The sequence below is a fragment of the Perca fluviatilis genome, chromosome 24, assembly GCF_010015445.1.
Source record: "Perca fluviatilis chromosome 24, GENO_Pfluv_1.0, whole genome shotgun sequence".
NCBI classification, from domain to species: domain Eukaryota; kingdom Metazoa; phylum Chordata; class Actinopteri; order Perciformes; family Percidae; genus Perca; species Perca fluviatilis.
In genome coordinates, this window is record NC_053135.1 from 15,525,989 (window position 1) to 15,598,077 (window position 72,089).

General features: G+C 42.1%; 1 long non-coding RNA gene across 1 annotated transcript; it reads left to right on the forward strand.

Annotated features, from left to right (window-relative positions):
• Positions 1–37,761: 37,761 nt before the first annotated feature.
• Positions 37,762–40,575, forward strand: LOC120554283. Its single transcript, XR_005638356.1, has 3 exons — positions 37,762–38,552; positions 40,289–40,344; positions 40,527–40,575. It is a non-coding gene; the product is annotated as an uncharacterized LOC120554283 (long non-coding RNA).
• Positions 40,576–72,089: the final 31,514 nt, after the last annotated feature.

A 72,089-nucleotide genomic window follows, 5' to 3' on the forward strand; every position in this document is an offset into this window, starting at 1 on the left:
AGTAACCACTGCGGCACCAACAACTGCAGCCCATGACCTGCTCTATATACTGTAGTCTGTTCTGTGTATCCTGCAAATTATATTCTTTTCTATATCTACTAATATTTCTCTATATCTAAGTAATCTAAAAACACAGAGCATATGTCACCCAAGCAACTGAATAAATGTTCAATTTAATTGCTTAATAGGGCTTATTCGCAAACACCGGAAGTAGCTAACCGCGGACATATTGTTAACATGACATCTCCCGCACGCAGATTTTAGTTGAGGGAAGCAGTAGGAGCATAATGGCTTCATATCGTCGATATAAAGAGAAAATAAGCTTGATTGGTGTGGACCCATATCAAATAGACCCAATAGCTTTAAGTAAAGATCTGTCCTTATTGCCAGCTATAACTTATCCGGATATTTATAATTATCTCGTGCATACAGTATCCGCATACACTTTGCGTGAGCTGAAAGCCTTCAAGTCACTTGAGTCATATAACTACTTCATCTCTGGCAAAGTCGGCAACCTTCTTACTTTTGTTCCACCAACGACATCGTCAAACATTGTCGTGATCGCAGAGGTATGTGCCTTTTTTTGTTTTATGTGATGCTTAATGTTAACTTACTTACAAAACCTGATGATGATTGCTATAGCTAACGTTAGCTTACCAGCACGGGGTTGCATCAGTTGTGTGTAATTTTTATCTTAAAGTCAACACTAGAGGCTTAGTAACTACTACTTAGTTTGTAACTACATCAGCTACTAAAATTATTTACACCACGATTACTTTGGTCATAACTTCAAGTCACAAATAAGGTAATCATGACATTTTATGATTTACACAGACCCTAGTTGTTACTCAGAGTAATATTGTAACTTATCTCCGTGGTGCAACATTTTATTTTAGTGAAGCATAAATCACAACTTAGTAATAATTTACGTTGTAATTAAGCTACTTTTGAACCTACACACAGCTGGTGCAACAGGCTGCAGAATAACATTTGATACTATTGCGTTTGTTGTCATTATACTTTCTGTTTCTGCTTCAGATATTATTTAACAATATCTGAAAACCTTTTGAAACTGTGTTTTGTGAAAATAATAACCTAGGCATGTGAATGTTTATTTGCCATAAGATAAGAATAGAAGCTGCCATACACACAATTAAAAAATTAATGTCATGCATATATCTTGTTTGAAATCTTGAATGCAATTCTGTGTTTTTGTATTTTCATAGGTTAAACACAGTCAGAAGTTAAGTGCCCCACCTCTGCGCCCATGGGTTACTGCCCAGAAGGATGGCATTATCTTGGCTGTGACAGAAAAACCTGCATATTGGTTACTTCCAAGTGGACAACCAAAGGAAAAGTACCTTGAAGTAGAAAACATTGACTTTCACTCAAAAGCTATAATCAAAAACAGACTGGACACAACATTTTCAGAAGGGGAACCAATACAATACAAACAAAAGCTACCTGAAGTGTCAGAGACAACAGATGCTGAGATCACTACTTTCCTGGGAGAGCTGCATGCTACAGGTGATAAACCAGTCTTGCTGTCTGTCATAAAAGACTATGCAGAGTTCTATGCTCCAGTGTTGAACACCGATACTGGCCAGCCCCTGAGTGAGCCATTCGATGAACAGTGCATTTCTATGACAAGCGAACAGTTACACTTACACTGTAGTACCATTGCAGTTGACATTTCTCAAAGGCAAGCTGACACAATAGAACAGCAGACAAGAGAACAGTCTAAAAGTAAAGCCTGGTATAGATTTAGGGCTGGCAGAATTACATCCTCACGCATGAAAGCTGCTTGCTCCACACCACCTGAGAATCCATCACAAAGCCTCATCAAAGATATGTGTTACCCTCTAAGCGCAGGTAAAGTTTACAAGTAAAGCAACCACTTGGGGGTGTGATCATGAACAACAGGCACTAACTTTTTAGCATCAGCAAATGCATTCACACACCAATTTCAGATTTGAGACCAGTGGTTTTGTAATAAATCCAGAACTGCCTCACATAGGTGCTACATCAGATGGGATAGTACATTGCGACTGCTGTGGTGATGGTGTAGTGGAGGTTAAATGTCCGTTTTGTGCACATGATAGCATAAGCCTCAAATAATGTGTTGATGGCAGATTCTGTTTAGAGGAATGTAATGGAAAATTACAGCTCAAACATTCACATGCCTACTATTTTCAGGTCCAGACACAGATGCTTGTATGCAATAAGGAGTTTGCTGATTTTGTTGTATGGTCAGAAAATGATGTACACATAGAGAGGATAGAACCAGATATTAGACTCTGGGAAGTAATCAAGTCAAAATCTAAGGATCTTTTTTCCAAAGCCCTTCTCCCAGAGCTTGTGGGCAAACTTTTCTCAAGGCCATGTCCATCAGCAATGCCGACTGACATAGCTGATGTGACTGAAGTGGGTCCCTCTGAAAGCAGAGAAAAACCAAGCCCATCAGACATCATCTGCGTGTGCAAACAACCATACAAAGTGCGTGACCGTGTGGTGCGTTGTCACAGTGAGGACTGCCTTCATCTATGGTTCCATCTCTCATGTATGAACATGAAACGTATGCCTAATAAGAGGAGCAAATGGTACTGTTTGGTGTGTAGAGCTGGAGTGTGATGGTAAAGTATGACACATGAAATGAGGATTCTGATGTAACAGGTTTTTATTATAATTTGTATTTACAGTTCAGTGTTTTGTCATTTTATACAAAAATATGAAATTCATTACCATTTCTAATGACTGCCTTTAATGCTAAAATGTTGATTGTTGAAGATGATTATAAAATAACTTTGACTTATTCCATACTAAACCTGACTTTTGTGATTAAGATGTTAAGGTAACACTATACATGTATTAAAGGGATAGTTCATTTTAAAATGAAAATTCTGTCATCATATACTCACCCTCAAGTTGTTTCAAACCTGTAAGAATTTCTTTCTTCTGCTGAACACAAAGCACATACAGGTTTGAAACAACTTGAGGGTGAGTATATGATGACAGAATATTTCATTTTAAAGTGAACTATCCATTTAACAACCCATTTTACAACCACACACATCTAATCAAAAGGTAAAACCGAAGAGCACATGTTGGTAAGGCAACAACACACTGTAGCTATCTTATCGATAACTGCTATCTCGGATCCTGATGTCACCAGGTAGAAGATGGGTATCTTCTCAGACAGTATCCCATATTTATTGGCCACCAATCCTATCACTCATCCAAGCCTCTAATAACCACCAAAGCCCCATCTACATATTATTCATTATATGGGAAAAAAAAATCATTTTTTGGTTTTTTTTTTTATAAAAAATAAATAAACTGGCATTTAAAGGGTTAAAATCCTGAAAATGATTGAATGTTTGGTGGTTTTGATTAGGTAAGAAGTTGTTTAAGTGATTCATGAAAAAAAAGCAGAAAAAAATATTGATATATGATGATTTAATAACAGTTTTTGTGTGCGTGGACATTTTTGCCTCGAAGGTGTCCAGAGGGTACAAAATGAATCATTTAAGTATAAAAGACATGTAAGAGTAAAAAACACTGGATTTAAAAAAATTTGACTGAAAAGAAGGATTCCTACAAAATTCCATGCCATAAGAAGTAACACAGCAAAAATTATCACAAAATGAAAAAAGAAACTTGAGAAAAATGTACAAAAATGACCGAAGAGGGCATGAGGGTTAAGCCCACAAAGGACATTGTATTAATACAAATTTATTAAGACTAATATATCTTATAAATACTAATTTAATAATGGTCTCAATTTATGGCAGCTTCCATAAAAGAAGTTTCAGCCACTGCTTACACTTACAGCTAACCATATGTGATCAAATTATGGGGACAGACTTTGCTGTGAGGTAATGTTATCTAGAAACTGTAAGGTTAGCCTACATGTGATAAAAATGAAGGGAACAGACTTTGCTGTGAGGTATATATCCCTAACTTTACCTGTGGCAAAATGATGAGAACAGACTTTGTTGTGAGGAGTTGGCTGAAAGTTTAGCCTATTTATTCTAGCTAGCCACAAGTCTCTCCTGCGCTGGTGTTATGCAAGTTTCCTTTGCAGCAGGGGGGGAAATTTCAGAGTTTAGTAAATTGAAACAAATAAGACAGACTGAGACTAAACACCAAGTTGGGTTTTTGTATTTTATTAAAAAAAGATATATTTGCAAATATAGGAGCAACATGATTTCACAAAAGGCCGCAGCCCAGTGTGGAGTCAGTTTCTCAAATGAGTGAACAGAACACCAGGCTTATATGCATCTTCAGAGTGACAGCACACACGCACTTAGATTATTATGACGCTACAATTTTTACATGCAATCTGATACACATGAAGACAATCAGAGCAACATGGCATCATGACTTTGCGTAAATATATACGCCACTTTCATAAAGCAAAATGGCGTGTTATTTTACGCCATTTTCAGCTATCCACATGTATGATACACGCTGGAAACAGCTGATGTAAACAGACCCACCACGTGGCCTCGGCACGTTGCGCGTTATCGCGAGAACGCAACGTACTATCGCGAGAACAACGTCACACGCCTGGCAAGAAAAAAAAAAGGGTTGAGTTTAGGAAAAGAACAGAGGGAAAGGCTTTAGTAACAAAACAGTGACAAAAACACGGAAAATAACGACTAAAACACGCTTACGACAACAACAAATGGTTGGGTTTAGGAAAGAAACATTGGGTAAGGCTTATTAAAAACAAAAAAACGGCCAAAAAAATCACCACACACAAGGCGTGAACCCAGCTCTCTCAGGTGAAAGTCCTGTGTTTTACCCATCCGCCACCCCAACCTTGTGAGAGAATTAAAGTAGAAATAAAACATAAAAATATCAGGAATTATGCTTAAATGTAATTTTTGCCATTACATTCCACCCTTTTGATTACAATCTAATCACAATACACAAATTACTTTAATGATTATATCTATTTTTACCAATAGCGTCTTCCATGTTTTTCCATTGTCAAAGATGTGTGTGTGTGTGTGTGTGTGTGTGTGTGTGTGTGTGTACTGCCTTCCTCATCAGTTTTTTGGACTCAAACAGAGGGACAGGTGTTGTTCTCTGTCTGAGGTTTTTTGCTTTTTCTTCGGGCATTTACATACCCAATGTCCAAAGTCCTTGCAGTACCAACACTGGTCTGGTTCGTTGGGCTCATTATTTTGCCCACGGTACCCGCCTGGACCTCTCTGGCTCGACCACGTCCTTCGTGGGAGCGGCCGTTTTTTCCGGTCCGCGCTCCATATATTGCCCACCAGCCTGTTGTAACATACAAATGCTTCAAACATGGTTTTCTCACGTACTCGTTCTTTAGTTGAGTCCGTGTCCTCTTCGTCCCTCCGTTTCTCCAGCTTGTCTTTCTGGTTTTTAGAGAAAGCTCAGAACACGGGCTTTGGTTAGTGCTGATGAGGAGGTTATTGGTGTATGTGTGTTTTTATGCATTCTTTGCCTGCCTCTGTCTTAATTTTGTCTTTTTTCATTAGTTTTACCAAGTTTTCAATTTGCCCGAATTTAAAAGGAAACCAAAAAAATATATATATATTTTGACCAATACGGCAGACACTCTAGATATTCTGAACCACCATTTACCATCTCATCCACCATGGGTCCCATAGGAGTGTGTGACCCGGATCCACTCGATCTGTTACCCATCCTACTTACAATCGTCACTGTAAGGCCAGGTTTCTATCTTATTTCGGAAAAACCCATGCACGAAAAAACCTAACAGTTTCTGAAAAACCGTTTATTAGATTTACTTCAAAATCTAATTAGATTTGTCCCCCGAAAATCTATAAAACAAAGTCCCACCCGTGTGGATAGAGATCTGTGGTTCAGAAGGTTCCAGACATACTGCCAGAATGATCACAAATGTAATTACCCAAATTTAAAGGACCACCCAAAATTTATACAAACAACCCCAAAATGGTTGTCCTATTTCCATTTCCAACGTCAGTATTTGTTTCTGGAAGTTTACTATAGCCAATTCAAATTACTCTTAATTCAATTTAAATTAGAGTTTGATCTTACCCTGCTGCGTGGAATTGCTTCCGTCTTAACCCTTGTGTTGTCCTTCGGGTCCCAGTGACCCGAAGGACAACACAAGGATTATGTACTTCCGTTTACTTTGTTGAGAATTGCTCTCTAAACAAGGGTTAATACAGCACCTTAGTTCTTGTTTGTACAGCATTTTGGTCAGCTTAAACTGTGTTTAAATGTGTTCTAGAAATAAACTTTACTTACTTAACAAGAAACAGGGTTTAGAGAGCAATTCTCAACAAAGTAAAGGGAAGTACATAATCCTTGTGTTGTCCTTCGGGTCACTGGGACCCGAAGGACCACACAAGGGTTAATAGATCAGTGTTGGGTCAGTAGAACCCTCCGTGGTTTCTGATCCTCTCTCTCGGAATACTTTTTGGGCGAGGTAGAGGCGAAGATCGTTTGATCTCGGATCGCAAGTCCTCAGTCAACCACGGAGTCTCTCTTATCTGAGCCCTGCACATGATCCCCATCCTCGTCGCCATTCTGTTATGGAAGTTTCCTTTGCAGCAGGGGGGGAAATTTCAGAGTTTAGTAAATTGAAACAAATAAGACAGACTGAGACTAAACACCAAGTTGGGTTTTTGTATTTTATTAAAAAAGATATATTTGCAAATATAGGAGCAACATGATTTCACAAAAGGCCGCAGCCCAGTGTGGAGTCAGTTTCTCAAATGAGTGAACAGAACACTAGGCTTACATGCATCTTCAGAGTAGGGCTGGGCGATAAAACGATAACGATATGTATCGCGATAGACACGTAATCAATATCAATGGAAAATGCGGTCGATAAAACGTTCGATAACTTGTTTTTCTTCTTCGGAAGAAACCAGAAGTTGCAAAGCAAGTTTGGTTGCATGAACAAAGGCACTCACTCTCTGGTAACCTAGCAACGTAGGGAGTGACACTCTAACAGCCAATCATGTAACAGTATCAGGTTTGGTTGCGCCACATTGCTGTCTCGTGTTGGATTCTACAATAACAGAACCGGCGGCGTGTAGCGATAAGTGGAAAGTGAGTGCCGCAGCGAGCGAGGAAATTGTTGATAAAACAGGAAAAGTCTGACCGTCGTCCCCACCAACACTACCGCAAACTTGTTTTACCACCTTAGCCGCGCTCACACTTTGGAGCACAGCCGTATTCGTCAGCAACGTCCAACATCTGCAGCTGCTACACCGCACAAGTAGCAGACCGCCATGGAGAGGTACTCTGCATCAGCGCCTTACTAAACGCTACAAAGAAATAACGGAGGCAGACGTGCTGAGCACTGTCCAGAAGCCAGGTTACCAACCTAGCACTAAACCTGCAGAAAATAGTTCTTCTCAGGTTTCTCTGTTTATATTTAACACTTTGCACCATTTTATTACACCTTATTAAGCAGTTCTTACTTATTCTTTCTTCACTGCGATTTTAGACTTTTTACATTTTTTTAAAACGTCTTTTTACAGACGTTTACATTTTAATTATTTGAGTGATTTCCATGGTTGTGTTGACATTTCTGCTTTTATAACTGAGGGGATTATAATCAGAGGAAGGTTAAGTTTAAAATAAAAATGTTTAAATTTAATATATTTTTCTCCTGGTCCTTATTTTAAATAGGTCATAAAAAATATCAATAATTATCGATATCGACCGATATGAAACACTTATATCGTGATACAGTTTTCAGCCATATCGCCCAGCCCTACTTCAGAGTGACAGCCAGTGTTGCCACAGTTACTTTGAAAAAGTAACTTAGTTACTTTACAGATTACTTGATTTTAAAAGTAACGAAGTTAGATTACAAGTTACTTTATTAGTTACATGCAGCAGCTGCCGACAACACCCCCACAGCCTCAACATAAACATGACAACCGGTTTACTGTGAGGCAGCTCAGCGTTGCCAGTAGTCGGGATCTGGTTTATTATGGCACGAAAGAGAACGAGTCCACCACCGGTCGCACCACCTGGTGGGACTTGCTCTGTAAGTTTGACTGCAGTGCTGCGAAATGGTTCTTCAGATGTGACGTAGTGTTTTTGTAGCTAGATAGCACTTTGTCGCCACCAGCAGAGAGTGTACAACGGACCTTAATACTGCCGTCTTTAGCCGACACAAACTCAAAATAGTGACTGTATTTCCAGCTAGAAAGCGCGCATCGCTCTCCTCCCTCCATTGTTGTTTACGTTTGTGTCGCTGCGTGGAACACGTGAACTGTCCACATGCTGAAAACGTGACTTGTCGCATACGTGACTTCACTCCCCGAGACGCAAGAAGAAAGCAAAAATATATATTTTTACTAAGGAAAATGACAAATAGTAACGCACAGTGACTTGGATAAGTAACTTAAATCTGATTACTGGTTTGGAAATAGTAACGCGTTAGATTACTCGTTACTGAAAAAAGTGGTCAGATTAGAGTAACGCGTTACAAGTAAGTATGACGCTACAATTTTTACATGCAATCTGATACACATGAAGACAATCAGAGAAATACAAGAGACATCTTGGAGCCATTTCGCCTCCTCCTCCCGGTACAACTTTCACCCCCCAGTTACATCTTAACTGGCATGGGAAAACTAGAGATGACCTTGTAGCCCCTATCTGTTCAGGCAAAAGTGCTTACATTATGTTCCAGACTGGATGTCTCACAAAGTTAGAATCAAAACCTGCATGTGGGAATGAGAAACTCTTTCAGCATTTGTGAGAGAATTAAAGTAGAAATAAAACAAAAATATAAGGAATTATGCTTAAATGTAATTTTTGCCATTACACTTGCTCAACTCCTCTGTCTCCCTCCCTTCACGTTGTCTGACAGTTGGTATTGCATAAAAACTCACTCCGGGGTTGTTATTACTGTTGTTAGAACAGCCGTGTATTACACAACACACCATCGCGCCGGTAAAAAATAAATAAATACAGCGACAATACCGACGATTTCTTGCTTGTCAATGGACTGACTGTTGCCGTGGTTTCTATGTCAACAACATGGCCGCTGCGAACATTGATGACGTAGATCGAATAAGCCCTATACTCAAAAGTTGTTCAAGTATTAAAATTTACATGATTGTCTGTTGAGGACCAACAAAGTGCGGGTCACAGCATAGAGATTACATATTGTGTTTTCAGTGTTGTCATGGTTGAATAGTCCTCAAACATGACTGCTAAGGCCCTGCAGCAGTGTGTGTGTGTGTGTGTGTGTGTGTGTGTGTGTGTGTGTGTGTGTGTGTGTGTGTGTGTGTGTGTGTGTGTATTGTGTATATATATATATATATATATATATATATATATATATATATATATATATATATATATATATATATATATATATATATATATATATATATACACACACACACACTACACGACTATCTACGAATAACAATGTAAGTATGTTATATGTATGTATATATATACACACACACACACACACACACACACACAGACAAACACAAAAAAAAAAAAAAAAAAAAAAAAAAAAAAAAAAAAAAAAAAAACAAACACACACACACACCCCTTAAATTTTTTTTTTTTTTTAGACTGTTGGACAAATAATCAGTACCATTACCAATGTAAAGCGATTTACTACATTTCCCATCCAGCACCGCAACCAGGAAGTAGCTTGTGTGACAGTGAAACGCACCAATTTCAAACATTTGCTGGAATATAGTCACGGATACTATCGAGCCGACAGCGTTAAACATCAGACCGCAAATAAGGTTTTATTAGCGTGACCAACGTAACCGTTATCAAGCAAACAAATCGCGCACGTACATATCGGCAGCACAGCAGTAGCGCAACAGACAAACAAACTTAAATCGAAGCTCAATGTAGAGAAACAGCAGCTTACCGGTGGCTCATCTCTCCTGACGAGACAACATGTCAAAACTAGTACTCGCTCCCATTTATAGCCCGTGCTCATTCATTTCTGGATTCTAACACATCGTTTTCTTTGGGATCTAACTGGTCCACGTTTCAACTCTTGACTGGCCCGTACTTCAATCAGGTAAGTCCCTCCCACCTAGGGCTGGACGATTTTGGCTAAAATCATAAGGCTCGTTCGAGATGAACTGCGCCTCGCCTGTAAAGTAGACGAGAGCAGGCGGCAGCAGCAGGGGGCGGTGACAAAAGTCCGCTCTCAAGTCGGACAGTTTTCCAGCTGACTCCAGCAGCCTTCAGGCTGAACAGGAAGTGACAGAAACACGGTGGTCCGATTCCGATTTAATAAAATGTTATCAGACCCCTATATCAGCTCCTACACAGTCTCCAGTTGTTTTTATTATGACAAAGTAGCTGTCAAAATTATCTACATGCGATCTGTTGCTGATTTTAATAAACAACAGACTGTAGATGATCCGTAATCTGAACAGATTTAGTCTCTCTGACTTTTAAACACAACTATCAGCCACACAACATGTGTTCTGTACAGAATAAGCTTTTAAATCAGACAAATCACAGTTAAAATCCCCTCCGATTGAAAATCAATAAAAAGTTTATATAAAACGTCATCATGTTGAGTCGATTCTGAACCAATCAGCTGTTCGATCAGCTGAGAGGCCGGCGTTTTCCAGCATGCCCTGGGTCCACCTGCGTCCGCCTGGCTCTTGCAGTTGGTGAAAAGCAACTGTGCTACCTGCGTCTCAGAACTGCGGCCGCCTTGGTCTCGTGAGATTATCGTTGCCCACGTGTGCATGACGTCAGAGCAAGTCGGGATCAAGTCGGACACAAATCTAACCGGCATGCATTGGGCGCCGATCGCCGGTGATCGATTCTGCGCAGATCTGGCTCATCTCGAACGAGCCTATTATCACAATTAATCGAAGAAGTTACCTTGATTACGATTATTGAACGATTATTTAAAAAAAAAAATCTTATAGGCTACTATAAATATGTTCACGGTTATTTTTAATGAAAGAGTGCATAATCCTATCTTTGTGATTCTAAAATAAGGAAACAACACACATATAGCAATTAATGCTTATTTATTAAATATTTCAAACAACTGAACTTAAATCTACAACTGTAGATTTTACAATGAAATAAAAATAAAAAAGTAAATTAAGTTTTAATAATGTAAACGGGCGGAGTCACGTGACCACCAGGCGGCCGCAATATGTTTTAAGGGGAAAGTACATTAACACACAGTGGGCGGGACGGAAATATTAATAAGATTAAAAGACCGAAATAATCGACTTCGGTTATAGGCTCTGAATTTCGGTTTCGATTATTTTTCGATTAATCATCCAGCCCTACTCCCACCTATTAACCTGCGTTACATTGCTGTTGAACACCCGTGACGTAGTGAACGCTACACCTAGGCTGGAATACCTGTTCACAGGTGCCAGAAGTTGGTCGACGCATGCAACACAGATGTGAAGCAGTTCTCAGAAATAATGGTTATGCAACTAAATATTAGTGCAGTGATTCAAAGTAAAGCAACCCCTTGAGACATTTTTCAGTTTATACAGTAAATGTTTGAGTTTGTAAAGAACAATGCAAAAATGCAATTTGAAGAGCCTAATATTCCTTTTTCTTCACTTTCTGTAAAGGTATAAAACAAACTTGATTAATTTTGGTCATGTTTTGATTTGGAATTGGTATCAGGAGATGTCTCTTACTTATAAACTAAAAGTAGGATTGTTGTGATAGTGAATTGTGCATTCAGGAAGCAGTTTAATCCTTCAGTTTCAATCAGCATCATCAGACCTGGAGCAAACACTGTTGATACAGCTACAGCAGATAAGCTGATTGACTCATTATGGGCAAGTGCCAATTTAAGCAAAAGCTTCAAATTTGAAAATTTGATAAATTCATCATTTTAGATTGGTTATTCCATCCATCCATTTTATGCCATTTATCCGAGTCCAGGTTGTGTTAATATAAATAATTATATCATTACAATTTGTTATTATATAGCCTACTGCTGAGGAGTACTCAACAAATTTAATACATGTCCATATAAATATTATTGTTTTCTACTTTCACTGGTCTGATAATTCTGATGACTCCCAATATCATATACTGTATAATATTAGTTCAGCAATTCTTTTTTTCTTGCATTACTTCCTGCACCATTACCACGACACTAGAAATCTATATTTATAATTTTGTCCTTACTGACTGTCACACTGGTCCAACTAGTTTAACATTCATGTAGATGGAATGCAGCAGGTCAAAAGAAGAGAGAATGCCATGATAATGATCAAAGAAACTGACAGTTTACATGGTGTGTAATGGTGTGTCTGATATACAAGGTTTCAAATGTCATTACTTTCATTTTTAAGCCATTCATTACAGCGATGATTGTTTTCTTCAGTGGGCCAAGTGCTTAAAGTTGTCTCTCTCATGGATGGGCTTTCTGGGACATCAAACAGAGAAATAAGGATAAGTTCCAGTAATGGTCTGTCCTGTCAGGGTTGAATAGATGTGCCATTGCAATTAACAGCTGTTATCAATGTGTGTGATCACCCCACTTTTGAAGTTAATATCTGGAAGTTCTTTCCAAGCCAAATATTGTGATCATCAGAATTCCTCTTAAATTTTTAATGGGAGTATGACAGTGCATTTTGTCAGTCAGTTATACCACATTAATTTCCCTGATTCGAAGTACAACTGTCATACACTTGGTATGAGGCACTCACCAAGATTATCGTTGCCAGTCTTTTATGTAAAATGTTTCTCCATTCATGTATGTGGTTGTATGTATGATTCTCATTGTAGTGGGCAAGTAATTTGATACTTGAACCAAATGGAAATCTCCACTATTCATATTTCTGGGAATTAAAGCCAACAGTGTGATAATGAAAATATTGTTTGGAGATTATACAGTGAAATCTGTCTTAATGTTGCCTAGTAGAGGGTTGTTTTTGACAAAGATGATAAAGATCCAGTATGTAAAAGGGGACTGAGCCTGAAATCTAAGCCTCCGTGTTTAATAAAAAAAACTTTCTTGCACCTTAAAGTGATGGTTCGGAGTAATTCACCCTAGGGTCCTTTGCACCATGACCTCGAGCCAAACACCCCCCCAGAAGCTTTTTTCACCTGGGTCTTACATTGGGAGAGTTAGCTAGAGTAGCATTATCAGTAGTACAAATAGGTTATGCTCTCATAAAACGATGGATTGGAAAGTTTGTAAGTACACCAGAAGATTATGTAAATAACACTTGCCTGCTGGCTTCTGCTCTCTGCTGTTGTTGTTGCTGCTGTAAGACGAGTGCTTAGGGCCGTCTACAAATTACAACACCGAAAAGAGATGCAACAAAAATATTTATTAATTTAACTTTTTTTTTAAGTAAGGGCTTTAGTATAACTAGCAGGAGACAAGTAATAATTGAGGTAAGTTTGGAGACATTACCTTATTTAATCATTGAATTAATAAATATTTTTGTTGTAACTCTTTTCGGTGTTGTAATTTGTAGACGGCCCTAAGCACTCGTCTAACTGCAGGTAGCAGCCGGTAGCAGCAGCAGCAACAGAGAGCTGAAGAGAGCAGGCAAGTGTTCATAAACTTCTGGTGTACTTACAAACTTTCCAATCCATCGTTTTATGAAAGCATAACCTATTTGTACTACTTGTAGACGTTTGGTATCATTTCGGGCATTATTAGTGGGGTAACTTACAAGATACAAACGTGGGTCCATTAGCCCCTGCGCTAAGCTATTCAGCTGATAACGCTACTAGCTAACTCTCCCAATGTTCGACCCAGGTGAAAAAAGCTTCTGGGAGGGTGTTTGGCTCGAGGTCATGGTGCAAAGGACCCTAGGGTGAATTACTCCGAACCATCACTTTAAGTGCAATCTAGATACTTCTTATGATTTGGGGAAATTGATGTGTTGTCCTCAAACTGTCGACAAATTGACTCTTTCCAAATATGTTAGATTACATTACACGTCATTTAGCTGACGCTTTTATCCAAAGCGACTTCCAATTGAATGCTTTCAACCATAAAGGTGCAAACTCCAGAAAACAATTACTAAGTGCAGGTACATTAGCTTTCAAAAAGCAAAACTACAAAGAGCCATATAAAAGTGCTTTTTTTTAAATGTTTATCCGAGGTGTAATCGGAAGAGATGTTTTTTAGCTGTTGGCGGAAGATGCATAGGCTTTCAGCCATCCTGATGTCAATAGGGAGCTCATTTCACCATTTAGGAGCCAGGACAGCAAACAAAAGATTTTGTATGGTTGAGGCAATTTCATACATCCACATGCAGATTCTATGTTATCATTGGGGCAGCTATGGTTGTCGTTGTTGCAGTTGTGGTTGTTGTTGCTGCAGCTGTGGTTGTCGTTGCTGCAGCTGTGGTTGTTGGAACAGCTGTGGTTGTGATTGGAACAGCTGTGGTTGTTGTTGGAACAGCTGTGGTTGTCGTTTCTGCAGCTGTGATTGTCATTGCTGCAGCTGTGGTTGTCGTTGCTGCAGCTGTGGTTGTTGTTGGAACAGCTGTTGTGGGTGCTGCAGTTGTTGGTGCTGCTGTTGTAGTCACTACGGTTGTAGGTGCTGCAGTCGTAGGTGTAGCAGTATTAGCTGCAGTTGTTGTAAGTACAGCAGTTGTAGGTGGGGCTGTTGTTGGTGCTTCTCTTGTAGGTGCTGCAGTCGTAGGTGCGGCTGTTGTTGTAGGTGCTACTATGAGTGGTGCTGCTGCTGTAGTTGCAGCTGTTGTAGGTGCTGCAGTTGTAGGTGCAGCAGTTGTAGGTGCGGCTGTTGTAGGTGTGGCTGTTGTTGGTGCTGCTGTTGTAGTCACTACGGTTGTAGGTGCTGCAGTCGTAGGTGTAGGAGTATTAGCTGCAGTTGTTGTAAGTACAACAGTTGTAGGTTTGGCTGATGTTGGTGCTATGGTTGTACGTGCTGCAGTTGTAGGTGCAGCAGTTGTAGGTGCGGCTGATGTTGGTGCTGTTGTTGTAGGTGCTACTGTTGTAGACGCTAATGTTGTAGCTGCAGCTGTTGTAGGTGTGGCTGTTGTAGGTGCTACTGTTGTTAGTGCTGCTGTTGTAGGTGCAGCTGTTGTAGGTGCTGCAGTTGTAGGTGCTGCCGTAGTAGGTGCGGCTGTTGTTGTAGGTGCTACCGTGGTTGGTGCTGCTGTTGTAGATGCAGCTGTTATTGGTGCTGCTGTTGTGGTGACTACGGTTATAGGTGCTGCAGTCGTAGGTGTGGCAGTATTAGATGCTACTGTTGTCGGTAAAGCAGTTGTAGGTGTGGCTGTTGTTGGTGCTGTTGTTGGTGCTGCTGCTGTTGTAGGTGCTGCAGTCATAGGTGCTGCAGTCGTAGGTGTGGCTATTGTTGTAGGTGCTACTGTGGTCGGTGCTGCTGTTGTAGTTGCAGCTGTTGTAGATGCTGCAGTTGTAGGTTCAGCAGTTGTAGGTGTGGCTGTTGTTGGTGCTACGGTTGTAGGTGCTGTAGTTGCAGGCAGCAGCGAGATAGTGGGTGCCAGTGTGCTACTGGTTGCAGGACGTAATGTTGTGGGTGCTGCAGTTGTAGGTGTGGATGTTGTTGGTGCTGTGTGATAGTCACTACGGTCTAGGTGCCGAGCGTAGGTGTAGCAGTTTAGGGTGGGGTTGTTGGTGCCACGGTCCGATCAGCAGCAGTCAGGGCTGCTGTTGGAGGCGCTCAGTTGTCCCAGATGCTATGGCAGTTAGGTTGTAGTGTATTTGCGTAGGCCACTTCCAGTGTACAGCTAGCTTAGGCTGCTGTTGTTGGTGCTGTTGTTCTGTAGATGCTAATGGTTGGTGGCTGCAGGTGCTAGCTGTTGTTGTTGGGCTACTGTATTGTGCTATCTTACGTGCACTGTTTGTTGGTGCTGCTGTTAGCCACCACTGCTAGCCTGTGGTCGCTGTTGTGGTGCTATTGCTGGTTTCACAGTGCTAGCTTGTGGTCACAGCTAGGCAGCTAGGTTGCTTAGGTCATTTGTTGAGGCTGTTAATCTCATTCCATTCGGTGTGGGGCCCAGTACCATAGCGTTGGTCTGTTGTTGGGCGTTGTCGCAGCTGCATTGCGTTGTCAGGTGCTACCTGTGGCTGTTGCTGTTAGTAGCCAGGTGGAGCAGTCAGGTGCTTTGGTGCTTGTTTAGATGCTATGTTAGGCCATATTGTTGGTGCTACTGTGGTTGGTGCTATCTGTCAGGTGCAGCTGTTGTTGGTGCTGCTTGTGTCACTACGGGCCGGAGGCCAGGTGCGCAAAATGAGGGCCGCAGTGCTGCTGTGTGTTGCCTGCTTCAGTAGCCAGTAGCTCGGCTGGGTTGTTGGCAGGTGCTGGGGTGGTTAGATGCTAAAACTGTGCAGCAGTAGGGTGCGGCTGTTGCTGTAGTTGTAGGTGCCCAGCCACATCAGCACCAGCATCCATCCACAGGCAGTTCAACATTCCGGTTCCTCTTTACTGTGTTGGTGCTGCTATTGTAGTTGGAGTGTAGTGCGTGTTGTAGGTGCTGCAGTTGTAGGTGCAGCAGTTGTAGGTGCAGCTGTTGTAGGTGTGGCTGTTGTAGGTGCGGCTGTTGTTGGTGCTGCTGTTACAGTCATTACGGTTGTAGGTGCTGCAGTCGTAAGTGTAGCAGTTGTAGGTGGGGCTGTTGGTGCTACGTTTGTAGGTACTGCAGTTGTAGGTGCAGCAGTTGTAGGTGCGCCTGTTGTTGGTGCTGTTGTTTGTAGGTAGCGCTGTTGTGGCGTATTGCTGTTGTAGGTGCTACTGTGGTTGGTGCTGCTGTTGTAGGTGCCGCAGTTGGTAGGTGGAGCAGTTGTAGGTGCGGGCGGTTGTGTGCTGTTGTTGTAGTGCTAATGTTGTAGGTGCTGCAGTCATAGGTGCGGCTGTTGTTGTTGGTGCTACTGTGGTTGGTGCTACTGTTGTAGGTGCAGCTGTTGTTGGTGCTGCTGTTGTAGTCACTACGGTTGTAGGTGCCGCAGTTGTAGGTGCTGCAGTCGAGTGCGGCTGTTGTAGGTGCTTCTGTGGTTGATGCTGCTGTTGTAGTTGCAGCTGTTGTAGGTGCTGCAGTAGCTGGTGCGGCTGTTGTTGGTGCTGTTGTTGTAGGTGCTGCTGTTGTAGATGCTAAAATTGTAGGTGCAGCAGTTGTAGGTGTGACTGTTGTTGGTGCTACAGTTGTAGGTGCTGCAGTTGGAGGTGCAGCAGTTGGAGGTGCGGCTGTTGTTGCTGTTGTTGTTGCTGTTGTTGTAGGTGCTACTGTTGTAGATGATAATGTTGTGGGTGATGCAGTTGTAGGTTCAACTGTTGTTGGTGCTACTGCTGTTGTAGGTGCTGCAGTCATAGGTGCTGCAGTCGTAGGTGTGGCTATTGTTGTAGGTGCTACTGTGGTCGGTGCTGCTGTTATAGTTGCAGATGTTGTAGTTGCTGCAGTTGTAGGTGCAGCAGTTGTAGGTGTGGCTGTTGTTGGTGCAGTTGTTGTAGATGCTAATGTTGTAGGTGCTGCAGTCCAGTGTTGTATAAAGTACTAGAAAGCAATACTTGAGTAAAAGTACAAGTATCGTACTAGAAAAAGACTTCGGTAGAAGTGAAAGTTACCTTTTAGAATATTACTTAAGTAAAAGTCTTAAAGTATCTGATATATACTGTACTTAAGTATCAAAAGTAATTTTCTGATATTTAATGTACTTAAGTATCAAAAGTAAAAGTAAAAGTTGTTTTTTTTAAAAGCAAGCGGTTAGAACTTTTATTGTGGCTTTCTTATAGTAAAGCATAAAGCATATTCAGGGACTTTTCAGGCACAATTCTCTTAAGTTCAAAGAACAAACAGCATGTTTAGAGCTGACATCAATGTACAGAAATATTTCTTGCAACACGGGTGTATGACGTTATCTTCACCACTACCCTGTTCACCGAGTTCACCACTATTGTTGGGGTCGCGCAGGGCTCAACATAAAAAAAATCCCCAACTGGCCCCGGGGCCAGTAGATCAGAGTTTTGCTGGCCCCTTCTACATTTTTACTGGCCCTGAAAGAAATATCATAGGTGATATTGGAAAAGGACAAAAAAGCAGGAAAAAAGCTAGCCACTGCCACTGGATGTTGTGCCATTAGCAGCAAAGCTAGACCAGGGGTCATCAACTACATTCAAATAAAGAAAATAAAATTATACCTAATACGCATCATCTTGTCATCTTGATATTTTCACTTTCTTACTAAATTAATGTTATATTTTTTACATTAGTAAGCAAACCCCTAAAAACATGGAAAATCCATAATGATAACTAGATAGGCTACTTAACTAGAAAATGATCTCAGATTAGTCCTGTATGCCTAATTTGAAATAAGACAATTCTGTTGCTAAATAATACAACTGGCAACATCGTCAACAATGAAGAACGCGTCATTCACGTGCATATTAAGTAGCCACGTGTATTTGTTTTGGTCTTAAAATACATCCATAGGTTTACCGCTCCAGCAAGAGGATGGCTCGTTTAGAAATCACCTACGTTTACAAGAGTTTGTCCAAAGTTCAAGATTGGTTGCAAATTAAGACAAACAGTTAGACTACAAACGGACATCTTTCATTTTAGCTCGTTTGTAAAGTCGCTGTTTGCAGAGTAGAGCTGTGTTTGCACAGCGCGGTGGACGAGAGTGGACAGCGGAGACTGAGACATGTTTCTGCCTGTAGAAGAGGTACGTGGGTTATTGATAAGTATTGACACTTTAATCATGGAGGTTTTATTGTAGGCTACCTACTTACAGTAACGAGTGTAGCGTTCGTTCATCTGCGCCATCGGCGGTAAATAATCCTCGGTAACGTTTCCAGTCAGTAGGCTACATGTGCTGCGTGTAACGCACACACCAGTGACTGTGGCTGCAACCAGCCCGACATACGTTTTACTGGCCCCGGGCCATCGGGCCATTGCTTATGTCGAGCCTGGTGGTCTACGATAACGGGAGGTCCTCCAGTAGGTGCTCATGCTTCCATGGCGGTTTGCAACAAACAAGTGCTGAAATAGAGCGCGCGGCGTGCGGAGCGTGCGGCGTGCGGAGCGTGCGTAATGCAATCTAGGAGCAGTGATTCGCCAAACCTCCCTTATTGCAATCGCACACATTTCTTCTAATTTTATTTTTTAGTAACGAGTAACGAAGATGCTTAGTGGAAACAAAACGGAATAAAAGTATACATTTTATCTAGGAAATGTAGTGGAGTAAAAGTGAAAGTTGACATAAATTTAAATAGCGAAGTAAAGTACAGATACGTGAAATTTCTACTTAAGTACAGTAACGAAGTATTTGTACTCCGTTACATTACAACACTGATGCAGTCGTAGGTGTGGCTGTTGTTGTAGGTGCTACTGTGGTTGGTGCTGCTGTTGTAGTTGCAGCTGTTGTAGGTGCTGCAGTTGTAGTTGCAGCTGTTGTAGTTGCTGCAGTTGTAGGTGCAGTAGTTGTAGGTGTGGCTGTTGTTGGTGCAGTTGTTGTAGATGCTAATGTTGTAGGTGCTGCAGTCGAAGGTGCGGCTATTGTTGTAGGTGCTACTGTGGTTGGTGCTGCTGTTGTAGTTGCAGCAGTTGTAGGTGCTGCAGTTGGAGGTGCGGCTGTTGTTGTTGCTGTTGTTGTAGGTGCTACTGTTGTAGATGCTAATGTTGTGGGTGTTTCAGTTGTAGGTGCGGCTGTGGTTGGTGCTGCTGTTGTAGGTGCTGCAGTCGTAAGTGCTGCAGTTGTAGGAGCAGCTGTTGTAGGTGCTATTGTGGTTGGTGCTGCTATTGTAGGTGCAGCTGTTAATTGTGCTGTTGTGTAGGTGCTACTGTTGTAGATGCTGATGTTGTGGGTGATGCAGTTGTAGGTGCAGCAGTTGTAGGTTCGGCTGTTGTTGGTGCTGTTGTTGTTGGTGCTGCAGTTGTAGGTGCAGCAGTTGTAGGTTCGGCTCTTGTTGGTGGTGCTGTTGTTGTTGGTGCTGCAGTTGTAGGTGCAGCAGTTGTAGGTGCGGCTGTTGTTGTTGCTGTTATTGTAGGTGCTACTGTTGTAGGTGCTGCACTCGTAGGTTCGGCTGTTGCTATAGGTGCTACTGTGGTTGGTGCTGCTGTTGTAGTTGCATCTGTTGTAGGTGCTGCAGTTGTAGGTGCTGCTGTTGTAGGTGCTGCAGTTGTAGGTGCAGCAGTCATATGTGTGGCTGTTGTTGTAGGTGCTACTGTAGTTGGTGCTGCTGTTGTAGGTGCAGCTGTTATTGATGCTGCTGTTGTAGTGAATATGGTTATAGGTGTTGCAGTCGTAGGTGTGGCTGTTGTAGGTGCTGCTGTTATAGTCACTATGTTTGTAGGTGCTGCAGTCGTAGGTGTAGCAGTTGTAGGTGGGGCTGTAGGTGCTACTGTTGTAGGTGCTGCACTCGTAGGTTCGGCTGTTGCTATAGGTGCTACTGTGGTTGGTGCTGCTGTTGTAGTTGCATCTGTTGTAGGTGCTGCAGTTGTAGGTGCTGCTGTTGTAGGTGCTGCAGTTGTAGGTGCAGCAGTCATAGGTGTGGCTGTTGTTGTAGGTGCTACTGTAGTTGGTGCTGCTGTTGTAGGTGCAGCTGTTATTGATGCTGCTGTTGTAGTGAATATGGTTATAGGTGTTGCAGTCGTAGGTGTGGCTGTTGTAGGTGCTATAGTCACTATGTTTGTAGGTGCTGCAGTCGTAGGTGTAGCAGTTGTAGGTGGGGCTGTTGGTGCTACTGTTGTAGGTACTGCAGTTGTAGGTGCAACAGTTATAGGTGCGTCTGTTGTTGGTGCTGCTGTTGTAGGTGCAGCTGTTGTTGGTGCTGCTGTTGAAGTCACTACCGTTGTAGGTGCTACAGTTGTAGGTGTGGCAGTATTAGCTGCAGCTGTTGTCGTTACAGCAGTTGTAGGTGTGGCTGTTGTTTGTGCTGTTGTTGTAGGTGCTGCAGTCGTAGGTTCGGCTGTTGCTGTAGGTGCTACTGTGGTTGGTGCTGCTGTTGTAGTTGCAGCTGTTGTAGGTGGTGCAGTTGTAGGTGCAGCAGTCATAGGTGCTACAGTCGTTGGTGTGGCTATTGTTGTTGCTGTTATTGTAGGTCCTACTGTTGTAGATGCTAATGTTGTAGGTGCAGTTGTTGTAGGTGTTGCTGTTGTCGTAGGTGTTGCTGTTGTCGTAGGTGCTGCTGTTGTAGCTGCGGCTGTTGGTGCTACAGTTGTAGATACTCCAGTTGTAGATGTAGCAGTTGTAGGTGGGGCTGTTGGTGCTACAGTTGTAGGTACTGCAGTTGTAGGTGCAGCAGTTGTAGGTGCGCCTGTTGTTGGTGCTGTTGTTGTAGATGCTAATGTTGTAGGTGCAGCTGTTGTAGGTGTGGCTGTTGTTGTAGGTGCTACTGTTGTAGGTGCAGCTGTTGTTGGTGCCGCTGCTGTAGTCACTACGGTTGTAGGTGCTGCTGTTGTAGGTGGTGCAGTTGTAGGTGCTGCTGTTGTAGGTGCTGCAGTTGTAGGTGCAGCAGTCATAGGTGCTACAGTCGTTGGTGTGGCTATTGTTGTTGCTGTTATTGTAGGTCCTACTGTTGTAGATGCTAATGTTGTAGGTGCAGTTGTTGTAGGTGTTGCTGTTGTCGTAGGTGTTGCTGTTGTCGTAGGTGCTGCTGTTGTAGGTGTGGCTGTTGTAGGTGCGGCTGTTGGTGCTACAGTTGTAGATACTCCAGTTGTAGATGTAGCAGTTGTAGGTGGGGCTGTTGGTGCTACAGTTGTAGGTACTGCAGTTGTAGGTGCAGCAGTTGTAGGTGCGCCTGTTGTTGGTGCTGTTGTTGTAGATGCTAATGTTGTAGGTGCAGCTGTTGTAGGTGTGGCTGTTGTTGTAGGTGCTACGACTTTGAGTCCATGAAAAGCGCTATATAAATTCAATTTATTATTATTACTGTGGTTGGTGCTGCTGTTGTAGGTGTCGCAGTTGTAGGTGCGGCCGCTGTTGTTGTAGGTGCTACTGTGGTTGGTGCTACTGTTGTAGGTGCAGCTGTTGTTGGTGCTGCTGTTGTAGTCACTACGGCTGTAGGTGCTGCAGTTGTAGGTGCTGCAGTCGTAGGTGCTGCAGTCATAGGTGCTACAGTCGTTGGTGTGGCTATTGTTGTTGCTGTTATTGTAGGTCCTACTGTTGTAGATGCTAATGTTGTAGGTGCAGTTGTTGTAGGTGTTGCTGTTGTCAAAGGTGTTGCTGTTGTCGTAGGTGCTGCTGTTGTAGGTGTGGCTGTTGTAGGTGCGGCTGTTGGTGCTACAGTTGTAGATACTCCAGTTGTAGATGTAGCAGTTGTAGGTGGGGCTGTTGGTGCTACAGTTGTAGGTACTGCAGTTGTAGGTGCAGCAGTTGTAGGTGCGCCTGTTGTTGGTGCTGTTGTTGTAGATGCTAATGTTGTAGGTGCTGCAGTCATAGGTGCGGCTGTTGTTGTAGGTGCTACTGTGGTTGGTGCTACTGTTGTAGGTGCAGCTGTTGTTGGTGCTGCTGTTGTAGTCACTACGGCTGTAGGTGCTGCAGTTGTAGGTGCTGCAGTCGTAGGTGCTACAGTCGTTGGTGTGGCTATTGTTGTTGCTGTTATTGTAGGTCCTACTGTTGTAGATGCTAATGTTGTAGGTGCAGTTGTTGTAGGTGTTGCTGTTGTCATAGGTGTTGCTGTTGTCGTAGGTGCTGCTGTTGTAGGTGTGGCTGTTGTAGGTGCGGCTGTTGGTGCTACAGTTGTAGATACTCCAGTTGTAGATGTAGCAGTTGTAGGTGGGGCTGTTGGTGCTACAGTTGTAGGTACTGCAGTTGTAGGTGCAGCAGTTGTAGGTGCGCCTGTTGTTGGTGCTGTTGTTGTAGATGCTAATGTTGTAGGTGCAGCTGTTGTAGGTGTGGCTGTTGTTGTAGGTGCTACTGTTGTAGGTGCAGCTGTTGTTGGTGCCGCTGCTGTAGTCACTACGGTTGTAGGTGCTGCTGTTGTAGGTGGTGCAGTTGTAGGTGCTGCTGTTGTAGGTGCTGCAGTTGTAGGTGCAGCAGTCATAGGTGCTACAGTCGTTGGTGTGGCTATTGTTGTTGCTGTTATTGTAGGTCCTACTGTTGTAGATGCTAATGTTGTAGGTGCAGTTGTTGTAGGTGTTGCTGTTGTCATAGGTGTTGCTGTTGTCGTAGGTGCTGCTGTTGTAGGTGTGGCTGTTGTAGGTGCGGCTGTTGGTGCTACAGTTGTAGATACTCCAGTTGTAGATGTAGCAGTTGTAGGTGGGGCTGTTGGTGCTACAGTTGTAGGTACTGCAGTTGTAGGTGCAGCAGTTGTAGGTGCGCCTGTTGTTGGTGCTGTTGTTGTAGATGCTAATGTTGTAGGTGCAGCTGTTGTAGGTGTGGCTGTTGTTGTAGGTGCTACTGTGGTTGGTGCTGCTGTTGTAGGTGTCGCAGTTGTAGGTGCAGCAGTTGTAGGTGCGGCTGTTGTTGGTGCTGTTGTTGTAGATGCTAATGTTGTAGGTGCTGCAGTCATAGGTGCGGCTGTTGTTGTAGGTGCTACTGTGGTTGGTGCTACTGTTGTAGGTGCAGCTGTTGTTGGTGCTGCTGTTGTAGTCACTACGGCTGTAGGTGCTGCAGTTGTAGGTGCTGCAGTCGTAGGTGCTGCAGTCGTAGGTGCGGCTGTTGTTGTAGGTGCTACTGTGGTTGGTGCTGCTATTGTAGTTGCAGCAGTTGTAGTTGCAGCTGTTGTAGGTGCTGCAGTTGTAGGTGCAGCAGTTGTAGGTGTAGCAGTTGTAGGTGGGGCTGTTGGTGCTACGTTTGTAGGTACTGCAGTTGTAGGTGCAGCAGTTGTAGGTGCGCCTGTTGTTGGTGCTGTTGTTGTAGGTGCAGCTGTTGCAGGTGTGGCTGTTGTTGTAGGTGCTACTGTGGTTGGTGCTGCTGTTGTAGGTGCCGCAGTTGTAGGTGCAGCAGTTGTAGGTGCGGCTGTTGTTGGTGCTGTTGTTGTAGATGCTAATGTTGTAGGTGCTGCAGTCATAGGTGCGGCTGTTGTTGTAGGTGCTACTGTGGTTGGTGCTCCTGTCGTAGGTGCAGCTGTTGTTGGTGCTGCTGTTGTAGTCACTATGGTTGTAGGTGCTGCAGTTGTAGGTACTGCTGTTGTATGTGCTGCAGTCGTAGGTGCTGCATTTGTAGGAGTGGCTGTTGTATGTGCTATTGTGGTTGGTGCTGCTGTTGTAGGTGCAGCTGTTGATGGTGCTGTTGTTGTAGGTGCTGCTGTTGTAGATGCTAATATTGTTTGTGCAGCAGTTGTAGGTGTGGCTGTTGTTGCTGTTGTTGTAGGTGCTACTGTTGTAGATGCTAATGTTGTGGGTGATGCAGTTGTAGGTGCAGCAGTTGTAAGTTCAGCTGTTGTTGGTGCTGTTGTTGTTGGTGCTGCAGTTGTAGGTGCTGCTGTTGTAGGTGCTGCTGTTGAAGTCACTACGGTTGTAGGTGCTGCAGTCGTAGGTGTGGCAGTATTAGCTGCAGCTGTTGTCGGTAGAGCAGTTGTAGGTGTGGCTGTTGTTTGTGCTGTTGTTGTTGATGCTGCTGTTGTAGTTGCAGCTGTTGTAGGTGCTGCTGTTGTAGGTGCTGCAGTTGTAGGTGCAGCAGTCATAGGTGCTGCAGTCGTAGGTGCTGCTGTTGTTGTTGCTGTTGTTGTAGATGCTAATGTTATAGTCACTACGGTTCTAGGTGCTACAGTCGTAGGTGTAGCAGTTGTAGGTGCAGCAGTTGTAGGTGCGGCTGTTGTTGGTGCTGTTGTTGTAGATGCTAATGTAGGTGCAGCTGTTGTAGCTGTGGATGTTGTTGTAGGTGCTACTGTGGTTGGTGCTGCTGTTGTAGGTGCAGCAGTTATAGGTGCTGTTGTTGTAGATGCTAATGTTGTAGGTGCTACTGTTGTAGGTGCAGCTGTTGTTGGTGCCGCTGCTGTAGTCACTACGGTTGTAGGTGCTGCAGTTGTAGGTGCTGCAGTTATAGGTGCTATTGTGGTTGGTTCTACTGTTGTAGGTGCAGCTGTTGATGGTGCTGTTGTTGTTGGTGCTGCAGTTGTAGGTGCTGCAGTTGTAGGTGCTGCTGTTGTAGGTGCTGCTGTTGAAGTCACTACGGTTGTAGGTGCTGCAGTCGTAGGTGTGGCAGTATTAGCTGCAGCTGTTGTCGGTAGAGCAGTTGTAGGTGTGGCTGTTGTTTGTGCTGTTGTTGTTGATGCTGCTGTTGTAGTTGCAGCTGTTGTAGGTGCTGCTGTTGTAGGTGCTGCAGTTGTAGGTGCAGCAGTCATAGGTGCTGCAGTCGTAGGTGCTGCTGTTGTTGTTGCTGTTGTTGTAGATGCTAATGTTATAGTCACTACGGTTCTAGGTGCTACAGTCGTAGGTGTAGCAGTTGTAGGTGCAGCAGTTGTAGGTGCGGCTGTTGTTGGTGCTGTTGTTGTAGATGCTAATGTAGGTGCAGCTGTTGTAGCTGTGGATGTTGTTGTAGGTGCTACTGTGGTTGGTGCTGCTGTTGTAGGTGCAGCAGTTATAGGTGCTGTTGTTGTAGATGCTAATGTTGTAGGTGCTACTGTTGTAGGTGCAGCTGTTGTTGGTGCCGCTGCTGTAGTCACTACGGTTGTAGGTGCTGCAGTTGTAGGTGCTGCAGTTATAGGTGCTATTGTGGTTGGTTCTACTGTTGTAGGTGCAGCTGTTGATGGTGCTGTTGTTGTTGGTGCTGCAGTTGTAGGTGCAGCAGTTGTAGGTGCGGCTGTTGTTGTTGCTGTTGTTGTTGGTGCTGCAGTTGTAGGTGCAGCTGTTATAGTCACTACGGTTGTAGGTGCTACAGTCGTAGGTGTAGCAGTTGCAGGTGCGGCTGTTGGTGCTACGGTTGTAGGTGCTACGGTTGTAGGTGCTGCATTTGTATTTGCGGCTGTTGATGCAGGTGCTCCTGTGGTTGGTACTGCTGTTGTAGTTGCTAATGTTGTAGGTGCAGCAGTTGTAGGTGCTGCAGTCGTAGGTGTGGCCGTAGTAGCTGCAGCTGTTGTAGTTACAGCAGTTGTAGGTGTGGCTGTTGTTGGTGGTACGGTTGTAGGTGCTGCAGTTGTAGGTGCAGCAGTTGTAGGTGCGGCTGTTGTTGCTGTCATTGTAGGTGCTACTGTTGTAGATGCTAATGTTGTAGGTGCAGCAGTTGAAGGTGCAGCTGTTGTAGGTGTGGCTGTTGTTGGTGCTGTTTTGATTGGTGCTGCATTTGTAGGTGCTAATGTTGTAGGTCCAGCAATTGTAGGTGTGGCTGTTGGTGTTGTTGTTGTAGGTGCTACTGTTGTAGATGGTAATGTTGTTGCTGCAGCTGTGGTTGTCGTTGCTGCAGCTGTGGTTGTTGTTGGGGCAGCTGTGGTTGTTGTTGGAACAGCTCTCGTTGTCGTTGCAGCAGTTGTTGTTGTTGGAACAGCTGTGGTTGTTTCAGGGACCTCTGTTTTTTTTGTTGGGGCAGCTGTGCTTGTTGTTGCTGCAGCTGTTGTTGCTGTTGGAGCAACTGTAACCTTTTGAATGTTTGTCACGGTGACCGTGTAGGCTGTTCCATTCAGAAGCTGTTCTCTAAAAAACTTTATGGAGAGAAAAAAGAATAAATATCAGAAGATCCAGCTCATTCACTTCATCCCACCCTTTAGCTTGTGTGTATGCATTATCTTGATATGTCATTGATGGTAGTTGAAGAGCCGTCACAAAAATCGTTATTTTTACACAATCTGATTAACATACCTGTTTAACACCTTCAATGATGGTTGCATTGCTGACCTCTCCAATAGAAGTTATCTTCATCTGTAGATATACCAGTGATTCCAAGCCTTTAGGGATAAAAAACAAACATTACAGGTGTAAATTGTAAAAAAAAACTCAGTTGCAAAAACTCGCAAATCTTTAGATTCTTTTTGACCCTCTAAGGCTCCCCAACCAATTTTACAAATATTGGCCACTAGGGGCCGCTAAAGTACAACAAGTTTATATCTCATGAACGGCTTATCCCATTTTTTACGAAATTTCGAGTGTACCATCTCGGCCCTCTCCTGGGGCCACGCCTACAGTGGGGTACTGATTCGTCAAAGTGGGCGAGGCCTATGGTACCAGGTTTGGATTCACCACTTACACTAATTCAATTAAATTTTATTTATATACTAATGTGAGCAACTTAAAATTTACAGTCTAAATGTACTATGGTTCATGGACCTAACCTACCAAAAATTACACACATGGACCACTAGGTGATGCTATAATCACGTAAGGCCCTGGACACATTAGGCCGACGGCTGACCGTTGACATAAAACCCCGTCGATATTATCAGTCGCGTCCCCGAGGTCCAAAAAACTGCCACAGAACACACCAAAAAGACGAGAGGAGACGAGACGTAATACATTTCCATAACAGCAGGCGGCGCTAATCTGTAATGTTGCCTAAGAAATGAAAACCGGCAGCTGATTGGACGAACGCGTCACATGGGTTTGTTTTCTCCGGATATTGAGAACCAGACTGTCATGGCGGCCGTTCAGAATACGATCTCATATTGTACTAAAATAGTTCACTGAAACGTGTTTCTGAAAACATTTTAAGCGAGAAATAGGCCATGCAGTTGCTGAATCTGTCTTCATTTCAGCTCAACAAAGGTCAGTTTAAAAGATTTTCATCAGATTTTGAGACTGTAGTCACCTCAATGCGCTCGTCATTTCCGGGTGAGTCCCGATTTCCCTGCCGCCGACCGAACATGTCAGGTCGGCCAAAGCTATTGGCACGGAATTTGGTAGGTAGCATCTCCATATGGACCTAACCTAAAGTTATCAAAAGAATTTTGCTAAATTACAACATTCGCAATTTACAAGCAAACAAATTTTCGTAGCTAGCCACAAAACACTAACGTTAGCATATCTCGGCCAAATTAATAGGTATAAGAGCAAAACTTGGTATTGTTGTTCAATATCACACTCCGTGCCTCCCGACCAAATCTGGTGAAAATCGGCCGTTAGGGGGCGCTATAATGAACGTAGAGGCCTTTTGATCGATATGGAGACCAGAGGGGACCCTTCAGAGAAGTCGAGAGTGACTAAGTGCGGCTCCTCGCCCCAAGGCAAAACAAATTCCAATCTTATCTTTTCGGCTCCCTGAACCAGCGCTGGCCTTGGCCGAGGCCAGTGTTGAATAATCACTCCCCCTGGAGCACTACAGCGACGCACACTCTTGCATTCCTTACCCGACTCCCACAGACACCTCTTGATTGTTGACTCGTACTGACTCCTGTTTCAAGGCTGACTCCATGGCAACCGGCTGTGTATCGCAATGACAATCGTGCGGACTGAGAAAACCAGATTACGGGGGCCAGACGTAGCTTGACTACTCAGGCCTACACACACGAACTCTTACATATATACAGATATGCAACCACCCCCCACCCCCTATCCAGTGCCTTCACAGCTTCTACCCCCAGTCAGGCGGGCGGGTCTGGGACCAGCGCCTTTGTTTGGCTGCAGGACCAGATGTCTGCTTTCCTGTGCTGGACTACCTTAACCCCAACACCCCCATCCCCATGCACCCAACTCCCTCCCCCAACCCCCCCATTGCGTGTCTTGTGTGCCCTTGTATTGGTTATGTGCTTATATTATGTTGCTGAGGTGTTTTTTTCCTGTTCCCACACTGTACTCCTACTGGGGCATAGTCTGGGAGTTGCCTTTTTCTCCTCGTCTCTCCTCATGTCATGCTGTATTTTCTTTACCCCATGTATGTTTGTATGTACCTTGTAAAGCGCTTTGTGATTTGTATCTGTGAAATGTGCTCTATAAATAACTTTTACTTACTTACTTTTTTACTTGGCAAATAAGTCAATGCATTTAAATGGGAATAATTTGCAATGGAAATATCTCTGCTGCAGTAAATGCTATCATCACAAAACCTGAGATTATTTTTCGACATGCCACTCTGCAGCTCTCCACTAGATTTAGTGATGATCGCTATAATTTAGTGTTTTGGCCTTTTACGCAATGAAGAGGAAATTTGCAATTGCATTTCACTACAGACTTTGGAGCTTGCACTTGGTCAAATTTCCTGACTTTTGCCTCGCCGCAGTCATGTTTTGGGTTGTCCTTTGACATGCTCTGCTTTTGTGGGCTCTTAGCGTCGTCAGGGGGCACTGGCGCCGGGGAGGCTTGCACCCCGTTCATAACTGCTTGCAGTTCTAGTTATGATTTGATACTATAAATAAAATTGAATTGAATTGAATTGCATTCATTTGTGATTTGTGTTTCACAAGTCACAAATTAGAGACAGATACAACACAGATTTACAAATACAAATCACTCTGCATTCATTTGTGAATTGTGTTTTACAAGTTGCAAATCCTTATGAGACTGTTTCGCTACAGAGGAGCTAAATATCCCGCATCAGCAACAGACTGTGGAATAGTATGGAGCTAGATTTGTTTCTTTATTACATGCGAGAAAATAAATGATCTGAGAGGAAAAAAAAAGTTTGAGAGCAAAAGTTATCACACTGATAGCAAAAAAAGCATTTTATGAGAGAAAAAAAAATATTTGAGAGAAAAAGTTTTCATACCAACAGCAAAAAATAATAATATTTGAGACTAAAAAAAGTTTTGAGAGAAAGTATTTTCTCATAGAACATAAAAAAATATAAATTTGAAATTTTTTAAATTATTTCTGAGAAAAGGAAAATCTCTCTCAAAATACTTTTTAAACTCTCAAATATATATTTTTGCTATCAGTGTGAAAACATTTTCTCAAAAAAAAAAGTGTTTCTCTCAAAACGTTTTTCTTCTTGCTCTCAAAACCTAAGTCTTTGCTCTCGATGCAATTTCTTGCTCTCGTGTCAGGATTTTGCTCTCGCTGTGAAAATAATGTCATGGGCGGGGCCACGTTCCTATTGGCCAGTCGGGTGAGCACCGTCTTGTCTTGGGAGTCGAACTGAATCATTACACTGGCTGAGCAAGCTCAGCATCACTGAAGATTAAACATTAAATAGGCTAACCCTAAATGTAAGCTAGTTTGCCATTACTGATGCGTTTGTCAGATTGACATGGACAAAGAATAGCACTCATATTCATGAATGTGTATTATATTATTAGCATGCTAATTGCTAGAAAAGCTAATCACTAATTAGCCATCATGCTAGGTAAACTTGCAAACTCACTTGGTTTGTACCCATTTTTAAATCAAATGCCAAATGAATATGTTGATTTAGATAGTTTCACCCCTTATTTAGTGAGCTAGTTTCTACCTTTGCCCTTGCTAACCTCAAAAAGCACCTGAAGAGTAACTGCTTGATCATCATATACAACCTCCTGTACAACTTTCAGCTAGTCTGCATGGAAGGTGGCAACCCTATAGCTAGCCAACGTTAGATAGTGATTGATATACCGTTTGAAAGTGTCCCACCTAGTTTTGTGTAAAATAGTCTTTGTATGGTTATTGCACACTATGGTTGTTGAAAACATACCCCTATGAAATGAGATGCCACTTGGGTACATCATCATATATACTTAGGTCTGTTTGCAATCAATATTTCTATACACTGCATGGTGTGTTTATCTGTTTCAGTTATCACTGTTTTGAATGTCATTGACGTTCAGAAACACTTTTGTTAAAAAAATGTCTTTATTTCCCAAAAAAATAAACATAACATGCAAAAACATTATAGAAAAAGTAGAAAAACCCATTATCAACTATTAGAACAATAACTTAGATGTCACACTAAAAAGGCACTCAAATGTATAAAACTAAAAGACACACAAGACCACAAACAAACAAAACTACAGCTATTCTGAAATTCCAGACCATAGTGTGATGCCTGTTGGCCAGTAACCTTTCCCTCCAACCCCATTTCTTTCATTAGTGTCCTGTATCATAACCAACAACAATGTACAGGTACATGAACAGGAATGAATTCAAATGATTACTGCTCGTTTTCAGCCAGAAAGTGGATCAGCTGCTGGGTTTCCTCCGGCGTCCCTGTGTGATACAGGACGGTATATTTAAAGCATGTGTCTCCAAAGCAAGTAGTGTTATGCACTGATATCAAACGAATTTCGCTGCTAATGGAGTTTAGTTAACAATGTAGACATGCATGCAGTCAAGGCAGAGAAATGCGGGACTGTTGTGCAAATCAGCAATGTAACGTTAACGTTAACAAAGCATAGCAAGCTAGCGATTTTTAAAAACGTTTCAGTTACAAATATAGTTGCAAATATCTATGTACATGATTGTGTAGAGCACAAAACAAGACTGTCGTAATTTTTAAATCAATTCTTTAAGCCGAAAATACTTACATTTATGGGTTTCTCTGGTCGACCTGGCAGCCATTGTTCCTTGTTGCGCAATGTATCTGGATACCCCTGGCTGGCATTGCTCAGCCAGTGTAATGATTCAGTTCGACTCCCAAGACAAGACGGTGCTCACCCGACTGGCCAATAGGAACGTGGCCCCGCCCATGACATTATTTTCACAGCGAGAGCAAAATCCTGACACGAGAGCAAGAAATTGCATCGAGAGCAAAGACTTAGGTTTTGAGAGCAAGAAGAAAAACGTTTTGAGAGAAACACTTTTTTTTTTTGAGAAAATGTTTTCACACTGATAGCAAAAAATATATATTTGAGAGTTTAAAAAAGTATTTTGAGAGAGATTTTCTTTTCTCAGAAATAATTTAAAAAATTTCAAATTTATATTTTTTTATGTTCTATGAGAAAATACTTTCTCTCAAAACTTTTTTTAGTCTCAAATATTATTATTTTTTGCTGTTGGTATGAAAACTTTTTCTCTCAAATATTTTTTTTTCTCTTATAAAATGCCTTTTTTGCTATCAGTGTGATAACTTTTGCTCTCAAACTTTTTTTTTCCTCTCAGATCATTTATTTTCTCGCATGTAATAAAGAAACAAATCTAGCTCCATAGAATAGGTGGTCGAGTTCGCTCGTTTGATAATGACATGTTGTGCAGCCGATTGTCTGATCGACAAGTGGCCCCAACGAGACAGTGGCACCTGATGCTGTCTGCCAGCCAGGATTTCTGTTATGCTCATTTATTGTTCTCCATCGTCCTTGACAGAGGACCATTCAGGCAGTAAATGCCACATTGGAAATTAACCAAAGCAATTAACCAATATTTGTTGTTTGTTCTACTATAATTAATATTTTTTTAAAGGAGAGATCAAGTGTAGGCAGTAACAGCTTTGAATGTAAAAACAGACTGAATCCTAAAAAATCTTTTGAACACTTCTAATGTCTCCAGTCTACTGTGATACAATATTGTAATATTGTAATATTAAAATGTAAAGTACAAACAATCAAAGACATAAAAATAGCACTTGAATAGTTACTTTGTCCAGAGGATGCGTGTAAATATCCAAACAAAAATATCCAACAAAGGATTTTTCTTTCCATGATGACTGGTGTTACTTCTCGCCACTCCAGGTACAAAGGGAAGTGTTTTGTCAATGATTTTAATTTGTGCATAGTTTGTAAATTACTCCTCCCTCTGGAGGGAGTGACAGGGCATTGGCAACAAAGGCCATTTTTCTTATAACCTGAAAAAGCAGGAAACACGGACACATACAAAATAAACAATTTTACAAAATATAGGACTCTACAAATTATGTCCTAAAACACATAAAATAATTGAAATAAATCTGCAGTAACTTTACGACATGCAGAATTGGGTCGATAATCAAGTTTGTTTAAAGAAAATGCATTGGCAAATAGTTTAAATGCTGTGTGAGTCAGCTTCTAGTAAGTCATGCTTTGGAAGGTTGTAGAGCCTTTTGTATGAATGTTTTACATCAGTGAAATTATTCTTTTCTCAAAGAATTACATTTCACATTTTAAGTTATAGCCAATATGGGAAATGCTTATTTACAGTAGGCGTAGTTTAGTGTTTAGGGTAGAATGTGTTTGATCACAATACAGATAAAGGATTACTTACACAGAACGTGGTACTCACACCACAGGACCACAATCATGACCTTAAATCCTGTATGAAAATGGCAGAGCTTGAGAATTATCCTATATTTATTTAGATTTTTTGTGTGTAAGGACTTTATTAATGTGTTACTATTCTTCAAACACAGTGGAATAGTTTTGCTCAGCCATAGATTTAATACACAGGCATTCGTTTCCCCATGGGAATGATTAAGTAAGACAGGACAAATAAGTAGGTAATTATTCATAGTTTAATTGTAATACTCCACTGAGGATCACCTTGGTTTTAGAACTGACTTAGCTTGTAACAATAAATCAAACAGAAAGGAAAGTCATCACCCATGAAAATTGTGAGACATTATTGGGCTCTTGCCAAAGCCAAACCATTGTTTGAAAACCCATCACTGTTGCCATACAGGTTTCTAATTTATATGATGCAATTTATCTTTTCATCTCCAAGCAGTTGACGCTGGCTACAAGTCAACAGGTGAGGCAGGAAGTAGAATGTAGAATGCCGTGCCATCATCAGGCATCAGTTCCAGGAACTCTGTGGGGCTCGTCTCCATGGCAACCACAACTAGCGTCTGTGTTGGCATGGAAACCGGCAACATTAAAATCCCACGGTCAGAATATCACATCACAACAGTCAGTCAGTCTTTTTGATTGATTCCATGCAATATTCTTTCTTGTCAAAACCAGGTGCCTACTTTACCCACAATGCAACTTGACTTGCAACTAGACCTGCAAAAATATTTTGATTTGTAAAATTAGTGGAGCTGCCCTTTAATAGTGTTAATCTGTTGGCTTGTATTGCTATAAAAAAAATATTCTACAATATATTTAAATTTGTCATATTTTATGTATTTAACTAATCAATCTTGTCTTCTGTAAATACAATTTACCCTGGTGAAGGTCTAAATGCTGTTTCAAATCTTTTCTGTTCTTCCAGAAATAAACTAGAGGTGAGAAAATATTGAATCCTTTATCTATTTATCTGTTCTGTTGACTTAAAAAGTAATCAAAGTAGTATTTAAATTTACAAACCTAAAATTATTAGCAGAACCCAACTTTGTTAGTGTCTTCAGTGGAAATAGCCCTGATTTGGTTTCCTGACCTTGTTAGGATGTCCAGATTTTTGTCAAACCTACTCAATATTTTTCGCAGTCAAAGGGAGTCAAATTGTCGTTCTGGTGAGATGTCCTTTGACAAAACTATGTCAGTTGGCCTTTAACTTAAAATAAAGTACTGGAGTACTTTTGACAGACTACCTTTGAGAGCAGCCAATAGTATGCTGTTGTCTGCGGCAGCTCTTGTCCTGTTACAAAGCTCTGGGAGCAGCTTCTGCCACCATAACACCGGTAGAGATTAGACAAGACAGGAAGGGTAAAACTTCTGATAATCACTGTCTAAACATCAAAATGTACAGACATGAATCAGAGTAAGGGCAGAGTGAAATAGTGACAAACTTCACAGTTCAGGCTACTGCTCAGTACAGACCATATGTTTGTCTTGTAACTGGTGGTTGGCGTAGGCTATGATGGCCTGAGGACATCGGTCCAGCAGCTTTTCAATGCTGCTGTCGTACTGCCCCTTCTGGTTGTGCAGAGGAGGTGCAGGCTGAAGCCCCATAAGGATTCCTCTGACAGCCGCTCCATCAGAGGCACGACGGAGCCCACGGACAGGGACGGACCACACAGGAGAGACTGGAGACAGACAGGTCATGAATCACAATCTTTGTCTTACATCTGCAGACAGCTGGAGACTTGGTAATGTTCAGCGCCATTTGGCTGTCTTTGTATTTCTTTAAAGGTGAATTATATAAATGTCGGTAACGGCGGATCTCCTCGCACAACCTCTCTTCAAAACAACGGTACACAAAAGTCACAGTTTGATTAATTTTTCTGGTTTAGGAGTCACGGTTCGGTTAGAGTTTGGTTGAACCCAGATTGGTAAAGCGGAAAAAAAATGATATTTTACTTTTCATTTTCTAGTGTCAAAGTCAAAATCCTCTTGCTGGGGACTCAGAGCATTTGGCATAATGGCCACTTTGGATTACTATTTAAAAAAATAAGGAAATGTCTGTATTACATTGAACCAACACTGAATAATGCCACTGAATATGAGACCAGTACGCTTCACTAGGTCAGTCTCACAGGCAGGGCCGGCGATTGCCATAGGCAACCTAGGCAATTGCCTAGGGCGTCAAATGTGTTGGGGGCGCCGTGTCGTCCTTAGGTCTACTTCCCATTAATAATATGCCAAGCGAAATAAAACATGTTTATTAAACATGATCATCCTAGGGCGCCCCCTCAGCACACGTTTACTTGTCAACCTTTCATTACGCGACGTTTCCAGTCTCTGGGTCAGACTCAAACACACGGAGCTCTGAAGCGGACCTGTGTGTCGCTTATGTCCACTCTCTCTGTAGAAATAGAGATGAGCTGCGGCACAGACACGGAGCTGCTGCAGCGCGCCTTCCCTGGACGCACTCTGCTGTGGGCATGCTGCGGCAGATGTGTCCCTATTTCTGCGTAGTTTTGTGTTTCCACCGCCGATGTAGAGCAGCGTACAGCCACTTCCCTAAACTGTCTCATTCAGAGACCAGCGTCCCAAACGGGGCTCTGTGTCTGTCAGGAGGTGAGATCTACCATATCAGCAGAGATATCACGTAATGCACAGCAGACTATGGTGCAGGTGGATTATTTTCTGAAATATAGTGACTTTATTCTTGTAATAGCTTATTGTATTATCACTATATTTTTCTCAAAATATCACGACTCCTCAAAACCTCAGAACACAGATGAATACTGTATTTTGAATGTGCACAAAGTTTTGAACATGAGCAGAAATCTTGCTCAAACACATCTGAAATATTACAGTCCAGGGGTTTATTAATTCATTAAAATGAATTCATGTATCATTCAGGTGAATTATTTTAATATGCACATTTAAGGAGGTTACTTCCTCAACAAAAGAAGCAAAAGTGGGAAAAATAAATGTTGCCTAGGCTACATGTGTATATATCATATATATACATATATCTGTGTCACAATTGTGACTCAGATATAATTAGCAAAGTCGATCTACAGGAGAATAAATAGATGAAAGCAATACAGAATGCCTGAGAGCCTTACTGCAATATATTCCATTATGTTTTTATATTTGGATTGTAACCTATGTTTTAGAGAATGTGTGATGTGCACCAACAACACCAAAACAAATTCCTTGTATGTGTTAAACGTACTTGGCAATAAAACCCTTTCTGATTCTGATGTTTCCCTTTAGATAGATATTTACAGTATAAATTGATTCAGAAAACGGTAAACAAAAATAAGTGCATACAAATTCACCAGAATGCAGGAAATGAAGTATTTAATGGGGGTGGACCCCCAGACTCCCCCCAGCATAAGTCACCATGCACACAAATCTGGAAACAAAACACTGGCCTCTGGGTTGCCAGACCAGTTATGATTAGACCAAATGTTGGTGCCATCTAACTTACATGGAAGCTAGAAACTAAAATGTACATACATTGCTGCTCTATCGCTGACACAGCGCTGTGGAGATCTGGCAATGCAAGACAAGGGGGGGGGGGGCGCAAAACTCAATCTCGCCTAGGGCAACCAAAGGGCTAGAACCGGCCCTGCTCACAGGCACTCATTCCAGTTCCCCCATACAACTACGGTCAGAAATCCTTTTTCCATATTTACACTAAAATTTGGAATGACATTCCCCATCACATTCGAACATTATCATCCATCACATATTTTAAAAAGTCATATAAACTGTTTCTTCTGGATAGTCATACTTCAATGACTGATTGTTCATGTATTGTTTTTAGTCTTGTTTGTCCGTATTTAATGTTTTATTTTTCTAGTCCATGATAATATCCTGTATAAATGTGCCGAAATTGTGTTCAACGTTCTATGTTGCTGCAGAACAGGAACCTGCTGGAAACCAGTTTTTAAACTGAGCCAGGCCCGTTTATTGTAACTTAATTGTGTGATGGTTGGGGTCGACTGGCTGTGAGTTTTCTGTTTTGTTTACTATTCTCTATTTTGTTTCTCGGTTGGTTTTGCCTCTCCTCTGTTTTTCTGTTGGCCTACCTCTCTCTGTGCCTACTCTGCTCTCCCCCTCCCACTGCTGCTGCCAGCTGATTGAGCGCACCTGGTTACCATCCCAACATCACTTTCTCCCACTGCGCACACCTGTCTTCCATCGCAACCATCTTGTCCGCTTCAGTCACCCTGATATCCTCTTCCATCTCCATCTCCGCACCTCTCCGTCAGCTGCTTCCACGACTCACGTCACTTCCTCTGCTCTCCAGTCCCAGTGTCTCTCCCTCGGCTACGGCTCCCCCTGCGCTCCCCTGAGCCAGCCATACTGTAATTGAAGGATCCTTCAAAATCAACTTTAAAAAATGTGATTCTCTCAAATAGGAGGGACATAATGACTGCTTCTGGAGATTCTGGGCTTGGCCTTAGTGGCCGCTGTCCTCTAGCCTGCGTTACAAGTGCTAGATTGGAAAGATCAAGCTGTAGGATTGTTATCAATAGAAATGTAACATTCAGGCTTTTCTCAGTGACCTAGCTGACAGTAATATACCATTAATCACACTTCTGAAATACCATTTGTAGAACTGGCATTGAAATATTTGACAAATAACCATTGCATGCCTACAATACATGAAATCACATTAAATTACAAAGCTTAGAGTTAAAGATAGAGCAAGCCAGGCACGTAGCCAGTAATGGGCCAGGGCGGCACTGGCCCGCCCACTTTACTCACTGGCCCACCCAGCAAAGTTTGATCAATATGTCTTGTTTTGTTATGAAAAATATTCAAATGTATGTAAAAAAAAAAAAAGAAATAGTAACACAACTAGTTTTGTGTGTTTAATGTGTTTTCTCTTCTGATTAAAACAAAACTGTTTAAACCACAGAATAAGGATCAAACAATTACGAAGCTAACATTAGCTAGCTGGCTTTTAAGACAATGTACCATGGATGTCTTAATCAATACACTGTTAAAAGTTACCGCGAAAACAATGGCTTCTCTTTAAAGTGGTATGGACAGTTTTCTTGGATGGAATACAGTGTAAATAAGGACGAGCTTTTCTGCAGCATGTGCAGACATTTCCCCAGCGGAGCTGACAGCCCATCAGCCAGAGAGGAGGCCCTCACTGAGGTAACATTCGTTAAGTAAAACATGTTTCATGCTTCTCACGATGTGACCATAGTCCTGAAGCATATGGATAGGATATGTTACATGTGCGATGTTTGTCTGATGTAGGCTATTCTATGTCATGCAGCATGTAATTTAGATGCCTTCTCTGCTGTTTGGGTTCATGATTAGTTCCCACTTTGTGCAATAAAATGGTTAATTGTATAACAGTGCTGTGCAGAGCCAATGCTGCTGGCCCCTCAACCGGTTTCTTTACCCAGTAACCCAAAAGAAGACGTAAGAATGAGCTATCACAGGGGTGGCCACACCTTAACAACCCATTACTCATACAATTCCTGAATGTTGTTCACAACCTGATATCATGTTACCTGCTTTGTGTAAATGGGTATAAAAGGTGATGTGTGTTCAGAGAAGGACCTCAACCAGCAAACAGCAACAGGTGGAATCAGAGAGCATCACAGCTTCAATCACTGCAGTCAAGACAAATCTACGGTAGACAAAACCTGTAAGTATTTCAATGATGAATATTCGTCCAATATCAATCAATGCAAGTTGTGTTTTCTGACTTTCTTCAATGACAATGTAATTATCCGCAATAATAGTCATCATAATAATCATCACCCACGGTCTGTCGGTGTAATAATTGTTGGTGTTACACTTATCTGCTCTTTGTTTAATGTTTTTCTGGAGGATAATGAAACATGTTTAAAATTTGTTAATACATGTCTACAGCTACAACTATGTTGTGTATGTTGGTATTAGACAAATGTTTTACTTTTTTAAATTTATAAAAAACATAAGTAATGCACAAAAATTAGTTTTTTCCCAGAAACAATGTAAATGCTCACGATAATACAATGACAATACTCATTTGTAGATCCTAACATGTATAAAAGGTAGTTTGCATTTCCGGCTAACAAAGGATCATTGTCTCAAATATGTAATAGTGACTGCAAGAAAATTAATGAAATTAATTTTAACATTATGAAATAAGTGACATCAAATTTTGATAATTCAACAATAAAAAAAAAATGGTTCTTACAGCCTCTCATACGTATACCCAAATAAAAACCAATAAACACATAAGCTGCACATTGACAAAAACGCTTGGTGTAATTTCATGAAGAAAAACAAATGTTTACCATAACATCACAAAAACCTTCCCCACAAATCCAATGTCATGTCTCAAAAGAAATGTCCCTCAACTGGTTTTTTTAGTCATAGTTCCATTATCTTTATTGTGACTATTATTGCCACTGTCCATCACATCCCTAACCGGCCCCGTCAGACACCGTCTACCAAGAGCCTGGGTCTGTCCAGGTTTCTTCCTAAAAGGGAGTTTTCCTTACCACCCAAGGTTTTTCCCTAATAGGAAGTTTTTCCTCGCCGCTGTCGCACTAAATACTTGCTGTTGGGGGAATTACTGGAAATGTTGGGTCTTTGTAAATTATAGAGTGTGGTCTAGACCTACTCTATCTGTAAAGTGTCTTAAGATAACTCTTGTTATGATTTGATACTATAAATAAAATTGAATAGAATTTAGGCAGTAAGCCAAAAGAAGATGTAAAATGTAGCTATTACAGGGCTGCCCACACCTTAAAAAAACAAACATTCCTAATGAAAATTATATGCATCCTTGTTCACAACCTGATGTCGTATTAGCTGTTTTGTGTGGCTATAAAAGGTGATGTGTGTTCAATGGAGGACATCAACCAGCAAACAGCAGAGAGCATCACATCTTCAATCACTATGCAAGACCTGTTTTCTGTCTTTCTTCAATAACAATAAAATTATCCACACTAATAGTCATCATAATAATCATAATAATCATCACCCATGGTCTGTCGGTGTAATAATTGCTGGTGTTAAACTTATCTGCTATGTGTTCAATATTTTCTGGAAGATGATAAAATATATTTAAAATTTTTTTATTATTATACATGTCTAAAGCTACAACTATGTTGTCTATGTTGATATTAGACAGATGTTTTACTTTTTTAAATTCATAAAATAAATAATGAATGCACAAAAAAGCTATTCCAGTAAATTTGTAGATGCTAAAATTTATAAATGGTAGTTTGCATTTACAGCTAATAAAGGATTATTGTCTCAAAGATGCAGTGGAGCATGTAATGAAATAATGAAAATAATTTCAACATATACAATAAGTGACACTACATTTTTCAGCAATTTAATATAATGCTTAACTAAATCTGACAAAGATTATATTTTTTTCAACAGTATAGCACATCCCAAAATGATGATGAAGATCTATGTCATCCTCCTTCTGTGTGTTGGTAAGTTTTAAAATATTAAATTTAATTATGAGGTAGAGCAAGTACAATTAAAAATCGAAAAAAGTATAGAAAGAAAAGAATAATTTTTTATATATTTTTTTTGTTTCACGTTTAACCCATCTGAGCTATGTCATTGCACTTCAGACAATGTCTTACTACCAAATTGTATTGTAACGCTGCAGGAATAACAACCATGGCTGCAGCAACAACAACAGCTGCCGAACACACCAACAAATCACCACCGCTGGCAACACACCACCAGCCGGCAACAACAACCACAGCCAACAGCAACCACGCGCACAGCAACGACAACGAGCCAACGCCAAACAAAACAGGTCTCCAACAAACACAACAAGCGCAGCGACACAACCACAGCTGCAGCAACGACAACCACAGCTGCAGCAACGACAAACACAGCTGCCACAACAACAGCGGCCCCAACAACCACAGCTGCAGCAACGACAACCACAACTGCAGCAACGACAAACACAGCTGCCACAACAACCACAGCTGCAGCAACGACAAACACAGCTGCCACAACAACAACCACAGCTGCAGCAACGACAACCACAGCTGCAGCAACGACAAACACAGCTGCCACAACAACAACAGCTGCAGCAACGACAAACACAGCTGCCACAACAACAACAGCTGCTACAACAACAACCACAGCTGCAGCATCGACAACCACAGCTGCAGCAACGACAAACACAGCTGCAGCAACGACAAACACAGCTGCCACAACAACAACAGCTGCTGCAGCAACAACAACCACAGCTGCAGCAATGACAAACACAGCTGCTACAACAACAACAGCGGCTCCAACAACAACCACAGCTGCAGCAATGACAACCACAGCTGCTCCAACAACAACCACAGCTGCAACAACGACAACTACAGCTGCAGCAATGACAACCACAGCGGCAGCAACAACAGCCACAGCTGCTCCAACAACAACCACAGCTGCAGCAACGACAACTACAGCTGCAGCAACAACAGCCACAGCTGCCCCAGTATCAACCACAGCTGCCCCAGCATCAACCACAGCTGCAGCAATAACGACAGCATCAGCAAAGCCAACAACTGCTGCCTCCTCTGCAGTCATCAACAAAACAAGTTTCCTTGTAGTCATAGCAGTTGGTACAGCTGTTATTTGGAATTAACTGGACTGGATCAAGGGACTTAATACCACCAACATTTAGACAATCTTGTACACTTTCTATTGTCAATGGAGAGACTTATGTGATTCTATGCTATATATCTAATTTGCTTTAGCTGTGACTTATGCTTTTTACAAACACAAAACTTACTAATTATAACAGATCTTATGTCATGCACTAATTAAGCACACAGACAAACCTGATTCTTTGACAAAGGACAAGCATACATACAACTTTTACTAACTGCTGTTAACAGTGACACAGAACCATATGAGTCATATGAAGTGATTGGCCACAAGAATGAACAGCTCTTATGTCTAATATATTCAAAGAGATATTTAATATTCATATTGCCGTTCATTTATATTTATATTAAGTTGTATTTTCTGTCTTTCTTCAATAACAATGCAATTATCCGCAATAATAGTCATAATAATCATAATAATCATCACCCAGGGTCTGTCGGTGTAGTAATTGTTGGTGTTACAGTTATCTTCTCTTTGTTTAATTTTTTTCTGGAAGATAATAAAACATTTTAAAAACTTTTAAGATATTATATGTGTCTACAGCTACAACTATGTTCTGTATGTTGGTATTAGACAGATGTTTTACTTTTTTAAATTAATAAAAAACATAAGTAAAGCACAAAAAAGCTTGTTTTATCCCAGAAACAATGTAAATGCTCACGATAATACAATGACAATGCTCATTTGTAGATCCTAACATTTATAAATGTTAGTTTGCATTTACAGCTAACAAAGGATTATCGTCTCAAAGATGCAGTGGAGCATGTAATGAAAAAATTAAGTTAATTTCAACATATACAATAAGTGACACTACACTTTTCAGCAATTTACTATAATGCAGAAAGCAGTATAATAAATACAGATTTTAGTTAGTAAATGCTATTTAGTTGTCATTGCTTAACTGAATCTGACAAATATTTTTCGGCTCTCGGTTTATAATGTCTAATTTGCATATAACCTGATGCCCATGTGTATTACATCAAAATGTTCAGGACAAACTAGGCAGTACAGTGACGCCCAAAGTCACTGGACGACACAATCTTCTGAACATATGTAGCCATACTGAGAAATACAGAGAAAGTTGTGTGGAGCTGATAGTCTTAATTAGCTTTGTAGCAACTCATTTGGCAATGGCTTGAATTTAACAGACGGTCATTAATATAAAGTTACGAACTAAGACTTTAACATATGATGTGTTGTACCAATTGTTTTGGTGATGGAAATGAGTTTACCAAAGTCTTAGGTTATATATGATTAAAATAGTAAATAAATGTCTGAAATTAAATTTTGTAATATTTGATTGAGATTTGTCAAACACTGTTAGGATGCGCCGGTGCATCTTTCGTCCTCAGAGTTAAAACAGTTTGGCCTCTGTGGTTACACAGAAAAATGGTAATATGCTCTCATGGCATCTCCTCTAATGTGTGACTGGCAGTCATTGGTCTAAAGGCAAGTTAAATTTGGAACTATTCATTAAACTAGCACCGCACTGTAGCTGCACCTTAATTTGTATTCAACAGTTTAATGTGGTTGCTTTTTAATTTGTCAAATCATATTTGTGTCTTTTTTTGTATTTTTATATTAGTGTGTATTTCTTTTATATGTTGTCTCAATGACTTTATGTCTTATTTAAAGCACTTTGAATCACCTTGGTGTAAATACATTAGCCTTGTCTTGCGTTCTACTACCTGTACAGTAATTTAATTCAATTTTATTGTCATTGACACAATGTGCAAAAAACATATTTAACGACATGTAGGTTAGTGGCTTCCAACAAACAGTGTGGGCGGTGGGCACTGAAAAAAATAAAACAATATTATTAACATCAACTTTATTTACAGATTCATAATTATTGATAAACTCTGCGAAGGAGGGAGGATGCATCTAAGGATTAGGAAAAGAAACAGGACAGTAGATGAGACTACTGTCCTGACTGAAACCAATCAAGATCACCTGAGGTGCTGACGTGTACGGTAAGCGTATTGTCACTTCCGGTGTTCCCGTGTTCGGTTCCAAATGCTGCTCCTGCAAAAACTTAGTCAAACTCTGCTTTATTGTTTAAATTAGCGGATATTTGCCTGGATTTCATTTGAATTACAGTTGTTCTACTCAAGCACTTATACTTCGCTTCCCTTACAGCGACTGCCTTGCTGATCTTACAGTTGTTAAAACACTGTTAGCAACTTTAGCTTAGCCATTTAGAAATGGCTAATTCCTCTTGCTCTGTGTATCAAATGTTTGGCTACTCCTCTGCCTCCTTCAGTGATAACAATACATGTAATAAATGTAGTATATTCGCTGCTCTGGAGGCAAGGCTTAGTGAGTTTGAGGCACGGCTACGCATCATGGAATCAGAATCATATGCTTCCGTAGCTAGCCAGCGCCACGTAGCTGAAGCAGGCCGACATACTGTAGCTTCTGTAGCTTCTGCTAGCTGTCCCCCGGTAGGCCCTGAGCAGCCGGGCGAGTGGGTGACTATCCTAGGGAAGCGTAGCGTTAGATCTAAACCAGGGAGTGCACATGATGACTGTCGCTCTAAACCGGATCATCTTCGCCTCTCTAACAGTTTCTCCCTACTCAGTGATACACCCGCTGAGAAGCCAATTCTGGTCATTGGGAGCTCTATACTGCGACATGTGTAGCCGGCGGCCCCAGCGGCTGCGGTCATACGTGTCCCCGGGGCTAGAGCGGGCGATATAGAATCCCATCTACAACTGCTGGCTAAAAAGAACCGTAAATACAGTAAGATCATACTTCACGTAGGGGGTAATGGTCGTAAATCGGAGATCACTAAAATTAATGTTGAGTCACTTTATGCATACGCAAAGACAATGTCGGACTCAGTAGTGTTCTCTGGACCCCTGCCAAACCTGACCAGTGATGAAATGTACAGCCGTACTTCATCCTTCCACCGCTGGTTGTCGGGGTGGTGCCCAGCTAACGATGTGGGCTATGTGAATAACTGGAGGGCGTTCTGGGGAAAGCCTGGTCTGATTAGGAGAGACGGCATTCATCCCACCTGGGACGGAGCCGCTCTCATATCAAAAAATCTGACTGAGTCTATTATCGGTCATAAACCATGACAACCCAAGTTTGATATTAGTAATCAGAGGTGCAGTGCTACGCGCCCCTCTGTGCTTCCGTTGGTGCAGTCGCCCACTCATAGTCTAATAAGCACGGTGTCTGTCCCCCGACTCAGATCGGTTAAATCAAAGGTAAACAAAAGATGCGCTATACTTACCAACCTAATTACAATTAAAACGACTGCAACGATAGAACAAAATAGGAAAATTAGATGTGGACTATTAAATATTCGATCTCTGTCTTCTAAAGCAGTATTGGTAAATGATTTGATATCAGATAATAAAATTTATTTATTTTGTCTTACTGAAACCTGGCTGGGCCATGAAGAATATGTTAGTCTAAATGAAGCCACTCCTCCCAGTCATATTAATACTCAAATTCCTAGAGGGCTCCAGGTCCGTATTCTGAATTTTTATCTGAATTCTCAGAGTTTTTATCATGTTTAGTCCTTAAATCAGACAAAGTACTTATTGTAGGTGATTTTAATATCCATGTGGACGTTGACAATGATAGCCTTAGTACTGCTTTCAACTCATTATTGGATTCAGTCGGTTTCAGTCAGAGTGTGCACAAGGCGACGCACTGTTTTAACCACACTCTTGACCTTGTGCTGGCATACGGTATTGAAATTGAGGATTTAATAATATTTCCGCAGAATTCGGTATTATCAGATCATTCTTTAATTACTTTCGAATTCTTACTACCTGACTATATTAAATTAGATAAAAGCTTCTACACTAGATGCCTATCTGACAGTGCTATAGCTAAATTTAAGGAAGAGATTCCAACAGCATTTGACTCTTTGTCATGCCTTAACAGAACAGAGGACCTTTATGTTAACCTCAGTCCCTCTCAAACTGATACATTTGTAGATGGTGCTACGACTGGCCTACGGACAACTTTAGACTCTGTTGCTCCCCTCAAAAAGAAGATGATGAAGCAAAGGAAATTAGCACCTTGGTATAACTCCCAAACTCGCAAATTAAAACAAATCTCGCGAAACATCGAAAGTAAATGGCTTCCACCAAAGTGGAAGAATCTCATTTGGATTGGCAAGAAAGTCTCAAAACCTATAGGAAGGCCCTAAGAAAGGCCAGATCAGACTATTACTCATCACTAATAGAAGAAAATAAGAACAACCCAAGGTTTCTTTTCAGACAGATAGTCACAGCTCTACTGAGCCATCTATTCCTCTAGCTCTGAGTAGTGATGACTTCATGAGCTTCTTTAATGATAAAATTATAACAATTAGAGATAAAATCTATCACCTTTTGCCCTCAACTTCTAACAGTTCACCTTTAAAACGCAGGACCGCTAGAAAGAACGACTAGACCTGACATATACTTAGACTGCTTTTATCCTATAGACCTTCAACAATTAATGTTAAAGATATCCTCAGCTAAGCCATCTACCTGTCTCATAGACCCCATCCCAACGAGACTACTCAAAGAAGTTACCCGTGGTTAACACTTCATTACTAGATATGATCAATATGTCCTTATTAACAGGTTATGTACCACAGTCATTTAAAATAGCTGTGATAAAACCTCTTCTGAAAAAACCCACCCTCGATCCTGAGGTCTTAGCAAACTATAGACCTATATCTAACCTTCCCTTTCTATCCAAGATCCTTGAGAAGGTAGTTGCTAAACAGTTATGTGATTTTCTACATAGCAATAGTTTATTTGATGACTTTCAATCAGGATTTAGAAAGAATCATAGCACAGAGACGGCACTGGTGAAAATTACTAACGACCTTCTAACTGCTGCAGACAAAGGACTTGTCTCCATTCTTCTTTTACTAGATCTTAGTGCTGCATTTGACACTATTGACCATACCATCCTGTTACAGAGACTGGAACACTTAGTTGGCATTAAAGGAATCGCACTTAGCTGGTTTAAGTCCTATTTCTCTGAGCGATCCCAATTTGTTAACATTAACGATAAACCCTCCAAGCACGCTAAAGTTAGCCATGGCGTTCCTCAAGGCTCAGTGCTTGGACCAATTCTATTTTCCTTATATATGCTTCCTCTAGGTAATATTATTAGGAAACACTCAATTAACTTTCACTGTTACGCAGACGACACCCAATTATATCTGTCAATTAAGCCAGACAAAAGTGGGCAGTTAGCTAAACTTCAAGCGTGTATTAAAGATATAAAATCCTGGATGACCCACAATTTCCTGATGTTAAACTCAAACAAAACTGAATTTATTGTGATGGGACCAACGCACCTCCGAACTTCATTATCTAAAGATATAGCTACTCTGGATGGAATTGCCCTGGCCTCCAGCACTACTGTCAGAAATGTAGGAGTTATTTTTGATCAGGATATATCCTTCAATGCCCACTTAAAACAAACCTCAAGAACAGCCTTTTCCATCTTCGTAACATCGCCAAAATTAGAAATATCCTGTCTCAAATCGATGCTGAAAAACTAGTCCATGCATTCATTACTTCTAGACTAGACTACTGCAATTCCTTACTAACAGGTTGCTCAAATAATTCCCTTAAGACTCTCCAGCTGATCCAGAATGCTGCAGCACATGTTAGAGAAGAGATCATATTTCTCCTGTATTAGCTTCTCTGCACTGGCTTCCTGTAAAATCTAGGATTGAATTTAAAATCCTCCTCCTGACCTACAAAGCTCTAAATGGTCAAGCACCATCATACCTAGAAGCGCTCCTAGTACCTTATTGTCCTAGTAGAGCACTACGCTCCCAGAATGAAGAGCTACTTGTGGTTCCTAGAGACTCAAAAAGTAGACCGGGGGACCAGAGCCTTCAGCTATCAGGCTCCTCTCCTGTGGAACCAGATCCCAGTCTGAGTTCGAGGGGCAGACACCGTCACCACATTTAAGAGTAAACTGAAAACCCTCCTCTTTGATAAAGCTTATAGTTAAGGAGTGAGGAGTTGCAGCGTCCGCCTAACCGGCCCACCTGCTTCTCTTCGTAGTCATCAGTTTTATTTATCATATAATCAATAATATAGCGAGAGTAGAGGGAGGCAGGCCAGTACAGCCCGATCCGGTTGGGGAGAGTTCTAGCCCGACCAGGCACCTCTCTTTAACCTGCCTCTCTTAGTTATGCTATTATAATTCTAGACTGCCGGGGAAGTTCCTTCCTTCCTTCCTGTGACACACTGAGCTGCTCTCTCATCTCTACTTGTTTCCGTTTGTATGCATCCTGTCCCAGAAATGCTTGTTACTAACCTAGCTCTGGGGAGTTTACTCCCCGGAGTCCTTATGCATCCTGCTGCGTCCTGCTGCGTCCTGCTGCGTCCTGCTGCGTCCGCCGCATCCGACATGACATGAACTTCCACGATGACCTTCGAAGTCACTGTTCCATTATCTTTAATGTGACTATTATGTGCCACTGTTCATCACACCCCCAACGGCCCGCCGACACACCGCCCACCAAAGTCTGCGTCTGCGGGGTTTCGGGGTTTTCTCTTAAAAGGGAGTTTTTCCTCTGCCACTGCGCATAATGCTTGCTCTTGAGGGAATTACTGTAATTGTTGGGGTTTTGGAATTTATAGAGTGTGGTCTAGACCTACTTTATCTGTAAAGTGTCTCGAGATAACTCTGTTATGATTTGATACTATAAATAAAATTGAATTGAATTGAACTATAAACATGTGCAACTGACATATTATAAACGTGCAAATGTTGTAAATGGACATTCTCAACAGTCAAAATCATTTATTCTCTCTGGGCTGTCCCCTTTCCTCTTGTCGACAGCAGGATGTGACACCAGTCTGACAGAAGTCTGGTTTCACTCCAAATGGGTTGACAGAATCCCCTGTCTTCCTCGTCATCATGACCTTTTTCAACCAGGCATAAACTCACACATTCCTATGGGCTGTAAAACTTTAGCTAACCTTTTAGCACAGACACACACAATATTATGGTATACTTTAACCTTAAAGCGCCCATATTATGCTCATTTTCAGGTTCATAATTGTATTTTAACAAAAATAGGTTTACATGGTTTAATTTTCAAAAAACACCATATTTTTGTTGTACTGCCCAGCTCTCTCTCACTGCTGCAGATCCTCTTTTCACCTGGTCTCTGTTTTAGCTACAGAATGAGACCTCTTTTCTTCTTCTTCTTCTTCTGTACTATCTTTGATTGCACTCGCACATGTGCACTAGCTCAGATGTAGATCATGTCAGTTACAAGGCAGGATTAGCTGGGAGACTTCTTCTAAACAAGGGCGCTAATCAGATCATCTCTCAATGCAAATCAAACCAGCTATTAGGCTAACCGACATAAAACCATGCCAATCTCTAGGTATGGTGAAGGGTATGTGATGATGTGGGGCTATTTTAATTCCAAAGGCCAAGCGAACTTTATCAGGATGCATAGTATCCTGGATCCATGAAATAACTGGCCTTTAAAAATAAAAATCTGCCTGCCTTTATGGGAATTTAACACAGCGGTTTAGACATTAATGGCTGTGTGTTGTGTTATTTTGAGCGGATATATATATATATATTATATTATTATTATATTATCATCCACATTAAAGATCTAGTACCCAGGCCTCAAAGAATTCTAAGTTTCTATGTGAGTTGAGCGTGTGAAGTCTTATTTTGTATTTTTATTTTTTATAACCATCATAATGACATACATATACACGTGTATTGCTACATATATAGAAATACAAAGTCATTAATTGGCCACATTTGGCCATAAGTTCTCATCCTTAGCACACCGTATGTCCTCTCTTACAACACACAAAAAAGTCTGTTAGCATCTCTCATTCAGCAGAATGTTACAAATTGAAGTCTAATTTACAGTGATTTTGTGTTGTATGGTTTTTGAACACAGACTGTATATACACAGAATTGATAGAGCTGGGGAGGTCTGGCAAAACAATATAAGCCTTTATTGTCTCCCTTGTTACACAATCTAATCTTATCTTAATCCTGTTAAAGTGTTAAATGGTAGAGTTTGAACTCTGGATAGTGTGGGTATTGGCCGAAGTCACCAGGTGGAGTTCAACTTTTTACTTGGTTGTGCATTACAGGCAGTCACAAGCTATACATTGTTGCATGTATGAAGGAAGATTCTGAAATAAACCCCATAATACGGTGGCCCTGAGAGGCCACAGCATGCAACTAAAAGAAAACACGCAAATAAAACACAGCACGCAACTAAAAGAAAACACACGCAAATAAACCACAGCACGCAACTAAAAGAAAATCCACCAAAATCTCAGACCTCCAGGCTAAACAGAGGGTACAAAAATACAAAAGAGACAGACTTTCAAGAATTGTTAATAATATAGACAGCAGGAGCACTTAAACAAAGAAATTTGAGTAGACATCAGATATTAAGATTCAACCTCCAACACCTGCTTTTCGATGATGTTCACGTCGCGTAATTACGTCACTTCATAACGTTACCATGACAAGAGGGGAAAATGGCTGCTCTTGTGTGAAGTAAACGCAAAATTTTTTCAACTTGCTATCTTAACTCTGCTAAGATATATGTGACTTTTTTGCAGCGGAAATGCGGGGATTATGAAATCATGCAAACACCGCATATTTTGCGCGGAAATTGGCAATTTATGCAGCGAAAGTGCGGCATATTTGAAAAAATGCGGCCCCCTGCATGAATATGCGGACTTTGGCTGATTATGCATTGAATTATGCAATCGCATAATCGTGTTTTTCTGGAGGGACTGAATAGGGTATGTAACATTGGTTGGGCTTAAAATGGCCCGAGTGCTATTTTATGGGTCCTAATAAAGCCCTGTGAATTGGCCTTAGAATGAACGACATGTTTTCTGCCTTATATGGTATACTCATGAATATTTAGATGAACTGCACGCTGATTGGTTGCACACACAGACACAGACACACACACACACACACACACACACACACAGGCACACACAGAAAGTGCTGCGCACGACACACACACACACACACACGCACACATAGACAGCGATGCACGCACACACACACACACACACACACACAATCCCTTTTTTTCTCAGCGGCAGCTGAGCTTTCACACTGTAATCAAACTATAGACATGTCCAGACACGCCCGGCCACCGCTGGCTTCAAACTTCATTTCAGCCTGGAGACAAACTCATCAACTAATGTTACTGTCCAAAGCACTAGATACAGAGTTTGTTAGTTTATTCATCCTCCAGCGTGTCACGCACACACACCTATGCTTTCGACACTGTGTTCCCCGACGATCCATGTTGGAAAAAAAAAGTTAATGTACCGTGAACTGCTGCCAGCAGGCAGCTCCTGCGCACCGCCCATTGCGAGTCCACTGCACTGCTGCATTAAATCCACATGTCCCGCTACATTCAATGTCTACTCCTTCTAAACACTTATTTTCTGGGCCAGTATTCCGTATCTCCTGAGAGAGCTCCAGCCAGCGCCCATTAGGGTCTGAAGATGTACAGTCCAGGAAGCAAGCCAGCGATCCAGGCAGGCACTGGCATCTCTCCCACGTCATACTGTGGAAATTCTGAAGTCCAAAACAGTGTACAAAATTTGCAATTAGCCATACATTTTCGTAAAACGGCCCATATTTGAGCTCTGCATAGTTGATTTCTCCCATAAAAAATTCTCAGAAGTGAATTTAGTAATGAAATATCAGACGAAGAATGTACAACATTTCTGAGATCTGCGCGACCTAGATTCACAAGACAAACTGATCCCAGATCAGTGGGCTATGTAAAAGTTGGGGTGTGACAAAGCTAGAAGGTAGAGCCAAATAAGGAGGAGCCACCGAATTGACGTCAACTCGGTGGTTCATTGAGATTTGTCCGTTTTCAGAGGCAGATTCAAATTTTGCAATTTGCATAGAAAAGAGGTGTCAATGGTATTTAGAGGTTATATGTATGTTCTATTTACCCACCGTGCTGTCGTTATTCAACTATGACAAGGTAAAATCGGTTTTGCATTCTACCACCCCTTTAAACTATTTGCCAGTACATTTTGCATCTTTTTTATCTTGCAAATAATGGATACATTTAGATCCAAGATGTCCGCCAGTTCAGTCATTCAGTCTGCCAGTTCAGTCATTCAGTGTCAGTCAGACAGACAGCAAGTTACTCTGACAGAGAAAAACTCTAAGAACACCGGATGATGGGGATTTCCCTCCGCATCCTACCATCGCCATTACTGACATTAAAACTGAGCTGCGATGCATCGCATGTCTCATGGATGATTTGGTCCGCCGACAAACCAAGCTGAACTCCTTGAACACAGCCCTCTGTACTCCCTTCGGGATACGTGCAGCACAAAGATGGGTAACGGAGAAAAGGTAAGTTTCCCTTCCCCTCTTTGATCCATTGGCCAAAGATGATGGGGCCCTGCAGCTGTCTAACCAGTTTGCCCCCCTTGCTGGCCATGATTATGAGGAAAGCCTGGAGATGGCTGCGACACCAACATCTGAGGTAGAACATCATTCAAGGCCCAGGAGACCGAGGAAGCGTTCCTCCTGCTGTTATCAGCCCCCCGCACCACAGGTCCCCCATCAGAGAGCTATCCAGATCCAGCACCCCATGGAACAAGCGATCCCGGCTGTCAGCTCCGATAACCCTTCCTGATAAGCCCCACGGCGTTCCTGTTCCGAGCTCCGGTGGCGCCATAACGACAATGACGAAGTTTTTATTTTGGGCCTCCCCCGCTGTTGCTCCCTCTACGCCGGCTCCATCCACGGAGCCTCCATGGACCGCTGAACCTTGGAATCAGGGACGCCCAGCGGCTGGTGAGTGTCCAACAACGACCACGCCTTTGCGTCTGGCCTCCTCCGCTGCCTCCATTGCAGCCCCAGCTCTGGAAGCGCTGGGTTTCTCCAGCAGCGACGCTGGGCATGCACCTGCAGCTACTACTGCTAATGCTAATAATACACACTCTCATAGCGTGTTAGCCAACTCGCAGCCGCTTCTCTCACGTTACTCGCCGATAATCAGGAATTATGGCGGCGAGGCCCCTGAAATCCTGTGTATTGGGGACTCAATCGTTAGATTTGTTAACCTTCCTAGTGCCATTAATTACAGTTTCTCGGGCGGTAAAGTCCAAAACTGTATCGAACTTCTCCCACTGCTATTTGAGTGTCATCCATCTGTGCACACCGTGATAATCCACGCTGGTGTGTGTGACGTCATGTCAAGACAATCGATGAAACTTCAACAAGAGTTCGAGTGCTATTGTGGAGAACCTGGGCAGAACCTGCATTCTGTCGGGTCCCCTGCCAACGATCAGACGTGGAAATGAACGCTTCAGTAGACTATTCAGCCTGCATCAATGGCTTCAGAATTTCCGTACAGCTGTGGTCTCGACCAAAATGTGTCGCAATTACTAATACAGGCCTGACCTATATTAGTAATTTCGACACATTTTGGTCGAGACCACAGCTATTCAGATTAGACGGGCTACATCCAAACAGAAAAGGGTCTAGACGGTTAATTTCCAATTTCACAAAATGTATTGCTGTCAATCTCCCACCTAGACTAGACTGACTAGCAACCTGTCAAAGTAAAGGTTGTGGCGGGACAAGAATGGACCAGAATCGATTGCAGTGAAAAGCCCACTGTGGGCGCTTTATTTGTTCTTAATACAGCAAAAGAATGAGTGCAGCAGTGTAGCTCCCTTGTGGCGTGGCTAGTGAGCAGGGTTAGGGTAGGCCTTGGGGGAATTCTGCTGGGTAGGCAAGGTGCAGCAGGGAGCTCACTGGTGAAGTTAAGCAAGGAGAGGACAGGAGACCTTGGATTCCAGCAGAGATTCATCCAGCTCCAGCCGTCCTTTGCTTGGGTTATGGGCTTTCTGGGTGTAGAAAAGCAGAGTAGTAGTTAGCTTGAGTGGCAAACACAGACTGACTTGCTGTTGTCGGTGTGGCTCCTTTTGTGCTGGCCTGACAAGGGCAAACGAGAGGCAGCTGGAGGCGGTAATCGGTGGCTGCCAGCCGTGTCTCGTTACAGGCAGGCTGCTGAGCCATGTGCTTGTGTTGCCAAACACAAGGCATATGCCCGGCATGGCAACAATCCACGGGCCGTTTGCCCACAAGGTCCATTAACCAGCCTGCCCTCCCCCCCCCCATTTATTTATCCTTACTGAATGCTGGCTATCCTCCACTGCCACAACAGTTCTCACTGAGGCTTCCCCCCCAGAATACAATTCCTTGTTTCGGCAAGGCAAAGGAAAAAAGGGGGTGGGATCGCCGCTATCTTCTCTGATGCCAACAACAGTATAGAACGTAAATTTGACGATTTTCCCACTTTTGAATACCTAGCTTTTGGTATTAGAACCCCTAAAAGCATCCTTGTTCTGTCAATATACAGGCCCCTCAAAACACAACTCGGATTTCCTCTCAGAATTCTCAGATTTGCTATCCATATTGCTGGTTAAATATGACACTGTGCTGACCCTGGAACTTACACATATCGTCGAATCGACAGTACTGCCAAATCTATAATGGCCCAGACTCTACCAGACATTCTAAGCTCCTGTTGTGCTGCCACCTCCATAGATGACTTATCTGACAGCGTTAACAGCGCCTTAACCACAGTGCTGGATTCTGTCACTCCTTTAAAAACATGGAGACGAACGCGGTCTAAATTAGCCCCATGGTTTAGTGACAATATTTGTACACTAAAAAAGAACTGCAGAAAATTGGAGCGAAAGTGGAGGGCGACTAAACTAGAGGACCATCTTCTTGTATGGATGGACAGTTTTAAGATCTATAAGCAAACCAATGTTGAGCGCCAGGACAGCTTACTACTCAGAGTTAATAGTAGTACCAATAGTAATGACCCAATAGTAATGACCCAATGTTTCTTTTTAAAACAGTCGTCAATCTCACACAAAATAGCACTGTAACAAAGTCCACTTTTGCTGCTGAAATTTTTTTTGATTTTTTCATGACCAAAATTTATCTAATTAGAAATATGATAACAGATATGATCGATGCCTCAATCGATGAGGCTGACCACGACTCAATAACTCAACACACTGGAATTCTCTCCCAATTTACCTTTATCTCCCCAGAATCATTCATGAGCATAGTTACCGCTTCTACATCTACCACATTGTGACGACCTGCAATCATCACCAGGTTTCACCACCTGTGTACCGGGATACACCCATTAGAGTTGACAAACTGATTTGTTCCCGGAGAGGGCGTCAATAAAATCTCCTCCCTGCAAGTGTCAGGGACACGGAAGGAGAGAGAGACAGAGAGAGAGAGGAGCAGTGACAAAACCGGCCGGAGTAAAACGCTCTTAAAAAGAAACCCAAAACAAAGCAAAGTAGTTAAAGACACTTGCGTACCATTTCCGTCGTGACTTCCAGCCGAACACCAATCCTTCAACTCTACCTTCGGATCATCATGCCACATTTGCCGTGCAAAGTTGTTCACGGACGCCAGTAAACCATTCACAAGTCAGCAGAAAAACCCGGACTGGATTTGGACTGACTGGAATGACTGGACTGACTGTACTGACTGACTAGACTCCGTGTTCCGTTGTTTTGTTTTGAGTCTGAGAAACTGACCAGCTTTATTTCAGCACCGATCTGGATTTACTCTGTGATTTTTGTTGTATTTGACTGCAACTAATTGTGTTATTGAGATTGTTGGTTTAAGTGTGCAGAAAGCCCGAAGTGGAATTTTGAGTTGGATTGTGGTTCATCTTGTGATTGTGGTTTTGTGTGAAATCCCTAAATACACCACTATTTTGTTTTGTACTGGCTTTTGAGTTATGGTGTTTATTGCTTTTATGGTCATTCATTGGTGAGGGTGTACATTATTTGAAGATGAACATCCTTTTTTGTGACATTTGAGTTAAAAAGAAAAAAAAACAGTACCTGAATCTTACTGCCAGGAGAGAGACCAGGCTGGCACCCCAAACAAAAGATAAATCATTTAAACCTAAGCCAAAGTGTCACAACACGTTCATTAGACTCAATTCCAACCAGTTTATTTAAGGAATTACTACCTGTTTTTCTCAGTTCCTGTCTTCTCATTGTAAATAGGTCATTATCAGTGGGTTTAGTTCCATCTGCCTATTAAAAAAGCAATTATTAAACCACTACTAAAAAAGCCAAACATGGATTCACAAATCTTGCAGAACTACAGACCAATATCAAATCTACCATTCATGTCAAAAATACTCGAAAGAGTTGTCGCTGACCATCTCACAGTCCATCTATCCCAGAATAGTCTATTTCCGTTCCTGTCATTCCACTGGAACAGCTCTGACTGTCACGAATTCACTATGTGGAAAGTGACAAGCGGGGTTTCCTGGAGTCTCTCTCTCTCTCTCTTTCTTTTCCAGAGATGGGAAGTAACGAAGTACAAATACTTTGTTACTGTACTCAAGTAGATTTTTCAGATATTTTTATTTTACTTTACTATTTATTTTTGTGTCGACTTTTTACTTTTACTCCTTACATTTATAACACAAATATCAGTACTTTCTACTCCTTAAATTTTACAAAATTGGCTCGTTACTTTAGTTTAAAATAATTTCATTGGAGTTACCGTTATTATTTTTCATAAATTTTTCATCAATACCGAATTCAATCTAATTGGATGGGAATATACGTTGCACTTGACGCACCACTACAAGACGACTCGACAGATTCGGCGGCTTTCATTCGTGGCAAATCATTGCGGCTTGATGGCGGTAACGTTAGCACATAGTAGTATGGATGGCGACATGATTGAAAATGAAGAAAACCGAGATCCCAGAGATTCGGCAGACAAGCAGCAAGACATTCTCAGTCATCCTTGGCCTAGTCTGAGAGAGATGTTTGACATAGTAGGCATCGAGAATGACTCCTGGATCTGTAAAGTCTCACAGAATCACAATAGAATTCATATCTTGCTACTCAGTCAGAATCTTATTAACCTGGAGTTCCAGTCTCTGTCACAGTAATAATATATGTGATGTTTTAGGCTTATTGGCAGACCATTTAAAATGTAGGCAATGGCATATAAAATGGTTGTCATTCGCATGGCTACTTTTACTTTTATACTTTAAGTAATTTTCCAAGCCTGTATTTGTTAGTTTTACTTGAGTAAATAAGTTAAATCAGTACTTCTACTTTTACCTGAGTATTTTTTAACACAAGTATCTGTACTTCTAATTGAGTACGGGAAGTGAGTACTTTTGCCATCTCTGCTCTTTTCTTCTCCCACTCCTCTGCTTGCTCTTTTTCTCCTCTCTCTCTTAGTGCAGTGGCTGTGACAGGCCACTCCCAGGTTGACGCGCAGCTACAGGCGATCACTAATCAACCACCTGTGGCTCCTTAGTGCAGAGTCTTAAACTGTGCCTGCTCTCTGTTTGGAGCCGGATAGTTAAGTCTAGTCACGTAGGAGAACCACTCTGCTCTAAGGTCTCACAACCTGCCTGCTGACGCCACTCTCCACCTGCCGTCACCAGTCCTGCATGCCTCGTCTCCCTGCCTGTGTCCACAACCTGCTCTGTCGCCTGAGAGGATTTTCCCACCTGTCCATTCTGCTAACTTGTCTGATTCAGTAATAAACTGTCACAAATCCTGACAGTACTATCCGGCCAGTATGGACCCAGCAGACTTACATTCAGTTCGGGAGGAGTTATCTAATCAGGGCTCGGTTCTGGGCCAGCATGGAAATATCTTCCAGGGAGTCATGGAGGAGCTCAAGGCACTTTCCACCTGCGTCACCACCCTGCAGGCTCAACTCAACACCACCCTCGCTGCCTCCACTCCGCCTGCAGCCGAACCAGTTGCGAGTCAGCCGATCTTTGCTAATTCCAAACAAGAACCAATGGTTCCTACCCCCGAAAGGTATGATGGAAATTTTTGACTTTCTCAGCCTTTTTTGTTGCAGTGCAGTCTGGTTTTTGAACTAAAGCCGGCCTGTTCCTACTCTTCTGATCAAGCCAAAATCGCTTACTTCATCGGGTTGCTATGGGGAGACGCTCTTAAATGGGCTTCAGCTGTTTGGGAGAAGCAAGCCTCGTTAGCTTTTACCTACGTGTCTTTTTGCAATGAACTCAAGAAAGTTTTTGATCATCCCATTAACGGTAAAGACGCTTCCACAAGCCTGCTTTCTGTCCGCCAGGGGCTGCGCAGTGTCGCAAAGTATTTCATCGAGTTTCGCACGCTTGCAGTGGAGAGTGGCTGGAATGCGGTGTCTCTACAGGCTGTCTTCATCAAAGGACTAAGTGAGTTACTCAAAGACGAGCTGGTTTCGTACCCTGAGCCAGCTTCACTGGACCAACTGATAGCTTTGGTTATTCGCATAGACAATTGACCGAGAGATCGGAGGAGGGAGAGACACCAGCATCAGCCTAGAGAGCCAATGGAGGCGGTCGCACCCACGAGTAGCCGAGAGAGGGCGCCAGAGGTTGAACCCATGCAATTGGGTCGTCACCAGTTGGACCCAGATGAACGCCGGGGTCGGATCTCCAATCAGTGTTGCCTGTATTGTGGAGATTCTGGTCACCTCCTCGCAGCTTGCCCCAGCCGTCCATTAAACAGGAGGACTCGCTAGATGGGAGGAGTATTCTAGCGAGTCCAACTTCTATTCCCCTGTCTCCTCGCACCAAACTACATGCCACAATCTCCACCCAAGGTCAGTCTCATGAACTGTTAGCCCTTGTTGACTCCGGAGCTGATGAGAGTTTTTTAGATCTTGAGGTGGTTAAGCAGCTCAGTATCCCTACTGTTGAGCTCCCCAAACCTATAGTAGCTAATGCACTGGATGGTAGACTGCTAGCTTGTGTTACTTCTCAAACCTGTCCCGTCCGCCTTTTAACTCTCCGGTAATCACATTGAGGAGATCAGTTTTCTCATAATCAACACCCCGCTTGTTCCACTGATTTTGGGGCATCCCTGGTTAATCAAACACAATATTGATTGGCCAACTGCAAAGATAGTCGGTTGGAGCACTAACTGCCATTCCAGTTGTCTCTGTTCAGCTCAACCCCGGTCCAGTTCTTCTCAACCGGTCAGTTGCTCTGGTCCCGACCTATCCAATGTCCCCTCTGAATACCTAGATCTCCAGATGGTATTTAGTAAGGATCAAGCACTCTCCCTGCCACCTCACTGTCCTTATCATTGTGCCATTGAGCTCTTGTCTGATGTCTCTCCCCAGTAGTCACCTCTATAACCTAGCAAAACCAGAACATGAGGCCATGGAGGCTTACATAAAGACTTCACTGGACGCTGGCATAATCCGCCTTTTTTTTTCTTTGTGGGAAAAAAAGATGGGACACTGAGACAGTGTATTGATTACAGGGGCCTTAACAATATTACTGTTAAGAATAAATATCCACTGCCTCTAATGAACTCTGCCTTTGACTCTTTCCAGGGATCCACCATCTTCACCAAACTCGACCTGCATAACGCCTACCACCTTGTTCGCGTCAGAAAGGGAGACGAGTGGAAAACAGCATTTAACCCCCCCTCTTGGCCATTTTGAATATTTAGTAATGCCATTTGGTTTAACCAATGCCCCTGCTGTTTTCCAGAGTCTTGTCAATGACGTACTTAGAAACATGCTAGATCACTTTGATTTTGTTTATCTGGATGACATTCTGATTATTTTGAGAAACCCTGCTGAGCATGTGCAACACGTTCACCAAGTCCTACAATGCCTCCTGGAGAACCATCTTTTGTCAAGGCTGAAAAATGTGAGTTTCACACCTATACCACCTCCTTTCTTGGATATATCATCTCTCAGGGTGAGCTGAAGATCAATCCTGTTAAGGAGAAGGCTGTACAGGAATGGCCCAGGCCTGAGAATTGGAAACAGTTGCAGAGGTTTCTGGGTTTCGCCAACTTCTATAGACGGTTTATTCGCAACTATAGCCAAATCGCTGCACCGCTAACTAACCTTACTTCCACCTCTAGAGCTTTTTTGTGGTCCCCAGAAGTGGAGAGAGCGTTCATAAAACTCAAGAGACGCTTCACTGAGGCACCCATCCTCGTCCAACCTGATCCGAGCAGACAATTTGTTGTGGAGGTGGACGTTTCGGATGTAGGAGTCGGGGCTGTTCTCTCTCAATGGTCAGTGGTAGATGGAAAGATGCATCCCTGTGCCTATCTCTCTCACCATCTCTCTCCTGCAGAAAGGAACTATGCTGTGGGGGACCGGGAGCTCTTAGCCATCAAGACAGCTCTGATGGAGTGGCGCCACTGATTGGAGGGTGCAGCTCAACTGTTTATGGTATAGACAGATCTTGAGTAGACCTTGAGTACATTCGTTCTGCCAAACCCCTCAATCCCCGCCAAGCTAGGTGGGCTCTGTTTTTTGGTCGCTTTTTCTTTACCATCACCTACAGACCTGGCTCCCGTAACGTCAAACCCAACGCCCTTTCCCGGGTTTTCTGTAAGGATGAGTCGCCATCTGCACCTGACACCGTGGTGCCCAGCACCTGCGTGGTGGGATCTCTTACTTGGAGCATTGAGGACAGGATCCGTAAGGCTCAGGAGAATGATCCAGGTAACGGTCCCCCGGATCGTCTTTTTGTTCCTGCATCTATCAAACCTGAGGTTTTGCAGTGGGCTCACACATCAAAGTTTATGGGCCATCCGGGGGTGTCCCGAACTGTCGCCTTTCTCCACAGGAGATTCTGGTGGCTTCCCTTGGAGGACGATACCAAGGCCTACATCGCTGCTTGTCCTGTGTCCTGTATCCTTACTGTTGTCCACGGGCTTCCTGAGGACGTTGTGTAGGACTGTGGCCCTGAGTTTGTGTCAGCTGTTTGGAAGGATTTCTGTCGGGCTTTGGGGGCCACTGTCAGCCTTTCTTCGGGATACCATCCACAGTCCAATGGGCAGGCTGAAAGTGTCTACTCTTCGCTGTATGGTTGCTACCAATCCCTTGTCCTGGGCCGCCCAGCTGCCGTGGATTGAATACGCCCACAACACTCTGCCCACCTCTCCTACTGGTATGTCACCTTTCCAGTGTGTTTATGGTTACCAGCCTCCCTTGTTTCCTGCATTGGAGAAGGAGATATCTGTTCCCTCAGTCCAGACACATGTCTGTCGGTGCCATCGGACCTGGCATCGTGCGCGCGCCGCCTTGTTGAGAACGTCCGCTCAGTACGTCGCAATCCTGCCCCCACGTACTCTGCGGGCGACAAGGTGTGGTTGTCCTCGAGGGATCTTCCCCTTCGTGCTACCTCTCACAACTCTCACTGAGGTTTATCGGACCATTTGTGATAGAGAAGTTAATCAGCCCTGCTATGGTCAGGCTCCGGCTTCCACATTCCATGAAGATACACCCTTCATTCCACGTCTCTCGCATCAAGCCTGTTGCCATCTGCCCTGTGCTGCCTCCTCCCCCTTGGATGATTGATGATGCTCCCGCTTACACGGTTAACCAGCTGCTGGATTCTCGTCGCCGCGGCCGTGGCCTACAATATTTGGTGGTCTGGGAAGGTTATGGTCCGGAGGACAGGAGTTGGATTCCCTGCCGCCAGATTCTGGATGCGTCCCTGGTTAGGGATTTCCATCGCCGGCAAGCCGGGTGGTCCGCCGGGTGGCGGTCGATGGAGAGGGGGTACTGTCACGAATCCAGTATGTGGAAAGTGACAAGCAGGGGTTTCCTGGAGTCTCTCTCTCTCTTTTCTTCTCCCTCTCCTCTGTTTGCTCTTTTTTTCCTCTCTCTCTTAGTGCAGTGGGTGTGACACGATGCTCCCAGGTTGACGCACAGCTGCAAGCGATCAATAATCAACCAACTGTGGCTCGTTAGTGCAGAGTCTTAAACTGTGCCTGCTCTCTGTTTGGAGCCGGATAGTTAAGTCTAGTCATGTAGGAGAACCACTCTGCTCTACGGTCTCACAACCTGCCTGCTGACGCCACTCTCCACCTGCCGTCACCAGTCCTGCATGCCTCGTCTCCCTGCCTGTGTCCACAACCTGCTATGTCCCCTGAGAGGATTTTCCCACCTGTCCATTGTGCTACCTTGTCTGATTCAGTAATAAACTGTGTAAAACTTCGAACTGTCTATTAGTCTGCTTCTGGGATCAAGTCACAAATCCTGACACTGACAAATGACCTACTGTTAACAGTAGACTCTGGGCAAATTTCTCTGTTACTGCTCCTTGATCTAAGCGCCACATTTGACACAATAGACCACACAATACTGCTGACTTGCTTAGAGCGGCACATCGGGATACAGGGGTCAGCTTTATCATTGTTCTATTCCTACCTGTCAAATAGATCCCAATATGTGGATTACAACAATAATACCTCTAAGCCTGCCAATATACGTTTCGCTGTGCCACAGGGGTCAGTACTTGGCCCTATTTTATTTTGTATATATCTACTTCCCCTTGGCAATATTATGAATGCATTCAACATAAAGTTTCACTGCTATGTGGACAATACTCAACTTATGTTCCTATTCATGCAAATGGCCCCACCCAATTGAACCAACTTAACAAACTAGGATGCCTATCTGAAATTAAGAGATGGATGTGCGGAAACATTTTACTGTTGAATGCTGATAAAACAGAGCTCCTGGTAGTAAGGCCTTCCAAGTACAAGAACTCACAAGAACTTAGTATAAGTTCTTGTGGTACGCACAGATAGATGGTTGCGACATCACTGAGAGTAAAACTGTTAAAAACCTTGGTTTTATTTTCGACTCTCAGCTAAACTTCCAAGATCACATTAAGTATGTTACAAAATCTGCTTTCTACCATCTGAGCAATATTGCAAAGATTAGATCGATTTTAACAAAGCGTGATGCAGAAACTCTGATTCATGCCTTTGTGTCTTCTAGGCTAGACTACTGCAATGCCCTGTTTTCCGGCCTCCTTGCATGTTCACTTAGAAGCCTGCAGCTCGTCCAAAATGCAGCAGCCAGGGTATTGACAAGGACCAGGAGATATGACCACATAACTCCTGTCTTGACTTCACTCCACTGGCTACCCATACAGGCAAGAGCAGATTTTAAAATCCTTTTAACCTACAAATCACTGAATGGCCTTGCACCCTTTTACCTAGCCGAACTGATTAAACCCTATACCCCCGCACAACCACTCCGCTCCCTGGGTACCAATCTTTTAGAGATTCCTAGGGTCAAAAAGATATCGGCAGGCCACCGTGCCTTTTCTTATCGAGCACCATACTTCTGGAATAACCTTCCGTTATATGTCAGAGAAGCCTACCACTTTTAAATCAAAAAAAATAATTTTTTTTTATTTTTTTTTTTTTCTTTTTCTTTTTTTTTTTTTTTTTTTTTTTTTTTTTTTTTTTTTTTTTTTTTTTTTTTTTTTTTTTTTTTTTTTTTTTTTTTATTTTTTTTTTTTTTTTTTTTTTTTTTTTTTTTTTTTTTTTTTTTTTTTTTTTTTTTTTTTTTTTTTTTTTTTTAAAATTTTTTATTTTTTTTTTTTAATTTTTTTATTTTTTTTTTTTGTAAATAACTGAAGAATTTGTCTTTTGCAATTTTATTGGATCTGTCTATCTTTGTAAATTATTTATTTTTATTATTTTACAGTACTGACATTATATCTTTCATTTGTAGATTTTTTTTTGGTGTGAGAGAAGTAACACCAGTCATCATGGAAAGAAAAATCCTTTGTTGGATATTTGTGTTTGGATATTTACACGCATTCTCTGGAAAAAGTAACTATTCAAGTGCTATTTTTATGTCTTTGATTGTTTGTATTTTACATTCTAATATTGCTATTTGGTACAATACTGTATCACAGTAGACTGGAGACATTAGAAGTGTTCAAAAGATTTTTTAGGATTCAGTATGTTTTTACTGCCTACACTTGATCTCTCCTTTAAAAAAATATGATTTGTATTAGAAAAAACAACAGATATTGGTTAAGTGCCTTGGTTAATTTCCAATGTGGCATTTACTACCTGAATGGTCCTCTGTCAAAGACGATGGAGAACAATAAACAAGCATAACAGAAATCCTGGCTGGCAGACAGCATCAGGTACCTGGCTTTTAAAAAGTTAGTAAAAAAAGAAATACAAAAAAAACGGTTGGAAATGATTTGTGCTTTGTAGCAGTCTTAGTTACAAATAGACATTGACATTAAATATTCTATTCAGGGACGGATTATCATGACCACGGGCCCTGGTCAAAAAATTGGAATGGGCCCCCCTCCATTCCCTACCCACACACACATGTAGCAGTAGTAGTAGCCTACACATCCACTATCTGAAAGAGTGCATAGTGATTTACAGCGCCTCACAGGGAAACACACACAATGTAATAGGGTACAGATATGTATAACCAATACATTAAACGTGGTGGATTACGATTTTAAAGAAGAGTGAAAACAAATATCCTACCTACAATTTATCAAGGTTGATAATGAATATTACAGCCATTCTCGTTGTGCCACTTGTCCATCAGGCAATCGGCTGCACAACATGTCATTATCAAACGAGCAAACCCAGCCACCTATTCCACAGTCTCTTGCTGATGCGGGGTATTTAGCTCCTCTGTTGTGAAACGAAGAGGCCCCTCTTTCAATGAGAATAGTTTTTTAATTTGTCACTGGATATATTTCCCCACATTGCAGGATCCGTGACAGTCCCCACCAAGAGTCGTCATCAGCACCCTCTGACATAGGCCTGTAGTCTGGTTAAAAAAACTGTAACCTCCGGGCATGTTGTCTGAAGTTGTAAAGTTATTTGCTGTCAAAGTGACGCTAAAATTAATTGAATAATCAGTTTGAGTCATGTTTTATAAGATTCCAGCTTTTTGAATGTGAATATTTTCTAGTTTATTGTCTCCTCTGTGTCAGTAAACTGAATATCTTTGATTTGTTTTATTTTTTTTATTTTATTTATCCTTTATTTTACCAGGTGATGTCCCATTGAGATAGTCAAATCTCTTTTACAAGGGAGCCCTGGAGCAACAGTACACAAGTTACACAGAATCACAAAAACAGACACAGCAAACAAAACTGATTTACAGTACATGTAAAACAATTTAAAATAACATAAAAAGGCTTATTGAAAACATGTGCATTCTTCAAATTTCGATCGTTTAAGTAATTGTTTAAAATGTTTAAGTGGGATGAGAACAGAAAGCTTCATAACATTTTGGAGTAAATTTCAACACCAAGGAGCAGCATAACTAAAAGCAGTCTTGCCAAATTCTGTTGTTACACGTGGGATATTTAGAGCCCAAATGTTAGCGGAGCGGAGATTGTAAAGGTGATGATTCCTGGTCAACAAACTAGTAAGATAACTGGGTAAAGTACCATTAATTGCTTTAAAAATAAAAAAGTGCCAGTGGAACCATCTACGCAGACCTAAAGAGCTAAAACCAGTTTCCTCATAAAGACGACGACGATGAGTGCGTAACTTGGCATTAGTAATGAAACGTAATGCACCATGGTAGACTGTGTCAAGTGTGTGCAGCGTGGTAGAGGCAGCATGCATGTAAATAGCATCCCCATAGTCTAAGACTGGTAGGAAAGTGGCACTGACTGTTGTGGAAATTTTTTACCATTTTCTGACATTTTGCAAACCAAACTTGATTAATCAAGATAATAATACATAATGATAATAATCAACATATTAATCAACAATGAAAATAATTGTTAGTTGCAGTCAGGGGTGTCGGACTGGGGCTGGAAAGGGGACTGAGTACCGAGGGCCTTCATGTGAGGAGGGCCCAAAAAGATACTAGAATGAATAGCTGTGGATGCGGCGAGTGGCCCATGGAGAATACCTTTCTACAGCGCTCAGAATTTTTGTGCTACGCTCCTGGTTGCAGTTGGAATCTACATGGAGCCTCTCCCCGACAGTTCCAGAGATGCCACAGAGCTGAATCACATCAAGACAAAATCAGGGAGAGGCTCCCGTGACCCTGAACATGGAGGATGAGCTGTAATTTCAAAGGTACGAAGCAGAGCAGCCGGTTTGGTATTGTTGCTGCTAATTAACCATATATATATATATATATATAAATACACGCTATAGAGAAAAAATGCCACGCCCAAGCCCAATTATGATATCAATCAAAATTATTACTAGTTTAAACACGGCTGCATAAATCTTTCAGTTTTTGTGAATCCTACAGTCCTTAAACGTGTTCGTAAAATGAAAATTAACATACAAAATCCAAGATGGCTGACTTCCTGTCATTTGCTCAGAACAGCCTATGGATCTGAAAGTTATTACCCCTTAAATCATATACAAGTCTGGTTCAGATCTCGTTCTCCCCTGAAGTGAACAGAACTCCAATTCACTTGGAAGCAAACCGAGACCCCCGTTTTTAAGCGTACCAGAGTTCGTTTGTTTGGTCTGCACAAGAGTTCGGATGAGATTTCACACCACCCAATATGAACCGGACTATCTGACCAAACACTCCAAACGAGGCAGGTGTGTAATGGCAAAATAATTTTTAAGCATGATTCTTTATATTTTTGTCTTATTTCTGTTTTAGTTTCTCTCACAATGCTGAAAGGGAGTTTATCTCATTCCCACATAGATTCTGATTCTCACTAAACTAAGTGAGAGCACCAAAGTCTGGAACATAATGTGAGCACTGTTTGTCTGAACCGATAAAGTTACAAGTCCAAAGTAAACTATCTTTTTCTACAGATTCACTTATCCCTTGTGAGTTGAGATGTACGGGTATTTGACCTCAGGGTGAAAGTGGGGCAAGGGGGAAGGGATTTAGTGGCTCCAGGGTGTCTCATGTGCTTCAGATTGTCTCCTATGTCTAAAGATTGATTGTAAGAAATGTCTAGTCATGTTTAGGCAGGGGGCATGTCTTTCTAGTCTTTATATGCATCATCTGAAGATGCATATAAGCTGTGTGTTTCTCCTACCTCGTGGAAGAGACATTTTCCACACTGGGCTGTCGTGCCCTTTGTGAAACCTGTGTTATTCCTGTATTCTTGCAAGTTTATAATAAAATACAAAAACCTAACTTGGTTTAGTCTTCAATTGTCTTTATTTTGTTTCACTCTAACTTTCTAAATCCACCCCTGCTGCAGAAACGTCCACAACAACATGGTGTCAGAAATGGGGATCAGTGTTGGAAAAAGGGAGAGAACTCCGTGGGTGACTGAGGACTCGCAATCCAGGTTCAAACGATCATCCGCCTCTATCTTGCCCAAAAAGCATTCAGAGAGAGAGGATCAGAAACCACGGAGGCCTCTACTGAATCCACACTGATCTTAAGACGGAAGCAATTTCAAGCAGCAGGGTGAGATCAAAATTAAATGAATTAATTTGAAAAGTGATTTGAAATTGGCTGTTGAAAAATTCCAGAAACAAATACAGACTTTGGAAACTGAAATAAATGAATAACCATTTTTTTTTTTTTTGTATATTATAACCATTTTGGGGTTTTTTGTATAAATTTGGTTAATTACATTTGTGATAATTCTAGTGGTATTTCTGAACAAATAACAGGTGCATTTCTGAGTATCTTTCCCACACGGGTGTGATTTACTAGATTTTGGGATAAATCTAAAGTATGCTTCCCAGCCAGCAATGACATGTGGGGCCCAGATGAGAGCTTCATGGGCGGCAAATGTGGGCCCCATTATGGGCTTGCACCCGGGATCCACAATGGGGCAAGTCGTGGAAGCCCAGACATACTAAAAGTGGGACCTGTAAGGGTACTGCATGGGTCTTAATTGGGCACTTCATGTCAGACCCTTTTGGGACCCACCTGCCCAAATGGGTCTAAAGTGGGCTTGCACCCGGGATCCAACCATGGCTACCCAGATGGGCTTTAAATGGGCTCTGTAAGGGTCTTATGTGGGTCCTAACTGGGTAATTCACGACAGACCCATTTGGGCCCCACCTGCCTAAAGGGCGCTTAAAATGGGCTTGCACCCGGGATCCACACGGGGGCCAGCCGTGGATGCCCAGATGGGTTTTAAGTGGGACCTGTAAGGGTCTTATGTGGGTCCTAACTGGGTAATTCATGTCAGACCCATTTGGGCCCACCTGCCCAAAGGGGTTTAAAGGGGTGATAGAATGCAAAACCGATTTTGACCTGTCATAGTTGAAGAACGACAGTTCGGTGGGTAAATACCCCTTCACCCCTTTACTATGAAAATCTCATATTTTGAAACGGGCGAATCTCAACAAAGCTAGTTGCTTGCGTAAGCATCTCAAAATCCGGAACCTTTGTCACAGCCATGGGTGTATTAAGAGAACGGTCACGCCCCAACATTTGCATAGGCTACACAACTGACCTGAGATCAGTTAGTCTTCTGAATCTAGGTCGTGCAGATCTCAGAAAATGTATACATTGTTCATATGCTATTTTACCATTAAATTCACTTCTGAGATTTATGCGAGAAATCAACTACTTAGAGGTTAAATATGGGCCGTTTTACGAAAATTGATGTCTAATTGCAAATTTTGTCCGACTGTGTGTCGGACTTCAGAGGCTGGTGCTGCCTGTGTTGCTGCCTCGCCGCCTGGCCTGCCTCCCTCCACAGACCCCGGCTTGCTGTGAGCTCGATTGAGCTCCGGCACGGCTGCTGCAGCCCACAGCACCTCATACAGCCGCAGGCTCTATCAATGAGACTCATGGACAAGCGGCGTTTATTTTCCCAATCGTTTGTTTAAATAACTCAACACATTATAATTACACACATTATAAGATTAACTAGAATCTGTGGTAAGAGATTGCTGGTGTAACAAGCTTGCTGACCGCGCTCTCACACACGGGCCATTTAGCTAGCAGGAAGAGAGGAGATGCAGGCCCTGGAGCTTTGTCAGGGCAGCGGCGTTTGGTAGTAGTCCACCAACTCAAACGGTGACTTTGCGCGGTTATGAGGTGCTGTGGGCTGCAGCAGCCGTGCCGGAGCTCAATCGAGCTCACAGCAAGCCGGGGTCTGTGGAGGAAGGCAGACCGGGCGGCGAGGCAGCAACACAGTCAGCTGAACTCCGACACACAGTTTTACCAAATTTGAAATTAGCCATCCATTTTCGTAAAATGGCCCATATTTGAGCTTTATTTAGTTGATTTCTCGCATAAAAAAGTCTCAGAAGTGAATTTGGTAAGGAAACATTGCAGTGTCTGGAATATGAGATTCTGTCGCATTTCTAATGCATGTGTATGGCGAGTCGCTCAACCAATCAGCGCGCGTCTCTATGTGTGTGTACGGGGCTAAGGCTCAACCAAGCAGCGCGCAGCTCATCTAAATATTCATGACCATACCATATTTGGAAGAAAAGCTCTTGTTACAAATAGGGCCAAAACACAGGGATGCATAAGGGCCAATAAAATATCAACCAGGCCATTTTCAGCCCAACTAATGTTACATACCCCATTAGGAGACCATAAGGAACAGTGTGAAATACCCTATATAATCATTCTATCACCCCTTTAAAGTGGGTTTGCACCCAGGATCCAGCCGTGGATGCCCAGATGGGCTTTAAAAGGGACCTATAAGGGTGTTATGTGGGATCTTAACCTGGCAATTCATGACAGACCCATTTGGGCCCCACCTGCTTAAAGGGCGTTTAAAATGGGCTTGCACCCGGGATCCACACGGGGGCCAGCCGTGGATGCCCAGATGGGCTTTAAGTGGGACCTGTAAGGGTCTTATGTGGGTCTTAACTGGGTAATTCATGTCAGACCCATTTGGGTCCCACCTGCCTAAAGGGTGTTTAAAATGGGCTTGCACCCGGGTTCCACACAGGGGCCAGCCGTGGATGCCTAGATGGGTTTTAAGTGGGACTTGTAAGAGTCTTATGTGGGTCCTAACAGGGCAATTCATGCAAGGCCTATCTAAGCCCAACCATGCAAAATGGTTTAAGGAAACTATCTAAGTAAAATGAAGAATGACTGTAAGTCTAAGATAAATACAAGACACTTGACGCTTTGAACTGCAGGAAATATATTGTTAAATTGAACAACAAAAATGATCTTTAAAAAAACAATTTAAATGTCACAACATACCGGTAAACAAATCAAAAATATATTTTTATAGAATCTCTGAAAAAAAATAAAAAATTACACTGTAACAAAATTTAAAAACATTTAAATGTCAAAATACGTAAACAACAAAATTAATTTTTAAAATCTCTGAAAAAAAAACACCTCTCCAAAAAATACATTAATACAAAATACACTCATGGTGTCTGTGTGGTGGACACTCCTTTTTCTCTTTGGGCTCTTGCAGCCCTCTCCCCTCCACGGTCACGTGCGCCGGTAAACCACTTGAACAGCACCATTTCCACTTCTTTGCGGTTCACATTTTGAGTCATTGCATTACTCTTCAGTGCACCTAAAAACAAAAGGAGCATAAGTCAATTTGGCAAGGTTCTTTTTTGCTCCAACAAGTGCATGTTCTGCTCTTTCAATGGGTTGTCTCAGTCCGTTTTTTAGCGCTAACAGTCACGGAGATATTCAAGCAGTTTAGCACTGTGATGGACACAGCCGTGGCCACACAGCCATCTTAAAGGCGGTAACCTCATACACTCACATTTATCTTAGTTCATGCTGTTTTCCTTAACATTGGTTTCTATATCTTTTCAGACACATTATATATTTTGTTGTAAACATTTATTTAGTTTTAAATAACTTACAGGGCATTGGATTTGGTTTACATATATACTTTATTAGTTTTGGATTGGTTTTCTAATATAACTGTTTTCTTTGAGCTTACCAGTGTTGCGGATTCCACACCCTGGAATGAGGCATGCATGCTGCAGGGACAAAGGGGTGGCGTCTGGAACTACAGCAGCTTTATAGGAGTGGTGGCTAAATTGGACTCTATCACTACTTGTTATGTCAGGGGGGAGTTAGCTTTATTTGTCCTCAATATATTTGAGTTTTGATTTGTATTGTCTTTAGTACATTTATTCAGTTAATGTTAATTAAAGTGATGGTTCGGAGTAGCGTTAGCCGCTGAATAGCTTAGCGCAGAGGCTAATGGATCCGAAGTGTCTCTTAACATTACCCCACTAATAATGCCCGAAATGATACCAAACGTCTACAGTAGTACAAATAGGTTATGCGCTCATAAAACGATGGATTGTAAAGTTTGTAAGTACACCAGAAGTTTATGTAAATAACACTTGCCTGCTGGCTTCTGCTCTCCCGCTGCTGCTGCTGCTGCTGCTGTTACTACCGGGCGTAAGAGTGCTTAGGGACATCTACAAATTACAACACCGAAAAGAGATGCAACAAAAATATTTATTAATTTAATGATTAAATAAGGTAATGTCTCCAAACTTACCTCAATTATTACTTGTCTCCTGCTAGTTATACTACAGCACTTACTTTAAAAAATAAGTTAAATTAAAAAATATTTTTGTTGCATCTCTTTTCGGTGTTGTAATTTGTAGATGTCCCTAAGCACTCATCTTACAGCAGCAACAACAACAGCAGAGAGCAGAAGCCAGCAGGCAAGTGTTATTTACATAAACTTCTGGTGTACTTACAAACTTTCCAATCCATCGTTTTATGAGTGCATAACCTATATATACTAGTGTAGACCTTTGGTATCATTTCGGGCATTATTAGTGGGGTAATGTTAAGAGACACTTCGGATCCATTAGCCTCTGCGCTAAGCTATTCAGCGGCTAACGCTACTCTACGCTAACTCTCCCAATGTTAGACCCAGGTGAAAAAAGCTTCTGGGGGGGTGTTTGGCTCGAGGTCATGGTGCAAAGGACCCTAGGGTGAAATTACTCCGAACCATCACTTTAAGATTACATTTCTTTTGGAGCAAGTGTTTAGTTGTTTTCTTTTGTTATTTGTAATTTACATATTAGTGTTATTGTTAGTCTCCCCCTGGGTGTCAAACCTGGTCTGATCACCCAGTATATAAGTCCCCTTTGTTTCTTGTATAGGAGGTCAGTTGTATTTTTGAGTTTGTTATGTTCAGAGCTTAAGTTCAGTTTGTTTGTTTGACCTCTTTTAAGGGCCCAAACTTTATCTTTATTTGTTGTCAGAATTTTTTGTGGGTAAAATAAAAAAACCTTTTTTGAAATCTCCTTGCGACTCCTCATGCCTAACTGCTTGGTCCCTGACAAGCACCATGGATTTTGTTTTCTAGTTAGTGCTCACCTTTCTTTGAAAATGACAGTTTACCCATTCTGTTTTCTCTCCTCCTCCTGTCTTTCCTTTCTTTTTGGTAACATGATTTGGCTTTCTTTGAGAAAAGACATTTCTACAGCAGAAGTTTGCGCTCCACCAGACGCTCAACTGAACTGGCTAACGTAATGCATGCAGGTGGACTAAACCATTTGGCACATTAGCAAGGGGGGGTGAGACCTTTTTGTATCCAAAATAGTCAGTCAATTAACCAAGTTATTCTGCCAATACACTAACTTTACATTTCATCTGATATGCATTATGAAATGTTATTAGGAAATAAAAATATCCAGGTAAAATAAAATATATTCCAGACTTTTCAAGGGCCTTCTCTCCCCTTGGGCCCTGGTAATCAGTATTGGTTTTACCCCCGGTCTGATGCCCCTGGTGTCTGTGCTGCTGCTCGTCTTTATCCAGAGAGAGCGAACACTAAGCGACGCACAGGTCT